General features: G+C 36.4%; 2 protein-coding genes and 1 long non-coding RNA gene across 3 annotated transcripts; 1 reads left to right on the forward strand and 2 right to left on the reverse strand.

Annotated features, from left to right (window-relative positions):
* The first annotated feature begins 34,544 nt into the window (after positions 1–34,544).
* LOC145679871 (uncharacterized) lies at positions 34,545–41,753 on the forward strand. The gene is made up of 3 exons (XR_014130591.1): positions 34,545–34,578; positions 36,913–36,967; positions 41,489–41,753. It is a non-coding gene; the product is annotated as an uncharacterized LOC145679871 (long non-coding RNA).
* Positions 41,754–65,408: 23,655 nt separating this feature from the next.
* LOC145679569 (uncharacterized) lies at positions 65,409–68,246 on the reverse strand. The gene has a single exon (XM_081750146.1). It carries the CDS (start codon positions 68,244–68,246, stop codon positions 65,409–65,411), a length of 2,838 nt encoding a protein of 945 aa, XP_081606272.1.
* A 192-nt stretch (positions 68,247–68,438) lies between these two features.
* LOC145679570 (uncharacterized) lies at positions 68,439–70,193 on the reverse strand. Its single transcript, XM_081750147.1, has one exon. It carries the CDS (start codon positions 70,191–70,193, stop codon positions 68,439–68,441), a length of 1,755 nt encoding a protein of 584 aa, XP_081606273.1.
* Positions 70,194–72,089: the final 1,896 nt, after the last annotated feature.

The raw sequence follows: 72,089 nt of genomic DNA on the forward strand, positions 1-72,089 counted from the left end.
AATGACATTTATTTAAAAGAAAGCATTTAAATTGCCTGCTGTTAACATTAACCCTAAGATTTACGAAATACATGTCTAAATTAAGCCTTTGTTTCGCTATGGGAGACCAGCTTTTTCACGTACGTTTTTGAGATATTCTGCTCATATTTTGTCATTTTATGATTTCATACTTTAAATTAGGTTAGGTTAGGTTACCAATATTTAATCCACAGAGTATTAAATATTGGTAGCGAGCGTTAGCGAGTGACGGCGGGTTAGAGCCCCGCAGGGTACGTGGTTTTCTGTCTTCACTACAAATAGTTTACTATCTTTTTCCATATAAGTCATTTTCTCTTTATCTTTATGATTTGTACAGGTCCCCTACTGACTTCAAAAAGTTGTGAACGATATTTTCTTCAGTAATTGAACATCGAAACAGGAATACCAACTAACTTCTCCTATAAACCATTCTGTTTTTGACTAACTTTGTCCCCCCATCTGAAAGTATTACCATAAATCCTATTCAATGGTTCTACGAGCCATGCAAGGCGCGATAATTAGGTGATGTTGAATTGATTCCTAATGCCAAGAACGTTAATTCTGTACAAAGAACTATCGACAATCGTTTTCGATCCACTTGTTACAGATAAAACGATTATGAAAAGATCTTTCCCCCTCCACAGAATTGAGATCAGTTGAGTTGATTTTAGTTTAGCGTCCCGTTCAGCAGCGAGGCTATATGAGACGTGGACGTACTGATTAATGTGGAATCCGAACCACATGAGCTCCCGCCGGAAATCTTCCCCTCCACAGAGTAACTATGCAATTGCCCCTCCTGCCCTTCACAAATGATGCCTCTTATTCGTTACATCTTATCTATACTAATAAATAGTGTAAAATTTGGTGAACATATGTCAGAACTAAATATAAAAACTTTCAGTTTCACGTCCCGTGTTTACACCCTACGACTGAAATACACGAGCAGAACTAAAGAGAACAAAAGATGAACCATCAATAAATTCTGAAGTAATATTGCGCAAATTTTCAGGAAAAATAATCAGAAATATGAATTTACTGATTTCTCAATGAAATTTAGTATTTATTGCAAGCTAAATTATTCTCATTTAATCTCCTACTGTAAGAGTTTGATATTAGCATAAATTTAAAAACAAAATTTCTTGGAAGAGTCAAATTTAAATATTCTATTCTGAAACTGAGTGTTCCTGATCAACACACAATGTCCACTCCAAAGACCCAATAATGTAATTTAATGAATTTTTGTTGGTAACATATTTTTCAGAAATTTAGTCGGTAAGTTTAATAATAGGCTATTTGCTTCACAACAATTTAACAAACCTCTCTGTGCAAAGAAATATTGCATCTTACAAAAGTATTTTTGTCACTGACATTCTTTTTTTCGGAAACTTGTCAGTAACGAATTTCAGTTTCAATAAATTACAAAAAATTGGTGAAGTTGAACTCCAACTTCAGACCAGTGAATGTTAGTACAAAAATTCATTAATACAGAAGGTTGTTCGCATTATATCCGACAATTTTTGACGGGTACCGGTACTCAGCTTAAGAAATACAGCAACGTCACCACCTATCATGTTCAGTTGGACCCCAAGCATTGTGGACTATCACACGTGATCGGAGTTTCCATTCGAGCAAGCTCCGGCGTAGGATAGGCATGGGAATTTTGAACCACTCCTCCCTGCAAGCTTTTCATAGACTATCCAGAGTACGCGGGCGGTGATGTTGAAGATATCGTTTCAACAGTCCAAATGTGCAAAGATCTATTGAACTGGCATCTGAACTTTGGACAGAAATGTCTTTAAAAAAAAGTGACACGAATTCCTGCTTCCTTTGTCATATCCTGATAAAAACGTAGTGATGTTCTGGCGGTATGATTCGAAACCTTGCCCATATGGGTCGTCCCCTGGTTCGCGTCCACTCCATACAATTACGGGATGGCTCTCTGATAGTTAGGTATCAGAATGAATTCTTGGAAGTATCTTGCATTCACGTTCACACTTTCCACCTTGCGTATCATCAACTTACCCTCATATCCGAATCCCATAACAACCATAAAGCCACTAGGGAAACTTTACCTACACTGATGAAGAAAGTTGTTGCGACCCTTGCCGTCAAGGTCACAGTATGTAATCGCCCCAATATGATCAATGACCACCAAGAGTAAGATGGACATAGTGACAACTTTCTTCCATTTGGAACCCACCAAGTACTTTTCATAAAGTTTCCTGCAGTTCGTCTTACGTTCGGCGATATGACGCGGTAGCAGGTGGTGTGCACGGGTCTTCCTCAGCTATTATAGGATACAATTTTTACAATACTGCAGCATTTCTCGATAGCCTCGCATTATATTTTGATATTTTGTAACGTATGTATAAATACTGTACCCCAATAATTATGTTTCTACTATAAGTTGCAAGTTGAGTATTTTATTTGAAACTATCAAGGTCGAATTCAGAAAATGCTCGTAAATTCCGAAAAGTTGCATGTATCTTATTTATTTTTTTTAAAAAAAGATAAAAATATTAATTGATTTAGAATGCAGTTCCATACAGTGTAAATTTGATACTTTTTGCAGGGTTTCTTGTCCCAAGATAGGCCTTGGATACTCTAAACCAGTGATCGTCAAATCGTCGATCGCGAGCTACTAGTAGCTCGCGGGGACATTTTCGGCAGATCGCGTTAACGCTCCGGTTGGCTAACAATTCCTCCACTAAGCTGACGCTAACGACAGGGGGTGCTGACGACAACTGCTTGCTTCTCCAGCACAACTACCATTGTCAGCCTCATCTCACAGTTGATTATATACACATAGGATTGTGCACGTTTTCTTTTCATGTGTATATTAGACATTTGCTATGTTTTATTGTGTATATTAGACATTTGCAATGTTTTTCGTGAGTACATTAGACATTTGCTATGTTTTTCGTGTGTATATTATAAATTTGCTATGTTTTTCGTGTGTATATTAAACATTTGCTATGTTTTTCGTGTGTATATTAGACATTTGCTACCTTGAGTAGTTTGATTTCATATTTTCTAGAAATGTAAGTTTATAGGCAACAAATAAATATAAGATTAAAAAAAAGAGTTGATAGTTCTTGTCGTTGATAACTCACATTAGAATTTAAAAACGGCACGATAGCTGAGAAGCTTCGTAAGTTTGGCTACCACTGCTCTAAACCCTTTTTTCTCCTTTCATCTTCTGAATAACAGAATCAGAATTAAAGTTACATTTTGAACAGGCATGCTGACGCGGAAATGTTTGACATCTGTAGTTCTAAAAACCACAATGCATAATCAACATATGATTACACTCACAAATTTGCCTCTATTAGTTTTCTTCTTAGTCTAGTGGTCAAAGTGCGTAGCGGTTCATCCTCGTCCCGCTTCGAATGCACTGTAATGGTCAAGTACCATTTTAAATGTAGGTTTGGTCTTATATACTTTGATGCTGATGTGGAACGTAAATACATTCAATAATTCATTTGTTTCGTTTCCCACACTCTACCTTATCTGTTCTATTTCGGAGCGTAATGTCCAAAGACGACCAAAGTTGTACCAAAGCAACATGTGGAAAACGTAAAATATTGCAGTTTAATTATTATATTCTTTCCTTTACATTTCTAAAAGCAAGTACTGGAAAATTCAATTACTGAATATGATAAAAATATACTAAATACGATTAATTTTGTGTTGATGGAAGCAATACATTTTACGTCCCTGAGTTGACATAAGCCGTTACGAAATCGGGCCACAAATGTGTACCAGACCACCACCAAAACCGCATTCCTCTCTGCAGAGTGGATTCTTCCTCCTCAATTAGAATTGAGTAAGAAAACTTGGACCTTCTCGCAGATACTTAGAAGGGAAGTACTTGAGATGGTACATACTAATCTGCATGCGTTATATATCGTTGGAAAGTTTGATTGACATGCGAGTACACTTCACATGTGAAATATCTCGCTTGAAAAGCCTGTAGGGACGTGGCGACCATTTGTGTATCAGAACAAGCCACGCTCTCAAACACCAGAGAACGTGGAGAAAATAGGAAGCTATGATGTAATGGTTTTGAGATGTGGTGTATAAAGGTTTAAAAAGGTAGCTGAATACGAATCTGACATCAAATATTTACAAATAAAAATGATGGATCCAATATGGTGGACGGGGGAACGGTGGCTCGTGTGGACTTTGTGGTGGACAAACACCGTGCTCGTGGGTTTTCTCGGGGTTCTCCCGTTTTCTCCCACTTTCTTCACTCCACCATTTCATTCATTTCTCATTTTCACCGTCTCCTTTAGCCTAACCGGCATAATCGTGGGACGTAAAACTTAAAAAGATTTCATTTCATTTTTCCAATTTGACAAATTATAAAAAAACAAGCTATGGATCTGAAATTGCGTATATAGAGATATTCGACGTCACTGTGTATGAATCGGATACCAAAAGTGTACAATTCAAAATGGCGGATCCAAACAGGCGGACAAAATGCAAAACACTGCTATGGAACTGAAAGCGGGTAGGTAGTTTTTCATGTTCGCTGATTACGAATCCAATGTTAAAAGTGCAAAATGCAAATGAAGGATCCAATGTGGCGGACAAAAAGTGCAAGAAATACGTACAGAACGAACATATGTGATTCTTAAGCCCTTCTCACATGGACCTAAACTGAGGTCTCAATCCAGGTTACAACTTGCCAGTGTTGCTTAACTGAAACTTCAATGCAATTTCTTTTATTCTGAGGTGATGTAGTGGTCTCAGACGATCCTTAACACTAGGTATGTTTTACCAGTAGATCCTCTCGTAGCCGCTATATCAAACAGACGAAAAACACTTGAATAATATGTTACGTGTCGGTAATCCGCTGTTGTAATCGTAAATATTATTATTTTTATTTCGCAATATAGTTCACCCGTAATATGACTTGGCTAAATATGTGAATGAGGGAAATTATGAGGCACAGAATGCTAAAATAAGGGAGGAAGAGCAATTTTCTAGTTTAGGCACTCAGGATATCCGCTCAGCTCTCTACTCACATAACCCATAAAGTAAATTTATACCGCATGGAGTTCCCATCTCATGAAGAGCACCCGGCCTTTTCGCTTTGAGCCAGCATTTCAGAACTGTTCCCTAAAACTGCACGAAGGCCACACAACACTGATGACAATTAACTCTTGTTGTTTCTTTTTTTTAACATATTACATTATCGTTTGGTATAAAAATTGCACAATATAATTAAATTATCTATTTTTAATCTTTTAAAAGTTGTAATTACATTTGTTCATATCTGTAGTGTTCGTTCGGACACTCCTTACTTCATTACATACCTGCTTAAAGGCCTCTATTCTTGCAGTTGTTTTTATAATATTAATCGTGCTTCACATTATACAAAAGATCATCTTTTTCGTACGATTCTATTAATATGATTGCTACTTCCCTTGTCCAGATAGTCATGTTTTGAAATTACAGCGAGAAATAAAGTTGAATGTCGTCAGACGCTACTCTTTTCTGATTGGTAGTTGTATGCAAGTCCAGAAGAAAATAGAAACTGCTTCTATTTCTTCCAAGTCAGGATGCAAATAAGGACAGCAGAAAATTTCAACCTGAACTAAGGGCAAGTTACTTCTAATACGATCGTTAAGTAAGGTCGTGAGTGAGATCCTGAATCGCATCCTTACTTCAGGTCCTCTGAGACAAGTTTAACACATGTAGTAGAAAATGCCTATAGTACGTAACGGGGCAAGTAGGGACAGGTGATGTTTTACAATAAACAGGAAGCGTGCTTTGCTATACAATCATGCCAGAAATGATGCACGGAATGCAGGACAAGTTTTTTAGCGCACATGACAGTTTTATGATACGTACAGATTGCAATCGTAAACAATAATTATTTCACTACCAACTCCCTTCCCCTGCTGCACAAGAGATACGCGAGGATTGACATGTGTTATATCCTATATCTCGCACTGAGTACACTTTACATCTGTAACATCTCGCTTGAATGCCACCTGTAATTTACGTTGTGATTACTTGCAGATCCGACAAATTATGGTAAAAAGTGGGTGTCGGAGTTGAAAACATAGTTATGCTTCCACAACTGGCTTCTCGGTTTCACGTTATGCCGTGTACACTTTTGAGCCATGTGTATGACAAATGTCCACTCTCATGAGTAGGGATGGTTCCGACACCGAGATGTGGTTGTTCCAAATCGAGATGAGACACAGACGGAGCCGAGTTTCGTTTCGATACACATATCTCCATTCTGTACTTTTGCACTTTCTGTCCACTACATTGGATCCGTCATATTGCATTTTGCTCTTTTAACATTGGATTCGTACTCAGCGACCGCGAAAACCTCTACCTACCGACTTTCCGTTCCATAACAAGTGTTTCACATTTTGTCCGTCTTCTTGGATCCACCATTTTGAATTCCGATTCACACATAGCGATGTCGAATATCTTTATAAACCCAATTTCAAATCCATAGCTTATTTTTTGTAATTTGTGTCCCCCATGTTGGATCCGCCATTTTGATTTGTAAACATTTGATGTCCAATTCGTATTCAGCTACCTTTTAAACCTATATATACGACATCTCAAAACAATTACATCATAGCTTCCTATTTTGTCCACGTTTTCTGGTATTTCGGAGCGTGGCTTGTTATGGTCTTCAAATGGTCGCCACGCCTCATACAGGCTTCATTCAAGCTAAATATTTCGTGAGGTATACTAGGTGTGACCTCTCCAACTATATATAACACCTGCAGATTCCCACGTACCACTTCAAGTACTTTCCTTGTTAGCGGTCAACTTGGGTGCTATACGGGACGTATCTCCTCAATTTTCTGCGACTGCTGTAGCGATATACTTGAATGATTTTTTTTTATCCGCTAGAGGGTAGCCATTGCTTTCTCTCTTGAAATACACAGAGGAGATCGCGAAAGCAAAATTGATATTCTTAAGTTGTATTTTGCAGAAATTCCATAATAGATTATACTTCAATGGTTAGTTTACCGGTGGGAAATTTGATGATACAAATAAAAAGTCACTGTCTCTTGCTTGTGTCATGTAGAAAAAATTTTGTGTATACTTAAATATCAAGGATCATTAATCATTAGCCTTAACAACATTCTTCTTCCAGAAAATGTGTACTCACTTCTGTTATTTTGTCCAACTCACAAAGATTTATGGATTGGAATATACGATATATTAGGACATTTTTATCATTAAAAGCTAGAAGTGTAAATTATAAATTTTGCTGTATTCCTACAACCCGAAGAGCTAACGAGTGTACACGCCGTGATAGATAGTAAGTGCATGGTTAATTTAGACCAAGAGGTAAGTTACTGTGCAAGGGCGCCGATCCCGGGGGCCCAGGTCCCCCTAAGGCTCATGTGGGCCTCTCCATGGGGGGCCCAAAGTGGTAAGTTGAAGTCTTATATATATATATACACCTTCTGCATGTGAATGGGCACCCCAAATTTACAGAGAAATCGGCGCCCTTGTTACTGTTGCAAACTGATTATTTGAAGTGGAGGCCGCCACTCCATCAGTAGGCCTATTTGTAGGCAACTTTTATTTGCAGTGGTGATGAGTGTTCAACAACGTGTGATACGTGATCTGTTACTGAATGAGTTCGAATTCGGACATAACGCTGCGGCAGCAACGCAAAACGTTTGTATTCCGAAACGCAAAGGTGCAGTGAACCATAACACGGTAATTGATTTGTTTCAGAAATTTCGTGTAAGTCGTAAAAAAAAAGTTGAAGATTAGCCTAGGTTAACAGATTCTGAAGCTATACGATACGCCATTGAGGAAAATCCATCAACCAGCACACGGTGATTGTCAGACCAACACGGCATGTCCGAGCCAGTACATTGTACTGCTTGATTTCACGAACTCGCGAAAACCATTATCCAGCGTTCATCAAGATAAGAAATATTTCTTGGTTAATCAGCAAACAGAGATCATCATTACCACAATTCCAAAACAAAGAACAGCACACATATATATTTGTAATAATAAACGTACACTGACCTACGCAAACATGATTATTGAGCTAATGTAATGCACAAAGTTATAGAAGCCAAACACATGCTATTAGAAACAAATTTCTTACATGCTAACCGCAATTCACTCATTCTGACAAACAAGAAACACCAAATCCATACAAAAAGCTTCTACCGACATATCCAAAGGCAAACTTAACATTCTCACTAACACGATTGAGGACATTCGCACTACCACGCACCCAATTAGAATACTAACATCATAAAAACAAGAAAACCTAACACACCTACAAAATCTCCAAAACACAACTAGAACAAACATTTATCTCAACAATACTATCAAGACACATGCAACAATCTATATAATGATTCGTACAAGAAAAACTAGGTAAAACTCATACTACATACCTGGGACGTGTACAGAAATTTATTGTTCGGGTAAAAATTTTCGGGGGTTCCAAATTTAACATGAGGATAAATTACATTAACATTTGTAAAATTACCCTTAAAACTAGACAAATTTACAAATTTCGTGGAGTCCGGACCCTCTTTGATATTTTCTTTACAATGGAAGAAAAAGGGTTGGAAGAAAAGACGGTTGGTTTGGAAATTTCAAAGTAAGATTTCCATATCTCTAAATTCCTTAAGGTTAGAAACTCATTAGGGATATGAAACTTGCTCTATAAACTCCTTATTCAAACCAAGTGATCATACGTAACAGTTTCCGGTAGGGGAACTCTTTTTAATGTTTTCTCAACTTACCTATAAAAATGTCTTCGAGATAGTAAGTCTCATCATAAGGAGGAAAAAGAGTGAACCATGTGAAAGGAATTTTTGAACACAGCACCTGTGCCTGTAACGTTATTTCTTCCATTACAATCCCTGATTACAAATATATATTAAATATTTATATACTACGTAAGATTATGAGAAAATCACACTTCGAGTATACACTTCAGAATATATATTTCGTACTCAAGCTCGTGCTGGCCCAACGGGACGTGACCCGGTGCGCCCTCCAAAATATCACATTATAAATAATGGTACAAGTTTTTAGTAATAAATTCTTACAGTTTTATTGGTAAAAAACCCGTGAAAGTTGCAGTGCGCCCTTTACATAAGGCGTCCTTCCGAGACCACATCAAAGATGAACGATTTTATTTACTCTTCTGTATAGCACAGTTCTGTACAATAAATACACACAGTTACTGTTGGCGGAGAACCCGTGAAAGGTACAGTGCGCCCTTTACATAAGGCGCCCTACGAAACATCACATTATAGATAAGTGGTTTTAGTTATCCTGTATACCAGCTTTGTTTAATAAATTCAAATACTGACTGGTAGTACAGAACCTGTGAAGAATACAAGGCGCCCTTTACATAGGATGCCCTGCGAAATATCACATTATTATTTTTTATTTTATTCTTCTGTATTTCAGTTTTGTATTATGAATTCATGCAGTTGCTATTGGCAGAGAGTATAATCACTTACTAAAATATTATAAAGTTATATAGCTTTAAAACGAAACGATGTGATACATCAAGAATAGTTCGGATAGTCAAACGTACGATGCATTTGTGTAATACTATACTGACACTAGTCTCTAAATTTCGATTTTTACGGCATCGAAGCTTTCACAGTCTTAATATGCATCCATATATGCGAGCATATTGATTGTTCTTGTGTTTTTTAAAGTAGTGTTTTGATAATCAGTACCTGTTGTATTTATGAAATATAGCTGTATTAATTTCCGTAAAATGTGGTCTTCCTGTCATCACGGCACAGCGCGTCCTCAGGTGGTGGATCGAGGAGAAGGCCTCTGGGATATAGAGGTTAGCTGCGAATATACTGAATAAGCAGTCGCGGACAGACTAGGGGTGATAATCCAGCTTGAGAATTTGGTGTGAGGCTAACAACCTCATTCTGTTTAAAAAAAAAATATTCAGATAAGTTTGCAGAATCCTAGGATCAGAACTGATAACTTGGCACGAATTCCGCAAAGTAAAATCGACATAAGATTTGGAACATGAAATGTAAGAAGTCTCTATATGTCAGGCGCGTTAAAATTTGTAAAAAGTGAGTTTAGAAATAGAGGTTGGACCTAGTGGGATATCAGAAAGTTAGATGAGAAGGAAATGTAGGAGTCAAGTCGGGAAATTTTACGTTCTTTTACGGGGAACAAATTAAAAATTACCAACTAGAAACAGGGCTTTCCGTTCACAAACGAATACGTAATATCAGCAATTACATAGGTTGAATTTGTTAATGATATATTTTCTTTTGCTTCTCTAAAGGGACGGTGGTGTAATATTATTTTAAATGCACATGCTCCAACAGAAAATAAGGATGGCAATTTAAAAAATACAGTTTTTACGAAAGAATAGAACGGGTATTTGATCATCTCCTGCAATACCATATGAAAATTCTGTTAGGCGGTTTCAATGCGAAAGTAGGACGAGAGGGTATTTTCAAACCAATTATAGGGAATAAATGTGTGCATAAGGAAGGTTGTGACAATGGCGTTAGACTCGTGAATCGTGCAATATCCAGAAACCTTATCGTGAAGATTACAAAATTCCAAGATCGCGACATTCATAAATATACTTGGATTTCATCAGATGAAAAAACACATATTCAAACTGATCACGTTTTAGTAGACAGAAGTAAACAGTCTTGCACAACTGATATTCGGTCGTTCAAAGGAGGTGATTGTGATACCTATTACCACATGGTAGCAGCGATAATAAGAGAGAGACTATCGTTGAATAAAGGAAATATTCAATATCTGAAGACGGAGCGGTTTAATTTAAAGAAATTAGAGGAGAGTCAGGTGAGAGGGAGCCAGATTGAAATGCCGAATAGATTCTCTGTTTTAGACGGTTCGGAGTGCACTAGTGTTCACGATACTTGGTTGAAATTAGAGGTAACATTAAAATTTAAGCAAAAGAAATATTGGAGCACGCATAAATACGTAGCACGCATTCATGGTTCAACCAGGGATGTACTAAAGTAGCAGAGAAGAGAAAAAAGAAGAAACTGCGTTCTTTGTTCTAAAAATTTTAAAAATTTTCTGCCAGATGACAATGAAATTTTATGTAGTTATTTCGTTCGGATTTCGTAGCCAACGCAGTTTCTTCTGTTTTCTCTTCTCTGCTACTTTAGTACATTCCTGGTTGAACCATGGTTTGTTCTTACGTATTTATGCGTGCTCCAATATTTCTTTTGCTGAAATTTTAATGTTATCTCTAATTTCAACCAAGTATCTTGAACACTAGTGCACTCCGATCTTTCTAAAACCGAAATCTATTCGACACTTCAATCTGGCTCCCCTCTCTCCTGACTCTCCTCTATTAGAAAAAAAATAAATAAATAAACCGCTCCGTTTTCAGATATTGAATATTTCCTTTATTCAACGATAGTCTCTCTCGTACTATCACAATCAACTCCTCTGAACGACCGAACATCAGTTGTGCTAGACTGTTCTTTTCTGTCTACTAAAACGTGATCAGTTTGAATATGTGTTTTTCCATCTGATGAAGTCCAAGTATATTTATGAATGTCGCGATGTGGGAATTTTGTAATCTTCATGATAAGGTTTCTGGTTGTTGCGAAGTTCACGAGTCTAACGGCGTTGTCACAACCTTTCTTATGCAAACATTTATTCCCTATAATTGGTTTGAAAATACCCTCTCGTCCTACCTTTGCATTGAAACCGCCTAACAGAATTTTCATATGGTATTGCAGGAGATGATCAAATACCCGTTCTATTCTTTCGTAAAAACTGTATTTTTTAAATCACCATCCGTATTTTCTGTTGGAACATGTGCATTTAAAACAATAATATTACACCACCGACCCTTAAGAGAAGTAAAAGAAAATCTATCATTAACAAATTCAACCTATGTAAATGCTGATATTACGTATTCGTTTGTGAACGGAAAGCCCTGTTTCTAGTTGGTAATTTTTACTTTGAAAATTACCAAAGAACGTAAAAGAACGTAAAATTTTCCGACTTGACTCCTTCATTTCCTTCTCATCTAACTTCCTGATACCCTACTAGGTACAACCTCTATTTCTAAACTCATTTTTTTTTACTAATTTTAACGCGCCTGCTCTATACAGACTTCTTATATTCCATGTTCCTTTGCTGAGTTCGTGCCAAGTGGTCAGTTCTGATCCGAGGATTCTGAGAACTTATCTGAACAATCTTTTTTTTTATTTTTTATTTTTTTTCTTTTTTTATTTTTTTTATTTTATTTTATTTTTTTTTTTTACAGGATGAGGTTGTTAGCCTCACACCAAAATTCTCAAGTTAGATTTTCACCCCTTGTCTGTCCGCGACTGCTTACTCAGTATATTCGCAGCTAACCTCTATATCCCAGAGGCCTTCTCCTCGATCCACAACCTGAGGACGCGCCGTGCAGTGGTGACAGGAAGATCACATTTTACGGAAATTAATACAGCTATATTTCATAAATACAACAGGTACTGATTATCCGAACACTGCTTTAAAACACACAGGAACAATTAATATGCTCTCATATATGGATGAATATTAAGACTGTGAAAGCTTCGATGCCGTAAAAATCGTAAAGTAGAGACTAGTGTCAGTATAGTATTACATAAATGCATCGTACGTTTGACTATCCGAACTATTCTTGATGTATCACATTGTTTCGCTTTATAGCTATATAACTTTATAATATTTTTGTAAGTGATTATACTCTTTACCTGTTCTCTGCCAATAGCAACTGTATGAATTTATAATACAAAACTGAAATACAGAAGAATAAAATTTAAAAAATAATGTGATATTTCGCAGGGAATCTTATGTAAAGGGCGCCTTGTATTCTTCACAGATTCTGTTCTACCAGTCAGTATTTGAATTTATTATACAAAGCTGGTATACAGGATAACTAAAACCACTTATCTATAATGTGATGTTTCGTAGGGCGCCTTATGTAAAGGGCGCACTGTACCTTTTACGGGTTCTTCGCCAACAGTAACTGTGTGTATTTATTGTACAGAACTGTGCTATGCAGAAGAGTAAATAAAAACGTTCATCTTTGATGTGGTCTCGGATGGGCGCCTAATGTAAAGGGCGCACTGCACCTTTCACGGGTTCTTTACCAATAAAACTATAAGAATTTATTACTAAAAACTTGTACTTTTATTTATACTGTGATATTTCGGAGGGCGCACCGGGACACGTCCCGGGTCCCGGTGGGCCAGCACGGGCCTGCTTGAAGATAATAGTGAAAACTAAAACATTTGGGACATGTATAAATGCATGAACAAACTTAAGAAAGGCTATCAACATTGTGCTTATAAATTAAAGAAACCTAAAGGAACATTTCTCGCTGATACAGATAGCATCTTAAATAGCTGGAAAGATTTCTATGACGATTTGCTTCACACATAGCCAAAAAATAATGCGTGGGGAGAAAGTGAAATGCATGCAGCATAACCGTATATTCCTGAATCTACCCATACAGAAATTGAAATCGCTATTTAAAAAAATAAACACACATCTCCGGGTGTAGACGAAATTCTGGTTGACTTAATTTAGCTGGAGGGGGAAAATTGTAGAGCAAGATACATAAACTCATTATCTGGAACAAGGAGGAATTACCACAAGAGTGAAGAGAATCAATCATTGTTCCAGTTCAGCAGAAAAGCAACCAGATATTTACCATTCGACTAATACTTGAAAAATGAGAGAATACAACATCCTGGCACATCAATCATTGACTTTAGACTCTGGTAGGAGGGAAACATTGTACAAAATGCTTACAGAATTTGCAATACCGAAAAAGTTAGATTAATTAAGATATGTTTAAATGAATCCTAAAGTAAGGTTCGAGTAGAGAAATTCTTGTTCACGAGCTTTCACGTTGAGAATGACCTGAAACAAGGAAATGCGTTATCGTCATTATTATTTAACTTTGTTCTGGAGAACAGAGACAGCAATCAGGTCCTAGAGCTGAATTGTATTTGAGAGGTTATGGTGTATGCTGATTATGTAAATTTAATAAGTATTGATAGAATAATAGAAAGGAATGCAGAAATCTTAATTAACGCTTGCAGGGATATAGGCTTAAAAGTAAATGCAGAGAAAACTGAATAAATGGAAGTTTGTCGGGATCGTAATACTGCATTTTATTGATGCGTTAAAATACCAAATAATATTTTCTTTCGACAAAGTGGATACTTTCAAATATCTAGGATCATTATTAACAGACCAAAACTATAACCACTAAAAAAAATGATGTCAACTGAAAACAGGGATTTCGTGCTATTATTCAGTTAAAAAACTTTTGTTGTCGCTAATTCTGTTGAGGAATTTGTAGCTCAAAATATAAAACGATAATCATGCCTGTTGTGTTGTATGGTTGCGAAACATGGTAAGTGACTGAGGGAAAATCGCCGCAGACTGAAAGTATTTGAAAAAAAGATTCTTAACCCAATATTCGAACTCCAAAATGAACGGGAATGGCTAAAGGTGGAAATTTCATAAGGAGGAACTGCATAATTTTATACCGTTTACCCAACATTATTAGGGTCATCAAGTCTAGGAGGCTCAAATGGTCATTTTATGTAGCCAGAATGGAAAAAATTAGAAACGCTTTCGAAGTTGTAATTGGAAATCCCAATAGGAAAATGACCGTTAGGAAGACCAAGGCGCAGATGGGAGTACAGTATTAAAATGGTTCTGGCAGAGATTGAAATATAAAATAGAAACCGAGTTCAGTTTTCTAAGGACATAAATCAATGGAGAGCTTTTGTAAACGCGGCAATGAGCCTCTTGCGTCCATAGGCGCGCTATATTAAGTTGTTGATACATTTAGCTTCTTTTTATTTGACAGAAATGTTATTACAGGATCTAAAAAGTTTTTCTGTAGTAAAGAGGATTTCGATTCGAGGTTAGCTATTTACGTTAATACTAAAACAAATTTGGTGGTGGTTTTGATATAAAATGGCACCCATACTTTCTTTCAAAGTCTCTCCCTCCCTCTCTCTCTCTCTCTCTCTCTCTCTCTCTCTATATATATATATATATATATATATATATATATATATATATATATATATATATATATATGAGAAAATGAACAATCACATTCCTATAAGATGTTTCTTCGTTCTATCTTTCTTTAGTTACTATATCAACTAAATAAATAGGTTGTCATAGCAACGAAAAACAAGAATGTATCGATATAATACAAAATATTTAAAATTATTTCTTTATATCTTGTTCTTCTTCTTAACAGCTTCTGCCTTTTAAATAGCACTTTTGCACGTAAATAGAAACAATATTTAGAAGTACGTACAAAATATAGGTCTACATTATCTGTAGGAACTAACTTTTCAACGAATTGCATTTACTATTGGTATTCTTTCACGGACGCCATAGACTAACTTTATTTCAGGTTACATTACCAAGAGATTCGATTAGGTTGTATTGAATGGCACAATCTTGAGTAGTGTTGTAGATGCCTGGAAAAAGACGGAAATTTTGGGTAAAAAAACAGTTATTTTACCGTTTTTTCCCGAGCTTGGAAAAAACGGAAAAATTGGGAAAAATTGAAATTTTCGAATATTTTACTACATTATGCTTTCAAAATGAAAACTATTTTATACTTACTAGTTTACAGTTAAGATCATTGAGTAGTTATATTTCTTGTATTAGAATAGGAAAATTTTGTGGCGACAAATATATTTGTACCACTCCTTCAAAGTTAGCACCGTGATAGAATAGAGTTATGCTTACAAAATATCCTAAAATATAATCCTAGTTAGACTAATTAATATAGACTCACTTAGATTATCTTAAAAGATCTTATAAAGTTACTGTTTTATTGCAGGGAAGTGTTAAAATAACAGGGCCAGAATCATTTTAATTAATACCAGTAAGTTAAAATCAAATATAAACCTATATGGAGATACGTATCTTCCTTGTGCTGTGTAAAATTTCCGGAAATTTTGAACCCATTAGAAAAAATCTTTTGTTCGGAAATATTGGCAAAACCAGGAAAATATAATTTAAAAACTGTTTCTTCGCCTGATGCTAATCTTATTTGCTATAACGTGTCTGCAGCATACATACAACGTATTTCGCTACAGGAAAAATACTTAAAGCAACAGCTTTTAATTTTACTTTTTAGTTTTCTGATTTCCGATAAAAATCCCCCTTCATTATTTGTAATTATATTTTTCGAACAACTCAAAAGGAGAGATTATTTCATTTACATACACACACACACACAGCACAAGTGCGTAAATTTGATCAGCGATAAATATATTAAAGAATTTAACATGTGAAATTTCCGTTCGTTATTATTAAAGACTAGCAGAATACCCGTTTTCGCACACGGAGAATACGTTTCATTTTGTGTATAAAGGGCACTAAAACTGCCACCAATGAACTTAGGGACCCCCAAAACTATGAATTCGACAGTAGTATCACTCATTTTCAATTACTTTTAGATGTCACTCTGCCCTTTACGAGGATCTAAGGAAGCTGAATTTGGATTTAAACGGCATCGGAAGTGTCACTGTTCATCTCAGCGACCCCGAAAACTTTGGATTCGACACTGATATCAGTCATTTTAGACCATTTTTTATATATCACCCCCTTTCTTCTTCCTAAAGTTTCGGTGTTGAATTTGGATTTAAAATTCATCGGAAATGTCACTATTCATCTCAGCGGCACTGAAAATTATGGATTCACACTAATATCGATCATCTTGCATCATTTATATATATACCTGTATATATATCCCTCCTCTCCCAGTTTGCGGAGATAAATTTGGATTTAAACGGCATCGAAAGTGTCATTGTTCACCGCAGGGACCCGAAAACTTTGGATTCGACAGTGATATCGGCTATTTTCAATCATTTTTATGTATCCCCCCTTACCCTCCGCTAAGTTACGGTCCTGAATTTTGATTTAAACAGCATCGGAAGTGTAACTGTTGATCTCAGCAACCACGAAAACTATGGATTTCACACTAATATCGATCATTTATGATCATTTTATGTATCTCCCCTCCAATTCCCCCACGTTGTAGTGCTGAAATTGAATTTAAGCTTAATCGAAAATGTCACTGTTCATCTCGGCAACTCCGAAAACTATGAGTTCGACACTAAGATCGGTAATTTCCAATATATATATATACACACACTTCCTTCCTCCAAGCTGCACTTTTAAAGTGAAATGATAAAATCCATCCAGGGCCCGATCCTCATCTATGTTGAAAATTTTTATCGAGATCAGTATGGTGGTTCAAGAGTTGATAAGTTACAAATATAGTCACTTTCATTTTGATATACGAAGATAATTTGTCGCACTAGAAAACAGGTATTTGTTTACATACAAAATTTTATACATAAAATTTATATCAAAGTCTGTATTTGAATATTAAGTAATAGTAATTATATTATGCATGAGTGAAATTTGCCTACTGCCCTTTCCTTTTAAGAAGTAATTTGCATAAAATTAACAAAATTTCAGCAGATCAAAGAGCACATTAAGAACTCAGTTTCAATCAAGAGACCTATTTGCTGCAACAGAAGCGCTTTATCATGGTATGCAATTGTAAAAGTTCTTTAATTAATGCACAACCAGGAGTAAACGACTAAAATGTACATAAAGGAAATGAGTGCAAACTATTAATTTTCAAGAATAATTACAACAGTTTTATTTTTGAATGCTTCTTTTTTAAATATTCACAATATTGAAATTACTCAATTTATATTTTTCACGCGTTGGAAAAAAACGGTTTCATTATTCGTAAAACTAACCTAATAATATTTTTGTTATTTTCCCAATTTTTCCGGAAAGAAACCGGAAAAACGGTTTTTTACCAGCCGGTTCAAAATTTCCGGAAATTTTACAACACTAATCTTGAGTACAGTACTGTGTGTTATTTACTTCACCAGTTCTTTGGTTCCTATTTTGAAAATTTCTGCCACCTATGTAATTACTACTAAATCTGGAAGTACGTGGAAAATTAGATCGATTGTTTACATTATTTCTAAAAACTGTACTATTGTTATTTCTGTTTCTTCTAAAATTAGGTTCGGTCGTATTGCCATTACGAGAAAATCTTACTTTATCTCTCGTACGAGGGGGGGATCAAATATAAACGGGATTTTTGTTCCTGAACATCAACTATTGATAGCACTGGCCGCGCGCTTCTGCTATGTTTAGGCGGGACTGCTGGGAGTGGAGAGAGCGTGCTGTTTGATATTTCCCGCCATTTCGTCAGTACCGCTCATGATGTGGGAGCAACAGGTGCACCCCTCCACTGCGCAACGCATAATCATAAAATTTCTTGCTCGTGAAGGAGTTACAGCGGCAGAAATTTGCCAGAGATTGACTGCACAGTTCGGGGATCAAACATTGTCAAGGACACGTGTGTATGCCTGGCATAAAATGTTCAAGGAAGGACGAGAACGTGTTGAAAATCAGCAACACGATCGCCGTCCTCGGGCCAGCAATACAAACGGAAACATTTTTGCGGTTGAAGGTATTATTGATGACGATCGACGAGTAACAGTATCAGAAATTAAAGAATATATATTTCGTACTCTATATCGAATTTGTCACATTGAGAAAATGAATAATCACATTCCTACAAGATGGTTCTTCGTTCTATCTTTTTATAGTTACCATATCAACTAAATAAACAGGTTATCAAGCAACGAAAAACAAGAAATATATCGATATAATTTACAGTGGTGCCCACCCCCCCTCATGTCCATGACGCACCCCTCCTCAATTGTCTATCCCTAGGTGTTCTTCCATGAAAAAAAAGTCTTTTCGATTAATTTTTACACACCCTCAAGCATATTTATATAGATTTTTAAGCCCCCCAAATATTTCAATGACGCAGTTTGCGTCATAGCCCCCCCTTGTGGGCACCCCTGATATAATACAAAATATTTAAAATTGTTTCTTTTTATCTTTTCTTCTTCTTCCTCTTAACAGCTTGTGCCTTTTAAATAGCACTTTTGCCCGTAAATAGAAACAATATTTAGAAATACAAAATATACATTATCGTTGTATGCCAACATGGGCTTTTATCATTTCACATTGATTTAAATGCACATTCTAAAGGGGGAATGGGTTTACATTTTTCGTAAAGACAAATGAATATTTTCTTGCCGTGCGAAGAACAGAAGCAAACAAGGAGATATGGTGGCGAAGGCAAAATAACTAGAGTACTATCTCTTCCTGTATGCGAATATAGAAAAATGAATTAATGAATTTCCTTTCATTTCTTTACATTACATTTTAATAAAGTGTACATACAAGGTATGTCCGAAGATGAAGGAAGTTTTTTTTTTTTTTTTTATTTCAACACTTGAGAGGTAAATGTGAAATCTGTTAATGAGAGATGATAGCAGAGTGGACTCGCAACTTATAGGGTACAATACAAGCTAGTTGGGTACAGTGTAAGTACAATAGGGATAGTGGTCAAGCTAGTTGGAAGTGAGAAGAGGAGCATCACGCATATCAAGCAATACAGGTGTGAGCTCAGGAATCCAAAGATGTAATTTGCTTCTTTTATATTTTGTATAGCTTTGAAAATCACCTACGAAAGCCACGCTACAACAAAAGATGAATGTATGGTAACCAACCCTTCTAATGCACGCCTGTAATCGCTGTACCCACTCCACTGTACACGTTGGAGAATGTCCGTTGAAATGTGGTCACGTGTGTTCTAAATGCGTTCCTGTAGGTGTTATAAATCCCAGATTTCTTAGTATGTACACTACCTGCTTGATATGGCCCCAGAGACAGGAATGAATATCATCAGGGTAATCATTCCACATGACCGAGGCAACTAATTCACTCCCTTGGGAGATGAACCATACAGACACCCGAAAGACGTAGTGGGGAGGAGACGCATAGTTTTGGAATTAAGAGAGAAAATTACCGTCTTGGTTCAAAAAAGAAAGAAACGAATGTCTCTGATGGAGCGTCAGGTGCACGCTCTGTTAAAGTAGTAAAAATGAAATCTGTAAGTTTTACGTCCCCCGGTTATGCCCGCTAGGCTAAAGGAGACGTTGATGATGAGAAATGAATAAAACAGTGAAATGAAGGAAGTGGGAGAACCCCGAGAAATCCCACGCACACGATGTTTCTCCACCACAGAGTTCATTTAGCGGGAGCTGAGATCGAATCAGGGACCCCATGTACCAGAGGGAAACGCTCTACCACTGAGCCACCGCGGGCCCTCCGTTAAAGTAATGCCGATGAAACAAGGATCAAGATTCGGGTGTCCCCATTGCAGGACTACCCCATTGCAAGACTAAGTTCGTAAACTCGGATCACCCCAGGTTGGATTGCTATCACACAAGTAGGCCTACTGACAATTAATCCGATTGACCTCCCCATTGAAACAGAACTAGGCCTCGTAGCTGAACAATATGCCACTTGTAACCAAGAAATCCAGTTCGTGGTGGTTCGTAGCCAACATGCAGTACTCTACTCGTCGATGGGCCATCTTCATTTAGTTATTGTACGTGCTGCTTACAAGAATACCAGCGACTAGTATGAATTACCCCGACAATGCAAGGGACTACTTTTCAGTGAGAGACGGCGACTACTATATATGAGTCTCATCAGAAGCAACGCTAGAGCTGTTATTGCCGTCTCCTTTTTAGTGGCAGCCCTTGGTTGCACAGCAGGTGTCTATCTTCCCCGGTAAGAGTTTCTCGGAATTTTTCCATCACGTTGCTATGCCATGCCGAATGTCTTTCTGGGTGCAATCTGTTGTAGTTATCAGCAATACATCTGAAGCGAAAGTTTCCAGAGCATTAAGATCATTTCTATCTTGAGTTTCTTTGTCAGAGGCATCTTAGATTACCTGCAATAATAAGAAATTCTATCAATGACATTAAGACTTCAAATTTTCACTGTTCGCAACTTGCAAATTATACAATATATGAAAGAAAAAGTTATATAATATAGATTCCTGAACACAATAGTGTTACTTGATATTCGACATTCCCGTCTTTCCCATTGGAATTTCGAACTTTCATTCACGATGGCGGATTTCACCATATACCCTTCAAAATACAACTTCTAGTTACTAACATCTTCTATTAACAGATACCCTTTTCATCCATGGTTTCAAAATAAAAAGGTGTCCGAAAACTATTCACTCACATTCTATATCGAACACAGAGCGTAAGCCCGTTCCTCCCAGAGCTCCTAAATAAAGTCCTTGCTTAAACCTTCTCACTACTTGCTTAAGCCCCCCCCCCCCCGAAATCTTACTATAGTAAAGTATATGGAATATCTTGCAGAATTTTAACATTTTCAGGCAAAGTCCCCCCGAAAGTTATCAAAGCCCCCCGAAACAAAATCGTAAATACGCCACTCACGGTTTGTATTCGAAAAAACAGTACAACTTAGAATCGAACCCTGAATCAGGAGTGCTTAAAATTGACTTTGTCACTAAATATTAACTTGGCCTAAACGAATCGATGTAGCAGATTCGTACCACTCCTAAGGATATGCTGTTAATTATATTTCCAACACTTAATCTTGACTGTCCTCTTTCTTCTAGATAAGTTCTTGGCTAGAGTGCGAGCTCCTGGTACAAAGAATCCTGGATTCGAATCCCTCTGGGACGTCTCATATTGACTCCGTTTTGAACAGAGGCATTAAACTCTAACCAATTTATTATGACTACTTTCATGCACCGGAAAGTCACTTTTCAATCTGCTTACCGACTATAGTAGTATACCTGTATGTATATATCACACATATGTTCCACGGAAGCAACTTATCTCTCTCATCTTAAATGTTTCATCTGTATTTTATTCTGTAACTTCTACTCGTACAACTGTGTCCACGATTAGGCTCTTGTTCGTCAAGATACTAACATAGCCATAATAATATACTAGATGGAAGAGTAGATTAATTAGTTGTCTAGAATAAACAATAACCTTACATTAGGTCTGCTTCTGAACAGAAATACAGAATACAAGACTATGAAAATTGTAGATGTGAAACTTTCAGAACATGCAGAATAATAATAGCACTAAATCTAGAACTGATTATTTTAACTTCAGTTTTCCCTTATATTTATATTTATCTTAAGTTATTTAAATTAAATGACCTACTCTCCCATCATAGTCATAACTTTCTGAAAGATTCAGTTGCTATTTTTTTTAGTGGCATTTTAAAATTATTCAGATGGTATGTTAATTGTTTAATTTCAGAATATAGCTACACGAGGTCTTCGATAAGCTACTGTCCAAAGGATAACAATTTAAAAATGTATTGCAAAAATTCCAAGGTTATAATTTTTACAAGGATGTCTCCAAGATGGTCCGCTACAAGATGTCCTTCTCATAAAAATATGTAAATATTATAATAATGATTAAGAACCTAGGAATCTTTATAAGCTTCAAGAAATGGAATGTTGTTTAAAAATATTAAATATTTAAATAATTGGAACGATTGATGTTCTGTCTAATAGTGGTATTTGTAGCATTAAGAGTACAAAGAAGCGTCCAGTTTGCATTTCGGAGATACCTTACCTCACCCCCTGCAAAACTAATAAAGCACTCCCTGCACCTAAGAAATTGCGATTATATACTGCTCTTGTTAAGACATATGCTTTAGCAGATAGTACCCCAGTACACTCCATTTACATCATGCTTTTGCCCCATTGGCAAAATTTTATGGAAGATAGCATGTGCCTAGTTTAGACAGAACAATTCTATGAAATTGAATCTTGAAATTTTGTGTACACAATCACAAGTAAATATTAGGCCACGAACAAAAAAATAGAAAAGAAAGAATGAAGAATATTCTGGTTTTAATGGGTGGGAGATGTGAATTGAATATCAACAACAATGAGGTTAAGACGCAGTATAAAAGAATAACGAATGAGATTATTTGTAAATGCATACTTGCCAAGGAGGAGTCGATAAGACAAAATGTGAACAAATAGAAAAGAACATGAATACAGGAAGAGTACCTGTGGCTTATAAGAAGGTTAAGATGAAATTCAAACCACGGAGACCAAAGACCAATTACTGAAAGATGAAGAAGCAAAATCCATGACTGAAGCTGGAGATATTGTGCAAACATGGAAGAAATGTTTAGAAAGACTCTATGGAAACGACAAGCAATTAGAAGAATTAGAAAATATAGAGAAAGTAGAAGAAGAGGTAGGAGAGATCATACTCATATCAGAGTACAACAGAACATTACAATACTGAAGAATATTTCGGAAAGACGACATAGGATGATTGGACTTACCATGACACATGGCGGAACGCGCTAGCAGCTGTGGCGAGAATCACAGAAGGAAAAATATCTAAAGGAATGATTGAAATATATGGGCGAAATAATACAAGGCAGAGGGAAGGAATCTACAGAGAAATGAAAAGTCTGGCTAAGGCTAACTGCGTCAAACCCATCGAGAGATTACTGACGATGAATTGAAATAGCATCTTTGCTTCTACTCAGTGTATTTGTTTTACTTTCAAATTCCAAAGAAATACTTCGTATCACGCGTGGCATTTACAAAAGCTTCTAAGAATAAGAATATGATGGGTACAGGGTAAGTGCCAACATGACACACTAATGTTAAATCAAGTTTCCAAGGAACATGCGAGGATAGCTGCTATCTTTACTGTAGTGTAACGAAACGAGAATTTTGACAATAGTTTGCTTAGAAGTTTGTTAAAGTTAGAGCATATTGCCTTTCATATTGTAGGCTTATGACGTAGGAAGGGAAGTTTCCTTCTTATCCCGTAACAACTTTAGAACATGTTGTACTTAGACATTGTACTGGTTAATATCAAAATATTAGTATATCAAATTGCTTACGTAATGACACAAGATGCAAAATAATATACAAAGTGTTCAATAGCAGCTTCTTTGCTCTTACTTATTTCCACTCTCTAACTGGCGAGTGATACTTATGGCTTAATTCAATTGTTGTGGAAATCTGAAGGATATTAGCTATATTGCAATTACCCCACAAATATCTTGAGTGAGCATCAGATCTCGTAGAAATAGCGTCAAACTTTAATTGAGTTGAATACTTTTATGTATCATAAACTTTGGAACAATTCAGTATTTCTTTTTATAATTTTCTCTCATGTATCTTAGATACGGTTTGTGGTAATTAACTTAAGCACTTTCTCCCAAGATCAGACCATCAGAACAATCATCAAAAATAAAATAGATTGAAAATAACAATGACAATTAAAGTAGTTTCATTAGTAATAATTAAACTGAATTATCATTAATCTTAGGTAGCTGACTTTAAAAAATAATTTGTCGTATAAATCAAATTGTTTGTAGTGTGTTCCCCATGGTGCGCTAGGTGGCGCACTACAATGCACCGTAAGACGGGGTTACTTTGCACATCAGGTGTTATTTTGCACAAAATATGAAAAGAGTTTCACAGTCCTCTGTTGGCAAAACCATGAACAATAAAGAGGAAGTTTCACCTGGCACCGTAAGATAGAACATCTAACTGTATCTTGACCATAATGTAGGTGGTTAACATCAGTTCTAATTACCGAGAGGGTTTGTTGTTATAGAGCCATGCAACGCAGTCACTGTAAAGGCCGACAAAATTTGAAAGGTATCACCTACAAGAATTTCCGTCAAAGTTAAGTCAGGTTCGAAGAATGTTACTGTGTATAATGGGACTTTGATGCAATAGTTGAAATTGAAATGTTAAACGTTTTACAGTCATAAAAAACGTAAAACTGGAAGAAGGCGGTCTCAGCCTCTAATCGGGGTTACTTTGTACCGGTCCAAAATACATCTTAGGTAGGAAATTATTACTACTGGAACCTCTTACATTCTAATTTAGGTAAATTTTCTATTTAGGTAGATCCCGGAATGAATTTCTTGTTAGAAAATAAATTATGAACAGTGGCGAATCCAGAAGCGTAGTTTGAGAGGGGCATCACTCACAAAAGCTTCATTTTCTTTAGAAATCACTAGACTTTGGGGGGAGGGCTTGAAGGCTTGAAGCTTATACGCATAGGAATGACTAATATTAGATTTTTTAAAAAAGAAATTATGCAATTTGGGTGGGCTTCACCCTGAAAGTCCCAAACTCCGTAAATCTTCCACTAATTCCGGTTCGGATAATATTCTTGAACATAAGGAATGACCAAGGCAAATCAGTTCACGGGGATTTTTTTTTCTGTTCCCGAGTTGGCTTTTGTATGGGACATATGCTAAACTATTGAAACGTGTCGGTAGCACAAAATACGTAATTTTCTTCGCAAATATTAGTAATTCATACTGGTATTTAAGTATCGATACCACTTCCTTCTTTCTAATATCAATATTGTAAACTGTATGCAGTTTTGTGTAGAAAGCAATATGTATAAATATTGAAGGGAAACATTGCACAGAAATGTTATATTCGTACATTGACATGTTTTTTTGTATGTTGTGCGAACTAACCTGAACTATGGGGTTACTTTGCACCAAAGTTTACATTTCAATAACTATGGTCATACTGAATGTTTACTAATGAACTTGCATGAATGTTTTCCACATGTCTATTATATGTTTAAAATACAGCGTTCTAAATCATTACGTTTGTAAGTTACATGCAATTTTCTTTAAAATTCCTTAAATCGTGTGCAAAGTAACCCCGTCTTACTGTACTTTGACAAACATTATCTACTTATGTTTAGGTACTACACAGTCTCATTCAGTATACGATCTAATTTTCCTTCTGGCTGGAAATAAACATACGGGGAAAAGAATTGAGTACACATGTACCACCTAGGTTGATTTAGCTCAAACGTGGTACCAAAAATGTGCACCAGAATCAAATTTCAGTTCTCCTAACTTGGCCAGAGCAGAGGCAGAAAAAGCACCTGTAGCTGGAATCTACGGATTTTTCTTCTATATTCACTCGATTTCTTTTTCTTCCTGTAACTATTTCACTCTGTGAAGGACCTAATTATCTGGAGAAGAACCTAGATCTTCATCTCCTGATGGACTTGCTAGAGTTTGAGTTTAACGTCCCTTTCAGCAACGATGCCACATGAGACGCGAACCTACTGATTAACGTGAAATCTAAACCACATGAGCTCCCGCCAGGTGATGGACTTTGTGATGTGAAAGCTCAGCGATTACATCCTAGCAGCCCTGAAGCATGAGTGAGCAACAAAGAGGGTGAAAATCATACCTTAGTTAATATAATTGTGTCATATAGAGAATAGAGGAGGATATGTACGTTAATTCAGATTCATTTGGTGTACATTGTGTTTTCTGTATGAATTTCCATTCATAGGAATGGCATAAATTCAATCGTCAGTAACATCACGAATAATAATAAAAATCTTTGTGCAGAATATAAAGAAAGAGATTGACATTCAGGTCTCTACTGAATAGCAGAACTATTAACAACAAAGAACCTTAACTCTTTGCAGCGTAGTGATGCTGTTTCTGCGTCACAATTTTATGGGATGATTCTGCATGGTGGTGCAAATTTTGCATCACTCTAGTAGGCGTATTCCTGGTTCTTTCAAAGTGATTCATTTTGTCAACCACTTAATCGACGTAGTTTAGACGCCTGTTCCTAGATGTCAAGTAAATATATTTTTACCCATTCGTCGTAAATCAAGTGTTTGCGCTTCTGCCCAAAAATTTGTGCTGTTAATTTTAGCAAAAAAATAATACTTCCCGTGCAACATAGAGGTATAAAATAAGTATTTCTCTGTGCGGCAAAAAGAATACACAAGTACTTCAGATATCAGCCAGAATTCTCACCACATTTTCTGTATGTATTGCAATTCCCATCGCATACCTTGAGTTTCAAACTTTACATAACTTTTATGAAATGGATCTTCAATGAGCGTAAAAATAATGCTAATTGTGAAATTTTGTTGCTATAAAGTGTAGTAGTGATGGGCAGACCGATTCACCTCTGAGATCGCCGCTCAATAATTCGCTCACTAAAATGAATCGATTCATTTGAACGACTCAGTGACTCACTTATATTTTTACAACGGGGCGAGGGGGAAGTTAAAAACTGAAATTGTATTATCAGACTAAATGCATTACATAAAATGAATTTGAAAGGTATAACTCCAATTTTAGATTACAAGCATACTGCTATTAACAAATTTAACTTTAAAAAATCACAGGAAGTTACACTTTTAGACTAATGCAAATTACAATTAACAGATGTAACACACAAAAATGCAATTCAGATACAAAATACACATGCAAATTAGACTAAATAAAATTACTATTAGTAAGGGTGAAAATATATCACATATGCATAAACGCTATATGCAAATTACAGCCTAAACGAATCAAAATACGCAATGCAAAATATTACAACTTTGGACTCAATGCTATAGCAATACAATTTTAGAATTACTGCAAAAGTGTTACAACTTTAAATTCAATGCCAAAAATATTATAATTTTATTACAACATCGTGAGAAACTAAATTTTTCCGAAAATGTTGGCCACCACATCCCTCTTAGAATACACATTTTAATCAAAGCAACGAGTTCCCCCGTGGCTAAGCGTTTAGCGTACGCGCCTTTGGCGTGGGAGACTCGGCGTTCGATTTCCGGGAGCTTATGTGGTTCGGGTTCCACGTTAATCAGTATGTCCACTTCTCATATAGCCTCGCTGCTAAAATAAAATGAAATATTTTAGTTTAATGGCAAACGATTAAGCCCTGTAGGCTAAGGAAGACGATGATTAAAGCAACTGAATGATGATGCAAGAATTGGTGGAATGAGAAAGTGGGAGGAAACAGAGTACTTGAGATAACCCACGGATATGATGTCCACCACGAACTTACTTTGTTGGGGATCGAACCAGGGACCCCATGCACCAGATTTGAGCGCTTTACCACTGCCTCGCTACTGAAAAGGACGATAAACTCAAAACTAAATCAAATCAGGCCCGTATCCATCCCAGGGAGACCGGTGGATGCTAGGGAGGGTGATCCAACCATATTATAGTTCATCACTATATTATAGGTCATTTGCAAGCATACCGTGATAATTTTAGGAGATACAGTAAAAATTTAGAAGTTTCCCAGCCCCCTTTCCCCTCATGGATACGGACCTGAATCAAATCAAAGTAACATGATAAAAACTGAATTCGAAGTAGGTGTTAGTAACTATATCAAACAATTAATTTTAAACGGTTCAACTGCTTTCGCTTGGCGTGATTACAAGATTCTTGTAATTTTTATATAATAGACGTATTTTGCCTTATGTAGAGTCGTTTTGACGCGTGATTAGTGGCATACTAAAGAGTGCTACTAACATATGTTAAATACAGTAGTCAGGCTTTTAGTATGTCGCTAACCGTACGTCAAAATGACTCTGCATAAGGCGGATTGTGTCAATAACACAACATTGCGGTTTAAGAACTGTTTTAAGTACAGAAAACTTTAACAGGGGCATCGGTCCCACCCATCCCAACCCTGTGTGCTTACATAAAATTCAGTTATGTTGTAGGTACAACTTACGGGAAATACGTTTTGAATTTTGTTCATCACATATTCTTAAGAATTTCCATATATTCGTATATTATAAAAGTATCTTAAAATACCCTTACGTAGACCTTCGTTATTTAAGCTGAAATTACCTTTTGCAACGAAAATAATGAACTAAGACAGTCAGGATCAATTCTCTCCTATTAAAAAGATATATTTAAAATTCACTGTAATTATTACGAATTTATTTGAATTACATATACTCATTTTAACATACCATTTTCCTAGAGAATTGTATAACACATACTTTTGTTTAAAACTAACAGTTCCACAATATTGGTGTACGAACAAAGGCAGAGTGACTAATCAGTTCTTATCTCTACTGATGGTGCGCTATGCGCTCTCGTTTTCATTAAGTTCTCAACTTAATATTCAATTGTCTATGTGCGATTGCAAGAGCGGATCCAGGGAATAGGAAAGAACCGGCTATTTCGGGCTTTTACGTACTTGACCTACTCCCCCATTCTGCAGATTTGATTTTGATTGATGTTTTAATATAAAGCATAAACTTTTAACTATCAAGTCCGACTGCCACATCAAAGTGCTAAACATTTACATTGTTGGTACTCTTTTTAATTTATTCATGCCAAAGGTACAAATACACTAAGGCAACGCACATTTGCCGAACTCGACTGAAGAGGCGCTCGCCATAGTGAGAACCTAGCAAAACTACCCCTCCAAAACAGCAACTGACAACTGACTGAACCAACCAACAAGATTAAACAGCAAGAGGGCGGTTCGCGAGTGAGCGACGTACAAGATTCACATTCTCCAAACATTGTCGCTCCTAAAGAATCGTTCCTTCCAGAGAACAGTGGTTCAAAAAGAACCACGACTCCTGAATTACCACGACTCCCGAAGAACAATGACGGACTAAGACTCTCGAAGAATCATGATTCCCGAAGAACCACGACTCCCAAAGAACAACGACTCTCAAAGAGTAACGACTCTCGAAGAATCGTTGCTCATTTCTAGTGAACAACGACTCACTCACTCATCCAAAAGAGTTAGTCAGAAGAGTCGGCTCACTCGCGAGCGATACATCACTAAAGTGTAGTTTAATGTAACGTTCATTGTACTTTGATTATACTTTGGTGTTAAAAGGAAAGAACATAATTAACGGCAAAAGGTGAAACGAGAAACGTTTCATGTGAAATGATTCAAGAATGAAGTTCATCTAGTCTTATTACGTTCAGTAGAAGATCATGGCAAAAAGAAGTGTGATGAAAATGCTAAACTCATAACAAAATGCGCTTATTTTCATCTGAATTTTCTGTTGTTTCTTTCAGTTAAGGAAAATATGTGTTCGGAAGTTGTTTGACAAACGTAAACAATTGGAAATTTTGAATAATTCACTTATATATTGAAGAAAAGGACTGACATATATGACTATCATTGTTCATGTATTGAAAATTTTGATATTACACAGTAAAAAATGGTCGGCTAATTCAACTCAAACTTAACACAGGGCAGTGGTTCCAGCGTGACTACCACTATGCGCTGTTAATTAAACACAGATCCTGCGGTTTTAGCGTTTAACACAGGCGGTGTATTGCGTTTTCAACACACAACCGGTGTTGAGCTGTGTTAAATTCGAATCTATGTTAGTATTTTCGGTGTTGATTCGACACCAAGTCAGGATCGGTAGGGAGGGGAAAAGTGTTGTGTTACTTGTGGCGGTGTTGCACCATCACGAAGAAAATAACACAGTGTGTAATGTGTTAATATTACACCATGTCAAACATTAATATAACACAGTCCCTGTGTTATTTCAACATCATTTTCTTGTTATTTCAACGCAAAATAGGAATTTATCTGTCGAGATGGGACTTCAGAACGTTTTAGGTTGGCATTACTGTCACAGTGTACACCATACATATTAAAATTCTCAATACGCACACCCTTGATATAAAACTTCCTGCATTATACACCTTCGATATCAGAATTCGTATAACATGCGCCTCAAATATCAAATTTCCTTCAGCATATATAAATATAAGGACTGTTATGCGAAACCCTGTTAACTCCACTTTGACAGATTTTAGAGGAGACCAAAGAAACCAAAAAAATCAAAATTGCTTACGACAATATTAATCTTAGGGACAACAATGATATGGATAAATGTAAGAGCATGGATTAAGTGTCACTTTTACATGCTGTTTGCATTTTAGTGACTATAAAATTTATATACTGTATTGTGTTGGACTTACGGGTTTTAGCATAATACGTATTAACTTAAAAGAATTCTAAATTCTTTGAAAAATTACTTTTCCCATCTTGATTTCCTTCTTAATGTGTTTTTTAAAGACCGAGTCAATTGGGTTTGTAAACGTACTACAATTTTAAACATGGCAATTTTTATTAGCAAAAACGTACAATGTATTCCAATGTAAGCGTTTTCCTCAGTATACTCGATGCCATAATGTTGATCTAAAGAGACACTACATCTTAAAGTAGTTTCTTTAAAAATGATTTACTTATAATATTCCCAACCAGATGGGGTCCCAGGTAGGACCGAAATGCTTGCGAAGAAAAGAATCAACTAGGACTTAACGGAGTTTCGGAGCTTTTTTACGCTATTTTTAAATTGAATCTAATGGATGTTACACGATATCGTTTTACCCATAGATAACAGACACCTCAGAGTTCATTGTAAAGATAAGAAAGCATTTTCAGCAAAAAGTGTATTTACCGAAGGTTAACGATCCTCATATATCAAACTTTTCAGTGTACACTTTAAATAACAAATTTTTTACATCATACGTGTAATACAACGATTTTTTACAGTGTACTTATAAACTATCAAACCTCTCAAAACGCATATTTAGATTTAAAGTTTTTAACAGAATACATCTTTGATATCAAAATTCCAATACCACACCTATTACAACAAAATTTCCATATGCCAAACTCCATAGCATTGAAGTCGGATGTCCTCTGTTGCTTATTTCACTGACCCTTTTTTTCCAATCTACCTGCCTGTGAATCAAAATTGTGCAGTTCAACCAACTGTATACAACGAGCTGATATCTGTTTTGGCGACTGCCACCAATTACATAAAAAAAAAGTATTGATATTATTTTATAGCACAACACGCCAACAATGTGATAGTATATTAGAGCAACAAGATTTAGAAAATAATAATAATAATAATAATAATAATAATAATAATAATAATAATAATAATAATAATAATAATAATAATAATAATAATAATAATAATAATAATAAACAGGACACACTGCAAACGGCCATTATTTTACGATCCACTCAGATATAGTCATTATTAAGTCGTTATTCATAACATTCAGGAAGAAGGTTCTATCAAAGCTTTTCAAAATAATATTTATTTATTTAAGTCTATCTTTTGATGTTTACCAGGAACCAAAATTACATGCATCAATTGATTCTTATTATATCATATTTCTGATGCCTGAATTTGTTGTAGAAGGCTTGCCATTTCTTCAAAATACTGTGGAAGTACGTACAAGAAATTACCAGTATACTATGAGTCAAAAACTAAATGCTTTATTTTTGAAGGAACAGTTTGCGTTCCGTTTGCAATTTTCTCGGGACATCGGACGGCTTTCTGCGAAAAGAGGCATTTCCCTTAAAAATTCCCCTAAATTAGAGATGTCCGGCGACTGTATACAGTGCCTTGTTACTTAATCACCTTTCGATAACTTTGAAATTTAATGACGGAGAAATAGTGGGAGTCCGTCAACCGTTTTGCGTTTTTTCTCGTCCACAGAGGAGAAAGTGCCCAATCGGTAGATAGCATTTTGAGAATGCAATGCTTGGCTTGATGTTTTTAGGATTTAGGATTTTGATTTCTGGGCTTTCGGCATCTATGGTCATGTTACTTGTCACGATTGAGGGATGACGAACCTCGGCGAGCACATTAGCCGAGGAAAGGGAAGGAGGAAAGGATTGGGAAAGAAAGGAAGCGGCCTGGGACCCAGGCACGTAGCCAAGGGGGGGTCCGGACCCCCTCCTTCGAGACCAGAAATGAAGAAAATTAAGGAAGGATTAAACAAAATGAAATGAGAAAAAGAAGGATCAGAGTTAAAAAAAAAACTACAGGAAGCTTTTGGTTACTCTTTCTTATGAGGAAATTTGTATTACTTGCAATACATGGTTGCGAGGTGAGCGATATATACTGGAAGAGTCAGGGAATTTGAAATTTCTAGAAAAGTTGCGGAATTCTTAGAATTTCTGCTACTAGTCAGGGAGATTTCAAGCTTCCGAAAGTATAGTGCCATTTTGTAACAGCGTGGACACTTTTTATCATAATTTTTCGTCATCGCATCCTTGCAATATCAAAAATGTTAATTCAAAAACAATTTTCTACTGTTCCTTTAACCTGTCATTTGAAACAGACAGTTGTTGACGGAATAATAAAAACTGAAATATATGTTTAAAGAAAGTTCTGTTAACATTTGATTCAATAGAAAAAGGAACGCAGATATTGTAAAATATTTTACAAGACATTATTGAGTATGTACTTTTTATAATAGTAAATATGTACTTTTTATAATAGTTGAGGTCATAATGAAAGGAAAAATGTTATATTTGAATAAACAGAGGAAGGACGTAAATATTGTACAATCTTTTTCAATATATTTATTTATATATTATTATTATTATTATTATTATTATTATTATTATTATTATTATTATTATTATTATTATTATTATTATTATTATTTTACTCGATATTTCTTCATAGTTTGTTATTGAAATACGTACCAACATATCCTCGTTTTATTGTCTTAACAAACCAATATGTGTTGATAGTAAAGTAGTTTAGATTAATCGAGCTCCTGGGCCTTCAGAATTTCACGTCACGCTCCCCCCCCCCCCCGTTACGAAATCCTGGCTAAACGAACCAATGTATATTCCAGTAAAATAGTTTAGAATGATCGAGCCCCTGGTATGATGACCACAGTATTTCATGTCATGGACCCCCCCTTCACGAAATCCTGGCTACGTGCCTGTGGGACCTATAAGTTAGGTACAACCCCGGCATTTGCGTGGTGTGAATGAGAAAAACCCTGGGAAAAGCTCATTCAGGACGGCTGGAAGAGAATACCAGGGTTTCTCAACCTGCAAGTCAGGACTCACAGAAGAGTCGCAAGAGGATACATGGGAGGTGAGGACTCTCCTAGACATATGGCGACAAACGGTGGCTCAGTGGTAGAACGTTCACCTCTTTGTGCATGGGGTCCCTGGTTCGATCCCAGCTCGCGCCAAGTGAACTTTGTGGTGGACAAAGACCGTGTGCGTGGGTTTTCTCGGGGTTATCCCGTTTCCTCCCACTTTCTTCATTCCACCATTTCATTCATTACGCATCATCACTGTCTCTTTTAACCTACCCGGCATAATCGTGGGACGTAAAAATTAAAGATATCATTACATTTCTCCTAGACATATTTAATTCCTATAGTTATTATCAAAAACAGCAAAAAATAAAGAATCGTTTAAGAAATAATTGGAATAAAATAGAAATACAACTGGTGAAAAACTGCATAGTGGGATACAATTCAAAATTAGGACCAATGTTAATCCTGACCCTGGTGTGACTTCACTTTGCGTCAAATGCGATAAGCAGCAGTTATGAGAAAGCTTATTACAAATCTAAATTACTTAGGGGATAGCTGTCAAGAGGATATAATAAAATGGAGATTGTGATGTGAAACAGACTGAAAAAGCCTGCTCTAGACCTTCATAGCTACCCTCTGACTAATCAATATAATAATTTCCACTTACACGTTTTTTTAAAAAATATATATATTCATTCTCTTACTCTCAACAACTGGAAAGTTTCTAATGAACAAATTAATTAGGAAAATAAAGGAAATTAAATCTTGATGCTTCCTCTCGGTGGTAATTTCTCTATGTGATCAACTTTCTTACTTCATTTAGGTATAAAAGAAGCTACTAGTGTATGCAATATAATCAGTTCTTTGTGAATATCAGGAACAATCATATCCGCAATGGCTTTCCTCGCCCAGGTAAGATTATTACGTTGTATTTAAAAATAATAGTGCCAGAAATTAATATAAATTATTAGCATCAGAAATTGTAAGGTGTATTGATACATAACAGGTTAATTATGTTTCCTAAAAGACTCTGTGCTAGTAGTAATAATCCAAACAGCTGGTTTTCATGCAGTGAAAGAGTCTTATATTCGCATCTTTTTATTAATAGAATGTGACCGCACTGTTACAAAAAAAAAAAAAAAAAAAAAAAATCACGTAAACTAATTCTTACTAATCCTTAAACTGTTTATGTTTGGTGCTTCTGCCGCTGATCTTGTCACTACAATGTGCATTTGGTGCATGAGATCCCAGGTTCGATTCCGAATCAGGGATCATCTTGAACGTACTAGAATGGATCAAGTTCAACTTAAACCGTAGGACTGTCCTATATTGCCTCGCTTCTGACGAAGGAGATAAGTACTGCACAAGTTAATCAATTAATTATATTTTAGTTTACGTACAATTAAGTAAGAAACTGTGTTTTAAACAGGGAGCAATGGCACGTGATAACTACATGAAGGGGTTTGATTTGTAAGGTGCGATATTTTTTCAACTAATATTGAAACAGGAAGTCCGATAATTAATTGATTCCAGAAAACGTTTCTCGCTATCTGTTATCCTTCTTACTCTATAGAGATCAACGTTAAAACCGGAAGTCGTTGATTTCTGTCACTTCCGATTTGAAAAGGCTAAGAAAGGTAATAGTATCGATTCTAAGAACAATAAATCGATTCCAAAAAACAAAAATGTTTCTTGTTTTTCCAATCGTTTCCAATCGTAGACCAATATTGAAACCCGGAAGTTACAGTGGATTTCTACAACTTCCGGTTTTAGTAGAGAGTTGGGGATACACATGAAATGTATTCTTGACACACTTAATCGCTTCTCGCTTGTAGGAAATCGCTTCTCGCTTGCTTTACCGTTTTTGCTCTACAGAATCAACGTTAAAACCGGAAATGGTTGATTTCTACAACTTCCGGGTTCGATATCGTCTCTATCAACGAACTCGATTTCTAATTTTTAACCTTCTATATCCTACGAAAATTGACAATTATCCATCACGTAGTACTTCAGACTTTTTGTCTCCGCACAGACTGACACAGGGATAGAGATAGTCTTGTCTCCCGAACGGATTGACACAGAGACAGAGGAATAAGATAGTCTTGTCTCCCGGGCTATCTTGTACATAGTGACAGACATGGTCTTGTGTTCCAAACGGAGTACACACAAACATACATAGTCTGGCTCCTAGACGGATGTACACACAGCTAGATATGGTCTTATCTCCCGAATGGATTTACACACGAATAGACATGATCTTGTCTCCCTGACTGATGTACTTACGAACAGACATAGTCTTGTCTCCCAAACGGATGCACGCACGGCTAGACATGGTCTTATCTCCCGGACGGATGTACACACGAATAGACATCATTTTGTCTCCCGGACTGATGTACACTCATGTCCAAAATGATTGTCGCATATCTATAACTGTCTTCTTCTAAGAATATAATTTGATAATAATTTTGCAGGGTACTCTTAATACTGATACTATGTGTATAATCGGGAAATGTATATTTGTGGTAAATTTCATAGGAAAAGAATTATAAATACGAAAATTAGAATGGCTAAAACAAAATGTTGCTACATGAACAAGAAAGATTTATTTCCGTTTTATTGTTCTTATTTATTGCTCTTTTGACATGAAATTTGCCACATACATGTCTTTGTCGATTATACGCATACTTACATTATAAAAAATACCGAGCGAATTCGTTATCAAATTATATTCCTATAACAACATATTTATAGAGATGCGACAATAATTTTGGAAATGAGTGTACATACGAACAGACATAGTCTTGTCTCCAGGTGGATGCACACACGGCTAGACATGGTCTTATCTCCCGAACGGATGTACATACGAATAGGTATGATCTTTTCTCCCGGACTGATATACATACGAAAAGACATAGTCTTATCTGGCGAGTGGATGTATACCCGGACAGACATGGTTTTGTCTGCCGACCGGGTGTACACACAGACAGATTTAGTTTTGTCTTCGGAATGGATGTGCGCACGAACAGACATGGTCTTGTCTACCGGACGGATGGAGACATGATGAAAAATAATGAAGTTTTTGTGAACCAAACGTATTAAAAATTAGAAACACTGATTCGAGTTTTATTGAAGAGTTTTTATTAGCTACGACCTAAAGTCGATTGACCTGAGTATTTTATAAATGAAAGAATACGCAATTAATACCTATGTACGAGGTATTAATATTAGATTTGAATTGTTTTACAGATTACTTTCCTTGTGCTGGTTGCTTGTATCTTGGCTGTTCAGGGTATTGGATATGGTAAGTTAAGCAAATTCCTTGTTTGCCATATTTGTGTAATGCACATTCTTTTAGGCTAACTTTTGCATCTAAAATTAGAATTCAGAATAGAAGTTATTTAGATTTTTAAACATTTTTTTTATTTTTTTTTTAAAAATTCTTATTTGTGTTCAAAGCCTGCTATTGGCATGCAATACTTAAGCTTTGTGAAACAACAACAGCTTGCATAAGACTAACGATTCATCACTTTTTTGAGTTGAGTTGAGTTGATTTTAGTTTAGCGTCCCTTTCAGCAGCGAGGCTATATGAGACGTGGACCTACTGATTAACGTGGAATCCGAACCACATGAATTTCCGCCGGGAATTGAACCCGGGTCTCCCACGCCAAAGGCGCGTACGCTAACCGCTTAGCCACGAGGGAGCTCCATCACTTTTTTGTAACAATATATTTTTATTGCAACTCAAAATTAATGTGCCTATCATCAGTATAAGATACATTTGAGTAAAATAAATATTCCATGTGCACATTACTGACCGGCGTATACCTTTTTGGTTCAGGATGTTGAAAGTTGAAGTGAGTGATAAAATCTATTAAATACGTTATTTACATCAAAAACCAACAAGTGAAACTGCAATTAGAATTTTTCATTAAAACAGGGACGTCATCTGGGGAAGGTAAGTTCCTCCTCCCCTGAGTTCGAAAAATGTTTTATTCTATTGTATAGCAAGATAATACACTGAATGCTCACTGAATTGCGACCACCTACCTAATACTTTGTTGATCCACCTTTTGCCCAGTGGACGACCTGGACACGGCGTGGCATGGATTCTGGTAGTTGCTGATATATTTCCACGGGAATCTGACACTTTATACTCCTGATGGCATCCCAAAATGAGACCACAAATGTTGATGCCGGAGTCATGGTGCGAGGAACTCTTTCTGCAACATTCCATAAATGTTCTATAGAATTAAAATTCTTTGACTTAAGGGGCAAATTCATACGCTGTAGCTCAGTGGAATGTTCCCTAAGCCAAGTAAGTAAAGTCCTGGCTTGGTGGCACAGTGCATTGTAGTATTTGGGGTAGAATTGTTGTATTGTAGGGTTACGTAATTCTCTAACACCTGCAGGTATACAATGGATATCTCACTGTAGTTCATACACACAAACAGTAACAGTCCATGTTAACAGAAGCATCCTTAAATCTTACAACCGCCCCACCTGCCTGTACAGTACGCACCATGCGCGAGGGATTCATAGTAACTTGGTGCTGTTGACGCCACACATGCACCCCACACGCCCGTACAAAAGGAGTAGTACAAACCGTGATTTATCGGATCAACACACTCATTTTGAATAATCTATGGACGAATTGGCGTGTTCCTGTGCCGAAAAGCGACAAAGTCGGCGGTGAGGAGTGTGTTGTCTGCTGTGGAACTGCATTCGTGCCAGTGTACGCTCTATAGTTGCGTGGGATATGGATGTTGTGCATCCACCATTGTTTTGGTTACGTAACTCCCGCACACTGATGGTTCCTTTTGCTGTCACGAGTCACATATCACAAATTTCTTTCACTTCCTCCGACTTAGCACCTTATAAACTCCTCGCCTGAAATACTAGAGAAATTGAATTTTACACACTGACTACCAACAGAAATAGCTACGTAGCTAACGTACACAAACATAAAATAATTGCTTTCTTTCTAGTCAGGACACGAACATTTCAGTCCACCCTCGTAGTTTCTAATTTATTTTACTGTGTACTTATTTTTATCGTTATTGACTTTGCAATACTCGTGTTTCATGTTTCAAACTTCGTGTACTTATATATCGTAGCTGAGGACGTAATACGTAAAGGAGTGCCGCTAATTTTATTTTTCAGAGTTGGCATCCTTTACTACTATATACGTAATTCTATACGTGCAATACTTTCCAATATTATATAAATATTACTGATTTTTCTTATAGTCTGCAATGGAGACAGCCCGGTAGCCAGCCCAAAAATGTAGGGGGCGCCCGGCACGGGGGGGACCCGATCCAACCATATTATAGTTTATCATCATATTATAGTTCATTTGCAAGCCTACCGTGAAATTTTCAGGGGGCAGCGAAAATTTAGGGGATCGGCCCCCTAGACCCCCCCTGGATACGGGCCTGAATGGAGAACACTTCTAAATAAATGTTTGTCAGAAAGTAACGAAATTTTAGAATTCACTCATACTTCGGAATAGTAGTCCAATATATTACTAATGCTCCGTTATGACTAACTGGAATGGTTAGAGATAGAAGAAACAAGTATTCGATGTCCGATGAGATCTCATATAATTTTGACTCTACATTATGCTGAAGGTCTAAGGTACTGTCTTGTTCAAATAATCCTGGTCACAAATAATTATTTTTAAAGCTATTTACTCTTCATGTAATAGAAATTGAATTACTAAAAATGAATCTTGCTTGACTGTAGGCCTTTATCTCAAGTGAAAAAAAAAAAACATTGGAATAGCTTAGTACGATTTTGAGACAAGAAAGTTTCACATGGAGAGCATTGTCAGGTTTTTTGAGAAAGAATGTGTAGCTGATTTCAGTCCTACTTTTCAGAAAAGGAAGTATTACAGAAGGAGTACAATTAAATGAAATCCAAGTAGGATTAATGTTAAAAAGAGCTAACTGAAGTGAAAATTCTGTAGTCCTCTAGAATCATCACTGTATACAGGGTGCAACTGGAGGAAGTTATTATACTTTGGGAAATGGTACTATTAATGATTCTAAGCAAAAAAGTTCCCATGCATGTGTCGTATTCTCAATGGTTTGAGAAGTACATGATATGAACCACTTTTTTACTTTAGGATTCTTATTGCTCACATTGTAGTTATTGTACAGAGGTGATAAATAGGAATTTGAATGGTAATCGAATGACCTTTTCAATGGTGTGCAGCACGTGACCATGGTGTCTTTGGAATGGAACTATTTGAGGGAACTTTAGGAATATGTGTTCCCATCCACTTAACTTAAATCATCTTAAAATAATTTTATTGTTTCCACATTTCCTTCAATAAATTCCTTTTCAGCGTTACGAGTGTCATATGCTGCATACAGTTATAAAGGCCTTTCTATCACCATTCAAATGCGGTAATTATCATCTCTCTCGACTAACTACAGGGTGAGCAGTTAGGAATATAAGATCAAAAATGGTTTCAAACCTGTTTCTAACAGGACACATGGTAACATGAACTTTTAAGTAGAATTATCCATACTACAATTTCCCAAAATATTGCCACTTCCTCCCGGAACACCCTGTATATATATATATATATATATATATATATATATATATATATATATATATATATATATCTTTGGTGTAATATAATTCGCTGAAAGAGCTTCATTGTGCCTAAGTGGATAGCGTACGCGCCTTTGGCATGGGATACGCAGGTTCGATTCCCCGCTGAGCTCATGCAGTACATAAATTATTTATTGATTTCAGAAAGGACTACGGCTCGATTAGGAGGGAAACATTGTATAACATTCATACTGAATTTGGTACACAAGCAGGTTTAGTTCCATTAGTAAAGATGTGTTTAAACCCAAAGTAAACTAGAAAGAAATACTTGTGCATGACTTTTCACATCAAGAATGGCCCGAGACAAGGAGATGCGTTATCGTCATTGTTATTCAATTTTCTTGCAGAATATGCTATAACGAAAATTAAGGATAGCAACCAGAGCCTAAAGCTGAATGGCAATTATTAGGTTATTTTTTATGCTGATGATACCATATTGATACGAGATTATAGGCCTATGAAGATAATAGAAAGATATGCAGAGGTTTTATTAAACACCTGCAGGAACATGGGTATAGAAGTAAACACAGAGAAAACTAAATACATTAAAAATCCGCCGTGACGGTAATATTGCAAATTATGGAGACATCAATATATCAAGTAATACTTTCTATAAAGTGGACAGTTTCAAATATCTAGAATTAACATTAACGGATCATAACCATATCCACAAAGAAATTAAATGTCAACTAGAAGCAGATAATTTGTGTTATAAGTTCAGTCCAAATTGTTTGGTCTTTGCGAATTCTGTCGCAGAATTTGAAGCTTAAAATATATAAAACGATAAATGTAATATGTACTGTATGGTTGTGAAATATGGTTGTGGAAACTTCATTGCGAACAACTACATAATTTACACTGTTTATCTAACATTGTTAGAGTGTTCAAGTCTAGGAGGTTCAGGTGGACAATTTATCTAAGTAGAACGGGAGAAAGTAGGGACGTTTTCAAAATTTTAACTGAAACCCCAATTGTAAAAAGATCTAGATACAGATCGGAGAGCAATATTCAGATGAATATCACAGAATAATGATTACAAGGCTGAAACTGGGTCCAGTTGGATAAGGACAAAACTCAGTGGAAAGCTCTTGTGAATTTAGCATTGATCATTCAGGTTTCGTGGGCCAAAGAGTAAATTAGTTATTTATTCAACTCATTAGATTCCAATACTATATAACTTTACCGTGTTTCATCTTTCCAGGTGGTGTAAGTAGCTACGGTTACGGCATTAGCCATGGCCACTACCCAGGAATCTACGGCCTTCATGGCTACGGATTAGCATCTGGATATGGATTCCCTCATGGTTATGGAGGATTTGGGTCTCTTGGAGGCGGAATCGTTGGAGGAATTGTTGGTTAAACAATGAATAAATCAGCGGTCTTAATTGGTTTACTTGCATTGGTTATCCATCAGGACATTTCAAGAAATCTTATCTCTTACACTGAAGCATGTTCTGCAATACTCAATAAATACTACATTATTTTAAATGAGTCTTTTTCATTTAGTAAATATTGTTTGTCTCGTAAAAATTTGTTTACGTCATCTGTCAGCGTGTATAGTGCCAACAATAAAATTCGGAGGTGGTGATGTTATGGTGTGGTCATGGTTTTCTTGAAGGGGGCTTGCACCCTTTGTTGTTTTGCGTGGCACTCTCACAGCGCGTACATTGATGTTTTAAGCACCTTCTTGCTTCCCACTGTTGAAGAGCAATTCGGGGATAGCGATTACATCTTTCAACATGATCGAGCACCTGTTCATACTGCACGGCCTGTGGCGGAGTGGTTACACGACCATAACATCCCTGTAGTGGACTGGCCTGCACAGAGTCCTGATTTGAATCCTATAGAACACCTTTGGGATGTTTTGGAACGCCGACTTCGTGACAAGCCTTACCGACCTACATCGATACCTCTACTCAGTCCAGCACTCCGTCTAGAATGGGCTGCCATTCCGCAAGAAACCTTCCAGCACCTGGTTGAAAATATGCTTGCGAGAGTGGAAACTGTCATCAAGGCTAAGGGTGGGCCAACATCATATTGAATTCCAGCAGTACCGATGAAGGGCGCCAAGAACTTGTAAGTCATTTTCAGCCAGGTGTCCGGATACTTTTGATCGCATAGTGTATTAATTCTTGGAAGTAATAAAACGGCGTTCTCCCGCGTTCCCCCTCACTTTTTCTACTCTGGTCTGAGTACCTTCCCAACACTGAAGTCACTCCTGAAATCGGCTTATAAAGAGTTGCTACAAGACGTTCAACGTGATATCGTTGAACATCTGAATGATTAGCGCCTTGGTCCAGAGATTACTTCCCACCATCAGATGCAGAAAATGTACGGATAAGAAATCCTTTCTTGTATGATATGACACAATTAAAAGCTTTGAGGCTGAGTAAGATGAACTTGTTCGTGTTACTTACAATCTCCCCGACATCCCAGACATCCTGGTTACATCTCAGAGCGTCATTTCAGATTTTGCTTGGGGAGAGGAGGCAGACTCCTTCATATAAATGAACTTTCGCGTTTTCACTGATTTATTACTATTTTATTGATAAAATCTACATAAATCTCTAACTCAGGGGGGCTATTGCCCTTCCTTGCCCCCCTAAATGATGCATCTGGTTACATCATCTGTCTCTGCCCCTAAAATTACTCGAAACTTCCATGTTTTAGGTTTTCTTCAAACCCCAAGTTAATATCATTCCTGTGATACTTAAAAAATATCACTTTTATTTTTCATCAATACTCAACTATTGGGATAATTTACTATCCGTCACTCTAATTTGGTAAATGTTTACCTATGATTTAATTAATTCTTATACGGTATTCCAGAAAAAAAAAGTATACAACTATGACTGATGTCAATTTTCTGAGTGTCCCAGTCTTAATTGTGATAATCTGCGAACCCTAGAGTAGTAATCGCGGTACTTGAGGCCATTTTGGACTTTGACCCCGACCTTTGTGACGTCATAGGTCAAAGGTCAATGACCTTGGCCCGGGGTCAATGACCTAGGGGTACCTAGGACCACCCCCTCTAAATTTTGGCAGGGGTACCTTGGCCTACACCCTAAATTTTGGCAGGGGTACATAGGACCACCCCTTAAATTTTGGAAATTGCCAAATCTAAAAATTGGGTGTGGTAGCCTAGGACCATAGTATGTACCTCTATCAGTATTGGGGGTCTATGTCGTTCCCTTTTATGGGTAAAAAATTGCCAAAAAGTCAAATTTCGGGGGTTTTTGACCTAATTTATCCCCTTTCATGAGATGTTATTATCTATATAGTTATATGGGCGTATACAGGGGTCCATTAGCTTTCATAACATATGGGTATATTAATGCACCCCTTGAAAAATTTGGGAGGGGTAACTTGTCCCACCCCTTAAATTTTGGAAATTGCCCAATTTAAACATTTGGTATTATAGTACAGGACCCTAATATGTATTATGATAAATTTGGGTGGTCCACTACATTTCCTTCTAAGGGTACCAAATTGCCAAAAATATAAACGTAAGCAATACGTTGTACCACGTGTTTGGTTTTCGACCTAATTTATCCCCTTGGATGAGGTCCTATTACCTTATATGTTTATATGAGCGTATACAGGAGTCTATTACCTTTCATAAGACATGGGTATATTGGTGCACCCCTTTAAATTCTGGGAGGGGTACCTTGGCCCACCCCTTCAATTTTAGAAATTGCCCAATTTAAACACTTGGTATAATAGTATAGAACCCTAGTATGTATCACTATAAATTTGGGTGGTCCACCTCGTTCCCTTTTAGGGGTACAAAATTGCCAAATTTTAGTACAACCACGTGTTTGGTCTTTTGACCTAATTTATCGCCTTTGATGAGGCGTTATTATCCTATATGGTTATATGGGCGTATACAGGGTTCATTACCTTTCATAAAACATGGGTATATTGGTGCACCCCGGGAGGGGTACCTTGGCCCACCCCTTAAATTTTGGAAAATGCCCAATTTAAACATTTGCAAATGAGCAAAAACCTGGTTCAGAATGAGCAAAAACCTGGCCAAAACCTATAATTGGTTATAAAAATGTACAAAATGCTTCTAAAGTCCCAAATATGTGAGAATTGTATATTTATAGTATTAAGAATTAACGAAAACGTTCATCGTTCGGTTGCACTAGCCTTATCTGCAAAAATAAGTTAGTAGGAAAGTTTGTAAACACTGACAAAGTACTGCGTATTCGTATGCAATATATCAGTACACTCACATGTACTAATCTTATTACACTCATACATACAAGTCTTCATTACACTCACACACAAATGAAAAACGAGAACTGATTTTGTCAACCACATCTGTACGTCAATGATCACTGTCATAGTCAATATCACTGAATGCAGATCGGATGCCTTCATTATTTTGGCTGTTGGACGCGGCGTTGGCTATTTCCCCTCCACGCTCCGACATCTTCAACAGTAGTCATCCTTTGTGTGACAAGCAACGTTTTGTTTTCCCGGTAGCCACGTGCCTAATACTCGAAAGAAAGGGATCAGAAGTAATCAGAAGTATATGCAATATATCCTGATTCGTAATAGTGCGAGAGAATTTGCGCGAGTGATCTTCCCGAAATGTTCGTAAGTCTTTATTCCGTGTCTCTTCAGAAGGCTGACCTATTGGCCAAATGGCATTCTGTATCACAGCCAACTCATGAACAAGTATTTTGTGGACACTAGCAGGCATATAGAACCAACTGTAAAGATGAACAAAGAGTTTGGCTGTCTCAAGTGCATAACTGTTAAAAGTCTTGGGATCAATATCAAGTCCAGAGTTGATTACAGATAGTATTCACCAAAAAACGTGTAATCAGTTGTTCAGAAATCCTGTTATTTATGAAGATTGGTGTGGATCCGCAAAAATTTCCTTGTAGTGTTCCATACATTGCTCTTTCCACTGCCTCCTGCTTTGCGTCTATCAACAGTAACGTCTACTTTTTCTCTCAACTGCTTCTGAATCTCATGTTTCCGTGAGTAATTGGTGATACCTTGGATAAATGTCTGCGTTGCATGTTTTGGCACCAACTCGTATACATTTGTATAGGCTATTGGTTAACTTAACATCGAGAAATAATGCAAGCACCTCTTCTTTGGTGTACGGTTTGGGTGAAATACATTGGTCCTTTGGGCTCACAAACGCTTGTCTCATCTTACAAGCTCTAGTCGGAATTGTTTCTGTCACTTCATGAAGCACTTTTGCTGCATCTTTTTGTCCTGATGTCCGACGACTCACTTTGGCAGCAAAAGCCAGTTCCGATATACTTGCAGGTGCATGTAAGTCCCGCGTTTTGCTCCCTTTGGTTCTGTCACTAGATTCTCTGAAATCGTTCGATGGACGACCGCTAGAATTTGATCGACGTTACATCTGTTTCTAGACTGTAAACGTCAGTTCTCTTCCCTCAAGCCATTCTGTATGTGTCTTCAGAAATATGTCATGATTTCTGCCACTCTTATACAGTTTTTGGTGCACTTGCTGCAAAACCTGGAAACATTCCTTCGAATGTTTCACTAACCCAGGCTGGATGATCACAAATGTCCAATTGCGTCAAAACCCAGGTTTGGACATTCTGTGTTTGCTCTCTCTGACAATGTCCTTTCATTTATCTCGTTTTCTCATAGAGTTGGATGTGTCTCGGCTTTATGATAAACTACAGACTTCCTGCAAGTAAAAACTAAGAATTGTTAATTTCGTTGTACTGTCACCACACACAATCACAAAGAAACACATATTTCACGAATTCGCACATATTCGCACCTAAACTTCATGAAAAACAATTCACCATGGATTATTCTTTCGGACCATTTCAACAACTCCGCTGGGGAACGCTGGGCACTATACTAAATCTCTGTAGTTTTGTGAACCTTCTGTTAACACAAGTGAGATTTTGCCACATTAACGTATTTTGTTCGAGGAAACGTACATATGGAAGATACTGCATAGTCACTTTGCATAGTTGCAGTGCTTGAGAGTTATATTGGTGCCATATATAACAAATGTTTCTTGTAACCACATATTCGTAGGTATCAAGCCATGAACTTGAATGTCAATTACTCTATTTGGCAACTATTTCAGAAACATGCTCACAATGGTTAACTTCCACCCTTTCTAACTCACTCATTACATGTTACTCATGTTCATTGTTTGTATATAGTAAACTTTGGATATTTCTTAACCCACACACTAAATCAGTATCCTTCTAACGCAATTTTCGAAAATTGGGTTTTGGCCAGCTTTTTGCTCGTTCTGAACCACTGTGATTTGGTATTATAGTACAGGACCTCAATATGTATCATGATAAATTTGGATGGTCCACATCGTTCCCTTTTAGGGGTACAAAATTGCCAAAATATAAACGTAAGAAATATGTTATACCACGTGTTTGGTTTTTGGTCCACTTTATCCCCTTTGATGAGATTCTATTACCTTATATGATTACAGGTGTCAATTTCCTATCATAAACCATGGGTATATTGTTGCACCCTACTTAAATTTTGGCAATGGGGGTCCACTGAAATTGTCCAATTTAAGCATAGTACAGGACCTCAATATGTTTCGGTGGTCCTATTGTCAAATTTTTAAGTACAACCACGTGTTCGGTTACTGACTCAATTATCCTATTTGATAAGGTTATAAGGTATGGACGGGTATCCCCTTTCAATTTGGTAGGACCCTTCGGGTGTAGTACAGTCACGTGATCAATGATTTCGTTTTGATGCGCGACGAGGTCCCTGGTCAATGTTCTCTAGGAATTAGATGGAAACTTTGAACAAGATTCATGGCATTTAAAACTTTTTTTCACCTTTCAAACTAAAAAAAATCAAAACAAAAATCTTGAAACTAAAAAATTTTCAAAACAAAAATTTGAAACGAAAAAATTTTGAAACGAAAAAATTTCAAACAAAAATTTTGAAACGAAAAATTTTCAGCAAAAAATTTGAAACAATAAATTTACAAACAAAAATTTCAAACAAAAAATTTGAAAAAATTTTGAAAAAAAAATTTTCAAACAATTTTTGAAACAAAAATTTCAAAACAAATCTGAAACGAAATATTTTTCAAATAGAATTTAAATCAAACAGTGATCAGCTTTCACGGTTAACCGTTAAACTTTATCCGGTTTTTAACTATTCGATTAACAAATAAACGGTTTTCAACTATTCGATTATCAAATAAACGGTTTTCAACTATTCAATAAACAGATGAACGGTTTTTTCCTTTTCACACCAGTGAGTGCAAGATTTTACAAACTAAAACAAAAAATGTTTGTACTCGCTTTAAATACGCATCATTTTGAAACAAGGTGTTAGTGTTCATCATGGATACACAGTGGAAACATCCATTTACCTGTATTCTCGCAGGGCCTAGTGGGTGTGGAAAAACGTATTTTGTAAAGCGATTACTGTCACATCTCCCAACCATCAATGCAATATTTCGTAAGATATACTGGTATTATGCAGAATGGCAAGACGTGTATGTAACAATGCCGGTTCCAGTAGAATTTCACGAAGGACTTCCACGAATGAAAGATTTTCAGCCTCAAGATGAACCACATTTGATTATTATTGATGACCATATGCGAGAAGTGAATAGTGATATTTTTGATATGTTCACAAAAGGATCACATCATCGAAATATTAGTGTGATTTTTATAACACAAAATGTATTTCATCAAAGTAAAGCAAATAGAAATATGAGTTTAAATTGTTCGTATTTGGTGTTGTTTAAAAATCCACGTGACAAGTCACAAATCAAGCATATGAGTTATCAAATCATGCCTGAGCATCCACTGTTTCTACAAGAAAGTTATGCAGACGCAACAAGAAATCCACATGGTTATTTACTGATGGATCTTAAACAAGATACACCCGATGAAATGCGATTTCGTACAAATATTTTTCCCGACGATTTGCATCATTATGTTTATGTACCATCAAAACATGTTTAAATTATTGTGCATGTGAAAAGAATGACTTAGTCTGTCACGATGTCTCCTACAGTGAAACACGCTGATCTGCTACGTGCTCTGCACAAAGCTAAACCAAGATTGCGTAAAGCTATTATTGCCAATGCAGACGCTTCATTAATTCATAGTATTTGTGAATGTTGTTATAATGTCTTAAAAGGCAATGTTCCACTGACAAGTGCGCAGAAGTCAAGATTAAAGCGTTACAAGAACACGCTCCGCTATCTCGTAGACAATACAAAATCATTGCATAAAAAGAAAAAACATTTAGCCGTACAACATGGAGGATTCTTACCTGCATTATTTGCACCTATTGTAGGAAGTGTGTTATCCAGTATTTTCTTCAAACAATAAACATCATGGAACATAGCAAGAAGATGGTTATAGTGCCACCAGAAATGTTTCAACGAATGCATGCATCATTATCCCGTGTGAGTGAAAATCGAGAATCTAATCTCGATCGTGAAATGCAATCTATATTGAATACATCGTATCCAAGTGATGAAGAAAAATGGAATCAGTACAATAGAATATTACAGAAATATCTTTATGTGATACGTAAACAAGAAGAACCAATACCACTTACAATTACATCAATGAAACCTGATGGTAACGTCCCGAATGTTGACGATAGCACGAAACAAGAAATTTTAGCTGCAATACCACAAATGTATCGTAAGAAAGCCGAACTACTATTCCGTCGTTTAAAACAAGATGACGCAATTACGTGGGATCATAAAGGAACAGTTTACATCAACGATAATAAACTACATGGATCCAATATTGTAGATTTAATGTGCGATGTGACTAGACCGAGGAATCATTCTAATCCTCAAGGCTGGGAATTGTTTTGCAACTACCTTGCATCGTCAAACACACTTCAAGAATTGATTGGTAATCCACAAAGATTAAACTATATTGTCAAGCATAATAGTACAACAGCATCTGAAGGATCTGCACCACCAAAACTGGCACCTGAATTATTTTCTTCCGGAGAAGAAGAAGATGATGATGATGATGATGATGTTTTAGAAGTCCGACCAAAAAGAAAACGTATCATTCCACAATGGTCAACGTACAAACCATGAACAAAAAGTTGAAATCCATTTACTACAATCCACCACATCCTGCATCGTTTTCTACTGCAAAGAAATTATGGCAAGCCACAGGAAAATCTATACCTCTAGCCAAAATAAAACTTTGGTTAAACAAACAACCTACCTACACGTTACATCGTCCTGTACGTCGTCGTTTCCGTAGAGATTTTTATCTTGTCAACAATATTGATGATCAATGGGAATGTGATTTAAACGATTTACATTCACTTCAAAACTATAATGACAATTACCGCTATATTCTTACAGTGATTGATGTGTTTAGTCGGTACGGGTAGGCTGTACCACTAAAATCAAAAAGTGCCGAGGATATATTGAATGCATTTGAAATTATTTTCCAGGACAGGAAACCAATTGTGCTACGTAGTGATCAAGGAACTGAATTTACCAACAAGACAGTACAAAAGTTTCTCAGGAAACCCAACGTGCAACATGTTACAACAAAGAATCCAGATATTAAAGCCAGCATCGCAGAAAGATTTAATCAGACATTGAAACATCGTATGTGGAAATACTTTACCAAATATCAAACATACAATTACATCAAAGTATTGCCTTTACTTGTAAAAGCATACAATGAAAGTCGGCATTCCAGTATTAAAATGGCACCTGCAAACGTTTTTCAGGACAATTTACTGGAGGTGTGGCATAACTTATACGACAAAAAGCTACAACGTTCAAAACAAGATACGGATTTATCTGTTGGTGATACTGTTCGTATAAGTAAAACAAAACGTATCTTTGACAAGGGTTACCTCGAGAACTGGACTTGGGAAATATTTAGAGTAAAAGCCATTGTACCAAGAAACCCACCAGTGTATCGACTAGAAGATTTAAATCATCAACTCATCGATGGTGTTTTCTACAGAGAAGAGTTACAGCCAGTGCCGCTCCCTTCGACGTTCCTCATCCATAAAATATTACGTACGAGAACAAAAGGTCGCAGAAAGGAGTATCTCGTCCAGTGGAAAGGATATCCTTCCTCATTCAATTCGTGGATCCCTGCAACTTCATTGAAGAAAAAGAAGAAGAATGGAACCTGATCAAGATTTTTACGTTACACTTCCCAGTAATAGTTCCATGGATTATTTTCCAGAAAATACATTGACTTCATATATTACGAAATTACAACGACGTGTAGAGTTTCGCCAGAAATGGGATGTGGCAATTGTAGAGATTCATTATCCACATTCATTACTGAACATTAACAGTAAAAACAATAAAATATATTACAAATCATCAAGTAGTAATGATCAAGAACCGTGGAAGATTGTAACGATCCCTGTACGCTATTATAACAATGTACGGGATCTTATTCATGCAATTAATATACATCATAAAGAAACCAATTTATTTGTATCTCATGATACAACTAATAATATATGCCTCATAAGACATCCCAAAAAGGAAATCCATACTTCTGTACAATTCTCACCAAGTGTTAGTTTAATGCTTGGATTTGAACCGAAAAGTGATTTAAAAGATATGGAAAAGGGACAATATACACCGGATGTACGATTAGATTTACCATCATAAATGTACGTCTACTGTGACATTATTGAATCTGTCATTGTTGGAGATACAATGGTACCCTTGCTACGAATTGTCAACATGGATCCTGTGAATCATACTTTTGGAAGTCATGCATATAACAAAATACTTGGTTTCTGTAATATTTACCTGTACCTAGGGCAGAAAGTACTCATACATATGCACTATACTTAGTAGAATGTTCATTTCATATTAACAAAAGAAGAATGTTTTTAATATATGTAAGTGATTATTATGGGATAGTTGTTGCTATGGACATGTTTTATGGTTACCTAGTCAGTGAGTTTGTGTACTTAACAGTTTAAAGAAAAGGATATTTAAGTTATATCAAATAATAAACCAGTTTAACACCATTTATAGACATTGTCATATTTATTAAAAAGGTGAGATTAATGGTGTTTACATATCGAAGCTAATTTTTACATGAAGAAGAAATACTACCACTTCGAATTTTTATTTCAGCAAACGAACCAGGTTTACGATTATCATTTTTGATAAGTCGTTGTAAAAATTTGGTTTACCTCACCCGGGACTTTGTAAATTCAGTTCCCGAAGAAGAAGAGTAAGGTTGAATTTACTTTTACTACAGTTAATGAATAAGAACTTAACCATATTGCGAAGTGGTAAAGTAATCATGAGAAAAATGGACAACGAAACAATGCAGCAGGAATCAAATACTAGTGACAGTGATGAGACTAGTGTAACACCAGGATTGACATCGGAAGATATCTTGTTAGCTTTACAGCGACAATTAATGCAGATGTCTACCGAGATAAAGAAGCAAAATGGAGAATTAAAGCAGACCATGGAACAGAAGATAGAACTGAAGTTTGACGAAGCTAACAAGCAAAATGAAGAATTAAGCAGACGATTGGAACAGAAGTTTGACGAAATGGAACAGAAGTTTGACCAAGCTAACAAGCAAAATGAAGAATTAAGTAGACGAATAGAACAGAAATCAGATGAAACGAAACAGACAATTGTCCAGGTGGTGAACGACATATCCTCACAGTTCGAGGAAAAGTTAAAAAGGATATCCGATGAGTGTCAAGAAAAGCACAATCACCAAAATCAGGAAATCTGTGCTGTAAAAAAAGATTTAGAAGTAATAGAATCTTCCATTAAACAGCAAAAGATCCAGGTCAGCAACAACTCTAATAATATACGTGTAAATACACAGTTGTTAGCTACTATTCAGGAAGAGATTAGAACGTTACAGGCTAAAGACAACATTTACCGTAATAACTTGGGTAGTGATCGCTTTGAGTTGCCCCACTCCCCAGAGATGAACTCGCCTTCGCCGGGGTCTGATGAAGATATTATACTAGAAGAAAGTTGTCCGAAGAGTACTGATGAGCGAAACATAGATGGTGTCACGACACAGCACGTCACGGATAGTAACTATCACTCAACAAGAACAAGGAATGAGAAAGGGAAGGTAAAATTAAGTGTTAAAATGAGTGAAATTCGAGCTATGAGCAAATTCAGTGGTAAGTGTAATGAGAATACTACTTCTTTCTTAGAGAAATTCCAAGACGAATGCAATATAATGTGTATCGATCGATCACAATATATGAAATTAATACCCCATGTATTACTCCCACCTTGTTCCTTATGGTTTAAAGCAATACGTGATCACATTAGTTCATATGAGGAATTCAAAGCGGCATTGATCGCAAATTATGAAAATGACTTTTTGCTGGCAAATAGAGATGCCACCCTTAGAAATCAACACTTCAATCCTCGATTGCACAAATCTGTTGTAGAATTTGTTGTAAATGTCTACAACGAATTAAAAGTCGTTAATCCTTTGCAATCGGAATCGAGAATAATAGCATCGATTCGAAATTTGTTTCCATTTAAATTGCAACAGATCTTATTTTCCACACAGTGTATGAGTTTCAGCCATTTATTGATGCTTGTCCAATGCTACGAAACTCAATACCATGCCATGAATCCTCAATCAGGAATGGGTAAAAATAAGAATAATTCAGATCATTTGGTGCCTGTTCGGAATTTAAATATACGAAGTATGAATAATACAGAACCTAACCTAAGCCGAGTATACTCTAGCAATCAAAATGAGCAAAATAGACAAGGTTATGTAGAGAATCCGCCTAACCTAATTAGTCGTAGCAATTCATATGTTAGACCATATAGTCAAAAGAGATTTAAAAATCGACGTAATGTATGGCGAAATTCCAGAAATACAGCGAACTACGCGGATAGACGTAATGGAAGGACAAGAGATGGCACTTCGCATCAAGATCCAGGCATTGAAGTAATTTCTGTACAGAACAATAATACGGGTCATAATCACGATTGTGCTGTACAGTGTACCTTATTGGAACCATACACGAGTATGAATTTAAACTAATCGCGGCTGATGTGGTAGGGGTTAAACCCATGTCAGCTGTAGATTCTCATGAACATTTATCTAAAAATTTAAGTGATAATTCTTGTGAACATTTATCTTCCAATTTACATGTTCATGCTAATTATGAAAATGATCTTTCACATGACGTCACAGTAAATAATTATTCTGAAATAGCAATTAATAGGTGTCAGTACCAATTTATACCGGTTGTAAATCGTTGTTGGTTTGAAGATGATACTGTCAATGATGGTTTTAATATTGAAGAAAATTTTGTATTTTTAAAGTCATATAGTACAGCTAAAATACCTATTAAAGTTAATGGGTTAAGTACCGAAGCTCTACTTGATACAGGAGCAAATGCCTCTCTATTATCGTATTCATTGTGGAAAGCAATTACTAGTAATTATTCGAATCCTAAGTTACAAAAGGCTGAGAATCTTATTATAGTTGATTTTACCGGTAAACATAAAAAGAGGGTAGCAGGAATTACTCGTGTGACAATATCTATTCAAGATTTTGAAATATCAATCCCTATTCTGGTGATAAAGGATCTTAACGAGAAATTAATTATGGGCTTAGATTTATTATCCCAGTTACGTGTCATGCTTGATTTTAAAAACCAAACGTTGACGATACCGGGTATACCTCAGGAAATTGTTCAGAAACTGCTTCCAAAATTAGATAATCTTGCTTGTCAATATAATGATATGTCTCCTATAGTGAATAATGTTTCTATTAGTGCAAAAAGTGATAAATTAAATGATCCACGATTGGAAGACAAACAAAATTTGATGAATATAAAGGACGATGTATTATTTTCTGAACATGTTAAATCACTCGAAAGCAGCCTTGATTTTGCTGATTATACGGTGATAGCCGACTTTAAGAACATCTTATGTAAACATAGAAATGTCTTTTCAGAACGCCCTGGACGTTGCAAGGATTTTGTTTATTCTTTTAAAGTTAAAACAGACAAACCCATAGTAACCAAGCCCTATATAATTCCATATAGATACAGGGAGAATGTACGGCAGCAAATTGCAAATATGTTAAGAGATGGGATCATTAGGCCTTCAAGAAGCGTCCACCTTAATCCATTACATGTTGTTCCCAAGAAAAATGGTTCTCTACGTGTGGTATTAGATTTGAGACGCACTAACAGTCACATTGATCTGGAACAAGTGAGGTATCCTCCAGTAGAAGAAATACTAGCTTCTTTACAAGGGAACACTGTATTCGGAAATCTAGATCTAGTGATGGCGTATAATCAGGTCGAGTTACATGAAGATTCAAAACCATACACAGCATTTAGTTTTGAAGGTCACTTGTACGAATACAATCGTGTAGTCTTTGGGCTTATCAATGGTAGTGCAGCATTAGCATCCTGCTTGAACAAAGTTCTAGGTCAAGACTTACGTAGCAACGTGATAACGTATGCTGATGACATCTTAATCATGGGGAAAAATCCACATGAATACCTGAAGTACTTAGATATAGTTTTAGACAGATTGGAAAGTTCAGGCCTTACTATCAATCTACAGAAATCCAAATTTCTGCAGAATTCTATAGAATTTCTTGGGTACCAAATTGATGCCTCTGGTTTACAATTCAGTCAATCTAAAGTTCAAGCCATAGAAGATCTACCTGCGCCAGTAAATGTGAAACAGACACGACAAATATTAGGACTCTTTAATTGGTTTCGCAAAGCCATCCCGCGATTCGCTGAGATAGCCCAGCCTTTATTTATGATCATAAAGAAAGGAGTACCATGGCAATGGGGTCCGATTCAGGAACACAGTTTTAATAAGTTGAAGGAGTGCGTAAAACGAAACATCCATTTGAATCACCCCAGATATGACGTTCCTTTCTATGTACAGTGTGACGGTTCTCAACTTGGAATCTCTGCAGTACTCTGGCAACCTAACCCAACTATTCAGGAACCAGCTGTTATACATTGCGCTAGCCGTACTCTAAAGAAAGCTGAAAAGGGATACACCACGACAGAAATTGAACTTTTGGCTATACGTTTTGCAATACAAAAATTCGCTCCATATCTTAGCGGATGTCATTTTATAGTACTTACCGACCATAATTCATTGCGATACCTCAATAGCGTACAAGGATATAATAACAGATTACTTCGCTGGTCATTAGATCTTCAAGCTTATGATTTCGAAGTACAACACATTAAAGGGGTAGATAATGGACCCGTAGATACCTTATCACGTCTGTTTCCTGGAGAAGAGCAACATATTTTGTCCATTAACGAATTTAAGATCTTACAGGATGAAATAGCTACACTTTCGATAGAAGATTTAAGAGAACATCAAATGAAGTATCATGAATATAAACAAATCATGGAACATTTATCTTCATGTGGCGAGGGATGTAGTTGTCCCAAACACTGGAAATCCAGATTTAAATTAAATAACGGAATTTTACTTATTAAGGATTTTAAATTCAAATCTAGGAACAAAATTTGCATTCCACCTACGTTAACAGCACGCATATTAAAGGCCTACCATGATGATTTCGGACATTTTGGGTATGTGAAGGTATGTGCCTTGGTTAATAAATCTTTTTACTGGAAGGGAATGAGAGCTCAGGTCAAAAATTATATCAATGACTGCATTGAGTGTATGCAAATTAAGCATAATTATCAGGCTATACAAAAACCAATGCTCTCAATAACACCTGAGAGACCACATTCATTTCTATCGATTGATTTATATGGACCGTTACCCAGAGCAGTTACTGGAGAAGTTTATTTGTTAACAACTATGGATATCTTTTCGCGATATGTGGTAGCCTATCCCTTGCGTAAAGCAACCTCCGCTGCTATCGTGAATAAAATTCTGAATGTATATATTCCACATTGTGGCCCTATCGAGCATATATTATGCGATAATGGTTCACAATTCAAAAGTGATGTGTTTCTCAAAGCCATGAACAAGGCCAACATTAAAATTCATTTTGTGACTCCGTACCATCCAAGTAGCTCCGTGGTAGAAAATGTACATCGCAATTTTGGTATGTTGTTTCGGCACTTTTGTAAGGATAAACATGCTGAATGGATTAAGCATGTCAACCAAATTACGTACCTTTTGAACCATTCTATATCAGACACTTTAGGTGTGTCTCCTGCTAATGTGCATAATGGCTCTGATTTGATTTTCCCTGTGGAACAGCATTTTGATGTCAAATTAGAAGATTCGACAATTATGGATTCATCCAGTTTAGTGAATATGGTGAAGATCCGAAGACATAACAAGTTTTTGAAACGTAATTCGCAAGTAGAGTCTTTGCAAGAAGGAAAATATCGGATCAAGGTCAATGACTTAGTTTTTGTTAAACAACATCCGCAAAGTAATATGTTGTTAAAGAGGATTTATAAATTTTGTGACATTTTCTCAGGTCCTTATTTATGTTTTAAGGAAATAAATTTTAAGTTTTCCAATTGTTGAACGCTAAAACGGGGATGTCAATTGGACTTCGCAATATAGATGAGTTAAAGGTTTGGAAACCTACTCCGTATACAAAGGAAAAATGGATGCATCTAGTGAAAGAGTTAGTAGCACCTGACATTCTTGCTCAAATAAATAGGAATGAAAAATAATAATAATAATAAAAATGTATTTATATAATAACAAAAGGGTGTCTTATGTTTCTGTAAAATAGATTTATTTACTTACATGTGCTTATTCAAACGTAGATTGTGTTTAATTTTTGATTTTTGTTCAATTATATTTTCTTTGATTTTCATTCATCAACGATAATTTTTCAATGACTTGAATTCTTTCTTATTAACGTGAAGGATTGTAATTTAATTCATGATTAATCAAGCACAAAAATTGTTTTCATTATATTAATTTGTGTTAAAACTTTCTTGTTAAAAATAGGTATTTGATGAAATGAAAGATTTATTATGAATGTATTTATATATGTAATTGTAAAATGTAATGAATAGATATACAAGGTGCGATTAAAATATGATGGACATAAACAATGTAAAGAACACTAATGTAAACGGACCAGTGGTTCTTGAAGATAAAAGCCAAGCCTACTCATGACTTTTATATTCAGTCCCTTTGTCGAGCGACATTTTTATATAACAAAATACTTGGTTTGTGTAATATTTACCTGTACCTAGGGCAGAAAGTACTCATACATATGCACTATACTTAGTAGAATGTTCATTTCATATTAACAAAAGAAGAATGTTTTTAATATATGTAAGTGATTATTATGGGATAGTTGTTGCTATGGACATGTTTTATGGTTACCTAGTCAGTGAGTTTGTGTACTTAACAGTTTAAAGAAAAGGATATTTAAGTTATATCAAATAATAAACCAGTTTAACACCATTTATAGACGTTGTCATATTTATTAAAAAGGTGAGATTAATGGTGTTTACATATCGAAGCTAATTTTTACATGAAGAAGAAATACTACCACTTCGAATTTTTATTTCAGCAAACGAACCAGGTTTACGATTATCATTTTTGATAAGCCGTTGTATGCAGTACAAATCTTTAATCCTGCACATTATGTTCCGGTGGAAAAAATGAATTTTGAGCAAATACAAATCGATATAAGGGATAGCACAGGTCATCGTATGCCATTCACCTTTGGAACGGTGTGTACAAAACTACATTTCCGTCGTCGTCGTCATGACTGATCCGTATTTGCAATACTACCAAAAACAAGCGTTATCCGGTATCGGCAACGTCTATGTGGGAAGTCCCTATCAAGCAGGACACAGCATTGGAAGTTTCCTTGGTGGCTTATTTCCTTCAGTGTTACCACTTGTGAAGCAAGGAGCTAAAACTGTGGGAAAAGAATTATTAAAATCAGGTGCCAATATGCTTAATGATGTGATCTCGAATCAACCGCTGGAAGAATCGTTTCATCAACGTATGCAAGAGGCAAAATCAAATTTACCAGAAAAAGCTAAAAATAAGTTGAAAACTATGCTGGGAAGTGGATATCATAAACGAAAATGGGATGACTGCTCTCAGTTTGAGGTTGACCTTCCAACGATCAACAACACCATCAATCCTACAAAGAGACGTAAATTATCACATAAGATGAAGAAGAGATCATTGGCATCGTCACCAGTAATTTTGATTAATTCAACGATGGCTTTCTTACATCATCAATCCTGTGAATGTGTAAAAAGTGAATTGGACATTTTTTCAACATTACCCACGCAAACCAGTGTTCTGGACAATCGTATTATTGGCTACAAACCAATTAGTTCAATAGCTGAAAATTCACCAATAGAATTTGTAGTGAGTGGTAGCAGTGATGAATATATTGATTTGCCACAAACCTTATTATACATCCAAGCACAAATTGTGAAACCAGATGGTTCCTCCTTCATCAATACGGATAAAGCAATTGCACCTGTCAATGATTTTCTAAATGCTATGTTTAGTGAAGTACAAATCTACTTGAACAATAAACTGATTTCATTTCCGTCACATAATCATCCATATCGTTCGTACCTGGAAAAACTGCTCAATTATAGTGATGGAGCTAAAAATACACATTTACAAACAGCAATGTGGTTTCAAGATACGGCTGGTCATATGAACGCAACCACAAGTGAGAACAAAGGATTTCAACAACGCTATGAACTGACAAAACAAAGTATGAAATTCGATATGATTGGACATCTTCATTGTGACATTTTTAATCAAGATAAATTTTTAATTCATGGAGTGGAATTACGTGTGAAACTTATTCCTGCAAAACCAAACTTTTGTCTCATGGCCGGTGAAAGTGGTGTCAATGCAAAAATCAATATTCTAGATGCATCGTTGCAGGTGAAAAAAGTCAGCATCAGCCCTAGTGTCAAATTGGCACACAATAAAATTTTACAATCTACACCGGCAAAGTATCCTCTGACAAGGGTTCAAATGAAATCATTTATCATCCCGAAGGATATACAATCCAAACCTATTGATAACCTGTTTATGGGAACATTGCCAAATCGTATTATTGTAGGATTTACATCGAATGAAGCATCCAGTGGAACTATTACCAGCAGTCCATTTGAATTTCAACATCTAAACATTAATTTCTTTACATTGTATGTGGATGGAAAAGCTGTACCTTCAAAACCATTGCAACCCAACTTTCAAGAAAATCTCTACATTTCATCGTACCACACATTGTTCTCAGGCTCTGGCATACATTTTACCAATACTGGAAATACAATTTCAAGAGCCGACTACAAGAATGGATATACACTGTTTGTATTTGACCTAAATCCCGATTCTTCTGCTGGAGATTGTCACTATTGGAATTTACAACGACATGGAGCCATCCGATTGGAAGTTCATTTCCAAGAGAAATTAGCAGCACCTGCAAACTGTATTGTGTATGGGAAGTTTTCCTCACTCCTAGAGATAGACCACCAGCGCAACATTATCCTGGACTTTTAAATTACAAGGTACGTATACGTTGTGTATCATTTCCATTCACGATGTTGAATACATTACAATTAGCTAGTGCTTTAAACGGTAGTCCATTGTTCAGAAATCATTTTACCGGGGTATTTGCAAGCGATGAGTTGCCCTCACGGATTTCTCTTCCTCTGGCAATCATTGTAAATACAGATCCATCCACAAAACTAGGAAGCCATTGGATTGCAATTTATATTGATAATCGCGGTGTTGGAGAATATTTTGACAGCTATGGCCTTCCTCCTTATGTACCACAACATGTTGCATTCGTAAAACTTCATTGTATGTACTATAAATATAATAATAGCCAACTGCAAGGTCTTGGTTCATCCGTATGTGGCTATTATGCTTATTTTTATTTGTGCTGTAAAGCCCAAGGAAAATCTCTGCGTGAAATTCAATATTTGTTCACAACAGTACCCACGGTTAATGATCGTAGACTGCTGCAATATACCTTCCAGGTAATTTTATCATATTTATCATTGTAAGTGTATTTGTTTTATCATCATCTATTTCTATACTAATCATCTTTTTCCTCGTTCTTTTACAGAATTCACAATACGAAGCTTTGCAAACGGGTGCTATGCTGCAAAACATGGAAACAAATTATCGCAATCAAGAAGAGGAGGCGATCTAATGAAGAAACCCAGCTCAATATACAAACATTGTCAATAAGAAAGAAAAAGAAGAAACCAGAAAAAATGAATAAAATAAAATTTATGCTTATTTATGTGTTTTTATTGTTCATTCCACATACAACGTTATCAGATTCTCCTAAAGAACTGTGCGATATAAGACGAGAAACCTGAGCAAAGTTTCCACCTAATTCCTAGAGAACATTGACCAGGGACCTCGTCGCGCATCAAAACGAAATCATTGATCACGTGACTGTACTACACCCGAAGGGTCCTACCAAATTGAAAGGGGATACCCGTCCATACCTTATAACCTTATCAAATAGGTTAAATTGAGTCAGTGACCGAACACGTGGTTGTACTTAAAAATTTGACAATAGGACCACCGAAACATATTGAGGTCCTGTACTATGCTTAAATTGGACAATTTCAGTGGACCCCCATTGCCAAAATTTAAGAAGGGTGCAACAATATACTCATGTCTTATGATAGGAAATTGACACCTGTAATCATATAAGGTAATAGAATCTCATCAAAGGGGATAAAATGGACCAAAAACCAAACACGTGGTATAACATATTGCTTACATTTATATTTTGGCAATTTTGTACCCCTAAAAGGGAACGATGTGGACCATCCAAATTTATCATGATACATATTGAGGTCCTGTACTATAATACCAAATGTTTAAATTGGGCATTTTCCAAAATTTAAGGGGTGGGCCAAGGTACCCCTCCCGGGGTGCACCAATATACCCATGTTTTATGAAAGGTAATGAACCCTGTATACGCCCATATAACCATATAGGATAATAACGCCTCATCAAAGGCGATAAATTAGGTCAAAAGACCAAACACGTTTTTGTACTAAAATTTGGCAATTTTGTACCCCTAAAAGGGAACGAGGTGGACCACCCAAATTTATAGTGATACATACTAGGGTTCTATACTATTATACCAAATGTTTAAATTGGGCAATTTCTAAAATTGAAGGGGTGGGCCAAGGTACCCCTCCCAGAATTTAAAGGGTTTGGAAACCTACGGGGGACGCTGGGGCAAGACTTCTTACCTCGTTCGTGCCTGGGACAATCCGCGGAACTCTGGTTCAAATTTTGTTACCTTGATACGTTGTATTTTCCTTTTTAATGATGGTACACTTTGTTTCTTTTTTTTCTATCTGTTTCACTGTTTCACATTTAGAGGAGTGGCCACAACGTTTAACGAAAACTGTGTTGAGATTTTGATCTTCCACCAGTTGGCTACAGGATTAGCGTAGAGACTCGAGGCAGTATTTAGATACTGGAAATAAGTTAGTTGTTCTGAGATTTTCCCTCTGATTTTAAAATAGCCACAGCTACCTTCGCCGTAGCTTTTTCTTTCATCCTGTAGTCTTCGCAGTTTTTCCTCAAATTCTCTAACATTGCATTAATTTTGATTTTAGATTCCGGATTGTTCCATCTTCTTTCTTTTAACAATACCTTGCAAACGATGTACTAATTGGCTCCTCTTGTCATTTGAAAATTCTATAGTTTAACCTTGCCTGGGACAATCCGCGGAACTCTGGTTCAAATTTTGTTACCTCGATACGTTTTACGGTATAGAAATGAAGAAATGCGTATATTCTCGTTTTGACAGCTCTTTTACGGGATGGTAGTGGACTTCATGCCCACCCTGTATATTTAAGCACAGTTAGCTTTGACTTTTCTCTGAAATAATAAGCATTTAGACAAGCAGATATATATATATAGTTTGATATCGATTTGTTTCTTTAGGCTTAAAACCCTTATTTGACCGCGGGGTGGGGGAAGGGAACTTACTGCTTAAAATACCATCTGATCCCGGTTTGCACCTTAGAAATTTTGTAGCCCACCGGGTTTCTTATCCGGAATCTTCTGACTAAAATTCGAAAATTAGACACAATCAACGCGTAAATGGATTGACTTTCAGATACAGAGAAATGTGAGCCTGAAGTTTACACTATTTGTTGCCCTAGTTTTTGGTATATACTATTTAAAAAGAGTTTAAACCTGTGGTGGCTAAATTCTCAGAACTACGGGGCCACGGGGTGCATATTCCGAATCTCGAAGGCCGTAGCCTTGTTTCAGTTTTTAGTGTCTTTTTTATTTAGTTCATCAAATAAATAAGGGAATCACTTTTGATTGCGGTGGTTGAACAAACTATTTGTAGCGGTATAAGGCTTTCTTTGGAAATAAAAGAAACCGTATAGGTTTTCCGAAACCTCGGGGAAAAATAAAAGCTATACCAGGTTAAAATACCTTACTGGTTTCATCAAGAATTCAAGCTGGAATTATTATGGAAGCTTGCTGGGTTTTGCTGAATATGCTCGATGCAGCAACAGGTTTCAAAGCCGACAGACATGCTGGAAAATTTTACTGTATTAAGCTGGTCCAGCATATATTTAAACCTGTGTAGTTAATAAAACGGCAAATGCTAAATCTCTAAAATTGTCAGAGATAATAAAAATTTTGAAAGCCTCCATAAGTTAATATGTATGCAGGGTTCCTACTGGTCAGGGAAGTCAGGGAAAATGACTTGAAATCAGGGAAAGTCAGGGAAATTTTATAAAACATATTTTTTCTAACATTAATTGTAGCTACACCAATTTCAGCTTAGCCAACCGTTAATGATCACAGTATATAACGTTACTCAGATTTATATGGGTGATAAGTGGAATGTAAGTATGAGCAATTGATTACTGTTTGTCTCTAAATGTTCTCATATATAAATATTCACCGTTATTTATCCCTTATTTATGTATCGTCATTCGACACTTGTCACGAAAGTCACGGACTTTCCTACCAACTGTCAGGGAAGGTCATGGAGAAGTAGTACTATTTATTTGAAGTACTATTTATCCAGCGTAGAAAGCGTGGCTTATTAAATCACTTAAGAAGGCATATATATATGTTCCTTTTTGGGGGGGTGCTCGCCATGGCCGAAATTTTCTTTTCCGTTCTGTGTGCACCGTCTATATTTCTAAAGTTCAAAGAATTTCTCGATAGCTTCGGCAATTTGTTTTCAATGTAAGTGCCATTTTACATGAATTTTAACCTGTTCTGTTTAAGAAATGGATGTTTCGAAACTGTGTGGTACGTGCCCAAGGAAAGAGCTTGATGAACCAACAGTAAATTTCATTGGTTCATCATGGCTCTGGGGAATCCCTTGCCCGCGCATCGCACAGTTTTGAAACGCATTTTTAAAATAAAACATTTATTATTTCGTAAGTGATTTGTTAAGTTGCACTTCCTTCTACGTTGGATAATATTTAAAATATAGGTCTCTGAAATTCATTTCCCACTCTTTTGTAAGCATATATCTCTGAAACGTATATTTTGTCCAAATTTCAAGAACAGTTTGTTTCCTTGTTTTCACATCCAGTATCTAACATTCATTTTTTGTATACGTATTAATCTAACACCCTGTATACACCTGAAAACTTGTAAATTGTGACAAGGAAAAGGCAGGAAATTTTCGGTCGACACAAAAGTGGGAATCCTGTCATATTTCCTTGTAGGTTACTAATATATTCCTTCTATAGTTTGTATTCCATGTATGTAAATGTAATGTTTAGTTAAGTGAAATAAACGAAATAACTTTATGTATAACAATTTTTTTTATTTTGTTAAAAAAATGAAATGAAATCTTTGAGTTTTACGTCCCACTGCTATGCCGGTTAGGCTAAAGGAGACGGTGATGATGAGAGATGAGTGAAATGGTGGAATGAAGAATGTGGGAGGAAACGGGAGAACCCCGAGAAAACCCACGAGCACGGTGTTTGTCCACCACAAAGTTCACTTGGCGGGTGCTGGGATCGAACCCGGGACCCTTATTTTGTTAAAAGTGTACAACTTGTAGAATAATAAATGATATACGTTCATTGTATGTATTTTCACTTGTAATTAAGACTTTGTCAAAATGTAATGGAATATGCTCCCACCGAAGGTGTAAGATATCACCTTTCAGGTGCTCCTCTTCCTGCAAGTATGTGCTATTTGCATAACGTTAGCTGCAGTGTATTGTGTTGATTTGTATATTGCTTTACACGCAGTGCACACGATAAGGCGTGGAGGCCTGTAGTCTCTAAAAATTGGGTGCAATTGGCGGATTTAATCAAGAGTAGTATACGTGAAAGGTTATGCAACTTTTCATATGTATCTGCTGACTACATGATTTCGCATGATGGACTAGTGCTTCAAATTTGGTTTTCTTCTTCGTGTTTGAGGAAAAACACACCAACAAGTAAAGACAAAATGAGAACAGCCCATCATGCGAAATGATGTAGTCAGTAGTTACACCTGAAAAGTTGCATAACCTTTCACGTATGCTACTCTTGATTAAATCTGCCAATTGAACCCAAGTTTTAGAAACTACAGGCCTCCACGCCTTATCATGTTCACTGCATGTAAAGAAATATACAGATCAACACAATACATTGCAGGTAACGTTATGCAACCAGCATTCACCTGTACGAAGGGGGAGCACCTGAAAGGTGATTTCTTACACCTTCGGTGGGAGCATATTCCATTACACCTTTCGCGTGGAAGCATTTACACCCTAAGGTGTAACTCAAAGGTTACACCCTAACCCTAATTTTCCACCCTAAGGTGTAACTAGGGTGAAACAAGAAAAAATTGTTTCACCCTAAGGTGTAATGTTACGCCTTCCTTTTCAGTTACACCTTCCAACTTATCAATTACACCTCAAAGGTGGCAGCATTTAGGTTCCACCTAAGGGTGTAAGTCAAGGCAGTGAAGCTATCCTCAAAGGTGTTTGTTTACACCCAAAGGGTGATAGTTTGGCGGCAAAATTTGCAGGTTTGTTACACTTATAAAGTGTTAGGTAGCACCTTACAAGTGTTAGTTAACACTTTTGGGTGCAACCTTACACCTCGTGGGTGTAGTTGTGCGAACTCGATACTGCACACCTTTGGGGTGTAAAAAATCAGCAGGTGGAAACTTTACACCCTTCACTTACACCTTGAGGTGGAACCTAAATGCTGCCACCTTTTTGGTGTAAAGTTACACCTTTTTGATTTACAGTGTACTAATGCATCGTGAATTAAAAAATGACCAGGAGTTAATACCTGATAGTCATTAGGATCAGAAGATAGAGCAGTTAATGGTCTAGAATTTAAACAGGCTTCAATCTGACACAAAACTGTATACATTTCTTCAAATGTAAGTACAGTGTTACCAACTACACGTCTCAAGTGGTACTTGACAGACTTTACACCAGCTTCCCATATGCCTCCAAAGTGAGGTGAGGATGGTGGATTAAAATGCCAATTTATAGATTGCATACTGAGGTAATTACATACAGACTCTTTTGAATCACCATTCGTTACAAGTTTCAGTAAGGATTTTAATTCTCTGTTTGCACCTATGAAATTTGAACCACAATCACTGTAAATATCAGTAGGTTTTCCCCTTCTAGCAATAAAACGTTTCAAAGCTGCAATAAATGACTCTGTTGAAGCATCACTTACTAATTCTAAATGGATTGCTTTGACACTGAAACAAATGAAGAGTGCTACATAACCTTTGACCAATTTTGAATTTCGACTTTTCATATTTTTTAACATTAGTGGACCTGCATAATCTAAACCGCAATGCAAAAATGGACGAGTTGGTGTTACTCTACCAACAGGAAGTTGACCCATTAATTGAGAGGCTGTTACACTTGACTGTTTGTGACATGTTACACAACTTTTTACAATCTTCCTTACAAAGTCACGACCAATAATCCAAAACTTTTGTTGCAAAACAGATAAAAGTAACTGTGAACCTGCATGAAGATGCTTTATATGTTCAGATTTTACAAGAAGTTCTGTAATTCTAGCATGTTTTGGAAGTAAGATAGGATATTTGAAATCATATGTTACACTAGCATTTTGCAAGCGACCTTCAACTCTCATGACATCATTTTCATCAAGAAATGGATTTAAACACAATAGTTTGCTATTATAAGGTAAAGGTTTTTTCATACGTAAGTATTTTATCTCAAGTGGATATTCAGATTCTTGAGCTTGTTTTATCCAATGTATTAATGCATTTGACAACTCCTTTGTAGTTAATGGTAGACTACATCTTAACTCCTGTTTACTTTTACTATTCCTAATAAATCTTTTACACCAAGCAGTAACACGAACTAACTTAGATAATGATGAAAATTTATCTACTATTGTACAGTCAACTTTAATGTGCATGTTAACAGTTGAAGACTTTTGCTCACATTGAACAGAATCTAGATTTTTGTAATTAATATTTACAATAGGTAACTCTGATTCCATCAACCACTTTGGCTCATTCCACCATAGTGAATAAGACTCTAATTCTGACGGATTCAAACCACGAGAACTACAATCAGCTGGGTTGTCTTTGCTCGATGTGTGCGCCCATTTAATAAAAATTGATTGTTGGATCTCAGATACCCGGTTAGCCACAAATGTTTTCCATTTACTCGGACATGAAGAAAGCCATGCTAACACAATAGTAGAATCTGTGTAACAAACAACCTGTTCAAACTTGATTAACATTGCCTTAATGACCGTATTGACTAATCTACATAACAATACTGCAGCACACAATTCTAACCTAGGTATTGATATTTGCTTTATAGGGGCAACTTTGGTCTTTGCAGCAATCAGGTATACTTGCACATTTCCAGATGTATCTATACAACGTACATACGCTACTGCAGCATACGCCTTTTCACTAGCATCTGAGAACCCAATTAGATCATATTTCACAACGTTTTCAGAAGAAATACACCTTTTGATTTTAATATGTCTCAACAATGGCAATTCTTGACAATATGCTTCCCACGAGCGAGCAATATCATTTGGAAGTACGTCATCCCATTCAATTTTTAATTTCCATAATGATTGTAGCAACAATTTTGCAACAATGGATACTGGAGATAACCAACCAAGCGGATCATACAATTTTGCAATATCAGATAGCAACATTCGTTTTGTCATTACTGACTTATAAGTGGGAACAACAATAGAAAATGAAAATGAATCACTTGATGGATTCCACTGTATACCTAAAGCTTTTACATTCTCATCTTCATTAAAACAAATTAACGACTGAGTTTCTCTTAAGTGAGAAGGTATACTATTTAACACATTCATGTCGTTACTAGACCATTTTCTTAATTCGAAACCACCTTTTTGTAATAATGCTGTTAATTCTGAGTACAATACCATTGCCTCACTACTATCAGCTGCACCTGAAACTAAATTATCAACAAAGAAATCATTCATGACTAATTCTGCAGCTCTGGGATAACAATGACCTTCATCTACAGCTAACTGTTGCAAACACTTTACAGCCAGATATGGAGCCGAACTGGTTCCATAAGTAACCGTTAACAATCTAAAATCAGTAATGGGTTGGTCAACTGTTTCTCTCCACACTACTCTCTGGTAATCAGAATCAGTTTGTTCTACCTTAACTTGTCTGTACATTTTTGCTATATCAGCACACAATGCAATTGGATGAGTTCTGAACCTTAATATTAATGGGATAATATCATCTTGTAATTTTGGACCTACCATTAAGTTGTCACTGAGAGATATTCCATTGCTAGTTTTAGCACTACCATCAAATACAACCCGCAATTTGGTGGTAGAACTACTTTCATTTAAGACACAATGATGCGGCAGATAATAAGATTCAGATACAAGCTTATCAAGTTCTACATCAGGAATTTTTTCCATGTGACCTAAGTCTAAGTACTCCTTCATGAAATCACAATATTGTTTACATAAATCAGGATCTTTCTGTAACTTACGTTCCATCTGACATAATCGCTTTACTGCTGTGTCCCGTGATACACCTAGAGGCTCAACATTTTCTTTAAAAGGCAATTTTACAATATATTTGCCATCAACATCACGTTTGTAAGTTTCAGCAAAATACTGCTCACATTTTTGCTCTTCAACGGATAAATGTTGTACAGTTGGCAACTCCTCTACTTCCCAGAATCTTTGTTATGTTTTATTGAGATCAACAGAAACAAAATATGACTGAACACTTGATGTGTTATTCGTTAAGTTAATCTGACCACACAATACCCAACCTAACACCGTTTCAATGGCAGACGGAGCTCCATTCGTACCTACGTGTCTCCCACTGAGCAACAATAATGGGAAAACATCAGCATCTAACAACACATCAATAGGGCCGCTTTTATTAAACTGTGGATCTGCTAAGTTTACTTGTTTTACAATTTCCCAATTACCTATATTTTGAATAGTTACTCTGGGTAAGTTACTTGTGATTCTTGGGACTACTATTGCTTTACTATGAAAATTATTATTACTGTACAATGACTGAAAACACAAATCAACTATTGCATGAGAATTTCCAACGTTAGAACCAGTAACACCTGATATGCTCATATTTATTTTCTCTTTGTTTATGCGTAATTTCTGGACGCAGCGTTCAGTTACAAACGATAATTCACTACCACAGTCGATAAGAGCACGAAATTGTATCAACTTATTTGCTTCATCTTTGATATTTATGACAGCGGTGGACAACAACACCTGAGGAATTAGTTTTTGATTTATAGAATGAGAACAATTTACCTGATCTGCTTTATCCTTCTTTTCAAAATGCAATAAAGTATGATGTTTTTTGTTGCAAGTGTGGCAACTCTGCTCCACATTACACTTATTTACGGAACAATTTAAGGTCAAACAATTGAAACAAAGCGAATTCTTTTTCACAAAACTATGCCTATCATTCACTGACATATTTATGAACTCTTGACATTTATATAGCTTGTGGTTATTTTTACACATGATACATGACACAATTGGACTTGAATGATGCACTAACGTGTTGCTCTTTTTGTTTGTTTTTAAAGCAGACGTGTCTGCCGGTGACCTTGCACTCACTGCAGCTAACGCTTTGGCACGTTGTAATATGAACTCTTTCAGCTGGTCGAAAGTTGGTTGTTCGTTTTTCTTCAATGAAAGCTCCCATTGTTTTCTGGTGTTCTTATCTAGCTTCTCACCCACATGGTAAATTAAAATCACATCCCAATGTTCCACTGGAAGGCCCAAGGATTTAAGTTCACACACACATTGAACACTATTGTCAACCAATCTTCGTAACTCACCTGATGACTCATTCTTCACAGCTGGTTGAGTAATCAACTTGCTCAAAATATGATTTGCTGGCTCCCTCACGTCTTCATATCTTGATTTAAGTAACTCCCATGCTACTTTATAGTTATCATCAGATATGGAAATAGACTGCAACAATATAGCAGGCTCTCCTGATACAACTGTCTCCAAATACTGCAACTTTTGAGCATTTCCTAATCGATTGTTATTATGAACAGCAGCAACAAATAAGTCACGAAACGATAACCAATCTTGCACTCTACCACAAAATGTAGGAAGTTCTAAGTCTGGCAACTTTACATCTGTGCACTGTTTATTAGATGTATTTACCTGTTCAGTATTAGGTGACTGCATATTGTACAAAATTTCTAAGACAGAGTCCAACTTATTTTGCACTTCATTAAATTCTCCGACATATGTTGCAAACTCACTTTCACCACCCACAGAAATGAACTTTGTAATGAGCTCTGTGCAATCGCCATGTAATTGCGTAGCACGTTCAGTGTACAACTTTATACTGAAGTTAGGCTTGTCTTTATTCTCGTTCACTTTATGTGTTAACCTTGTCACTTCACGTTTCAAGACAGTTTTCTTACCTATGAGTTCTTCCATTGTTATAATTCTGCACCACTTTGACAATGCACTACAAAATGAAGATACTGCGCCACAAGTTCGCAAACCATGCACATGCACAACTGGAACAAAATCCGGTCGGTAAGGACCACTTTTATGTTCGTGGACTGTATTATTTTGAACACAAAGTTTGTTCCACAATATACTATTTATTATATTGTAAACACACAACTAAATACACTAATTGCTATGCATAAGAAACTACACACTATGCAGTCACACACACCACGTTGACACTTGTAAGGAACTATCAATCGTCCAGCGTTGCCAAATATAAAACAAAAGAATAATGATATGCGGCCGAACAGTGGTCCTAGGTACCCCTAGGACATTGACCCCGGGCCAAGGTCATTGGCCTTTGACCTATGACGTCACAAAGGTCGGGGTCAAAGTCCAAAATGGCCTCAAGTACCGCGATTACTACTCCTAGTAATAACTCACTTAAAATATGTTTCAAAGAATTTCTACTTGATCAATTTAGTATGAAGATATTTTCTGATTATAAGAAAATATGTACAACGGCATTGAAACACCTACAGTAATTTCATTTTATAGCACAAACATTATCTTTATGAAGAAACATTTTCAATGAATTATCTCCTGAAAAACCACACTGAGAAAAATTTACGGGTAAAAAGTACGTAAACTACGGTGATTTTTAGGAACTTGCAGAAGAATGACTTTTCAACACTATGGAGAATGTTAGTGGTTCTTGTCCGTTTTACGTATATTTTCTCCTTAGTTTTCCAGATAAAAATGATGACGTGAAGACTTAAGAAAGATATGACGTCATAGATAATGACAGTAATAATGGAGCGACACCATTATTGGTCATATTAAAACTCAAGTGTAATGGAAAATTCACAAAATAGGAATGTTATATTTCCAGCTGTTGCTACACATTCACCAAGGCAAACATGGAAAAATCACATGAAGAAATGGTAGAAACTCCGTCCTTTACTGCATTTAAATCTGTATGTGTAGCCTTAAGCACTGTATAATCCAGTTTAAACTGCATTCGATACTGTAAAAATAGTAGGACGAAAGGATACGGATACATGCTTTGACTGCATTGTTAGCCTTATGCATAGACTTTCTTATCACGGTATAATTAATCAGTCAGGGACAAAATTAATGATAGGGAGACTGAAAACCAATCCAGTAATGTTTTACTCATGTGTATACAGACTACTTCTCCAGGCAGCGTAGTAACACTTGCAGAAAGTACTGCACACAAGTGCTTATACAACGTAGATTTTCTACGGTATAGAACTAAAATATGCTCCTTCCGAGTACGCAAGTGGAAAACACTAGTTTACAAACACCGACTTTTTTTTGCCAACTAGCCAACGCTAGCTACTACCCGAAGAGGGTTACGCCGTCTGTAGGGGAAGAGATGTTTAATGCATTGTGCTGTTCAGGAAGCAGTTGTTGGGATATGGGTTGATACATAAACTTTATTGTTCAAATTGTGATGGTCATTATGGCCTTTAACCATAATCATGAAGTAAGGGAAATACATAAGCTTCAGTGAAGGAAAAGCATAACTGTAAAATGATATGAGATGAGAAGATGAAATGAGGTGCGAAACTCACTACAACATATAGGTTTTGTTAGTTGAACAAATGCAGGTTATCTTCTCGCCTAGGGGCGGCGCTAGGCATCAATGAAGACAGAGGAGCCCTGTTAGTACAGAAGGTATTACTGTGCATATGATGGCCATATGTGAGGTAGATGAGCGTCTGTAGAGTATGGTTCGTAATAGGCGGTGTCAGGGTGGTCTGGAGGTAGAGTGTAACGGTATAGAGTAAAGAGTAATGAGAGCGGAGGGTAAAGAGCAGCAGTAGGGGAGATGCTTCGGGCGTGGTCTTCAAA

This window comes from Thermobia domestica, chromosome 2 (assembly GCF_964235325.1).
Source record: "Thermobia domestica chromosome 2, izTheDome1.hap1.1, whole genome shotgun sequence".
Lineage (NCBI taxonomy): Eukaryota > Metazoa > Arthropoda > Insecta > Zygentoma > Lepismatidae > Thermobia > Thermobia domestica.

Excerpts from the sequence above, each read along its gene's own strand:
- LOC145679569 (XM_081750146.1), bottom strand. The coding sequence starts at position 68,246 with ATGGAACGTAAGTTACAGAAAGATCCTGATTTATGTAAACAATATTGT.
- LOC145679570 (XM_081750147.1), bottom strand. The coding sequence starts at position 70,193 with ATGGAAGAACTCATAGGTAAGAAAACTGTCTTGAAACGTGAAGTGACA.